Source organism: Corythoichthys intestinalis, chromosome 16 (genome assembly GCF_030265065.1).
Source record: "Corythoichthys intestinalis isolate RoL2023-P3 chromosome 16, ASM3026506v1, whole genome shotgun sequence".
Taxonomy (NCBI): Eukaryota; Metazoa; Chordata; class Actinopteri; order Syngnathiformes; family Syngnathidae; genus Corythoichthys; species Corythoichthys intestinalis.
The window spans coordinates 2,846,886-2,901,418 of NC_080410.1; the positions used below are offsets into that span (position 1 = coordinate 2,846,886).

At 39.3% G+C, this 54,533-nt stretch overlaps 3 protein-coding genes across 3 annotated transcripts; 2 read left to right on the forward strand and 1 right to left on the reverse strand.

The window, feature by feature from the left end:
- The first annotated feature begins 810 nt into the window (after positions 1 to 810).
- LOC130904439 (inactive all-trans-retinol 13,14-reductase-like) lies at positions 811 to 29,966 on the forward strand. Its single transcript, XM_057817184.1, has 12 exons — positions 811 to 1,042; positions 2,942 to 3,124; positions 4,473 to 4,611; positions 11,002 to 11,104; positions 11,201 to 11,396; positions 11,497 to 11,694; positions 20,833 to 20,952; positions 21,030 to 21,168; positions 25,281 to 25,390; positions 26,935 to 27,101; positions 29,466 to 29,625; positions 29,714 to 29,966. The coding sequence occupies exons 1-12, from the start codon at positions 880 to 882 to the stop codon at positions 29,860 to 29,862; spliced, it is 1,827 nt and encodes a 608-aa protein (XP_057673167.1). The 5' UTR covers positions 811 to 879; the 3' UTR covers positions 29,863 to 29,966.
- Positions 29,967 to 36,815: 6,849 nt separating this feature from the next.
- Positions 36,816 to 46,440, reverse strand: rpl23 (ribosomal protein L23). Its single transcript, XM_057817132.1, has 5 exons — positions 46,359 to 46,440; positions 45,581 to 45,664; positions 44,417 to 44,545; positions 39,251 to 39,364; positions 36,816 to 36,947 (listed from the first exon to the last, which is right to left on the reverse strand). The coding sequence occupies exons 1-5, from the start codon at positions 46,369 to 46,371 to the stop codon at positions 36,865 to 36,867; spliced, it is 423 nt and encodes a 140-aa protein (XP_057673115.1). The 5' UTR covers positions 46,372 to 46,440; the 3' UTR covers positions 36,816 to 36,864.
- Positions 46,441 to 46,963: 523 nt separating this feature from the next.
- On the forward strand, positions 46,964 to 54,059 carry timm29 (translocase of inner mitochondrial membrane 29). Its single transcript, XM_057817131.1, has 2 exons — positions 46,964 to 47,484; positions 52,317 to 54,059. Exons 1-2 carry the CDS (start codon positions 47,379 to 47,381, stop codon positions 52,907 to 52,909), a joined length of 699 nt encoding a protein of 232 aa, XP_057673114.1. The 5' UTR covers positions 46,964 to 47,378; the 3' UTR covers positions 52,910 to 54,059.
- The last annotated feature ends 474 nt before the right edge of the window (positions 54,060 to 54,533 follow it).

Genomic DNA, 54,533 nt, shown 5'->3' on the forward strand with positions numbered 1-54,533 from the left:
CACCACGTACTGAAACGGTTCAATACAAATACATGTACCGTTACACCCTTATTATATACACACAGACAAGGAGTAACAAGACAATGAGGAACAGGTGGGTGACACGGGAGGGACAGATTGGAGGATACACAATGAACAGGCATGACAGGTGAAATCAATGTGCAATCACAGGGACATGTCACATAGGAGGAAACAAACACAAAACCTAACATGTAGAATATAAAAAGTAACAAGTTACTTTGCAGCGTAACTAATGACTCGTACAATGAGGTAACTGAGTTATTAATTCAGTTAATTTTTGGAAGACGTAATTTGTAACGGTAACTAATTTTTTAAAGTAAGATGAACAACACTGGTTATTACCCACCTCCGCTCATGCAGTTTGAAAAAGAGTCACGTGGTACTTGAACAATGCAGCACTAACTGACCTGTAGCTCAACATAGAAAGCATCTTTGTTCACATGAATCAAGCTTGAGTCGGTTTATTAGTTTTGCAGGGAACAAAATGCCCAAAGGTACTTGAGTACTCCACTTATGGTTTTACCAATTTCAGTGATTTCACCCTAATGAAGCGAAGATCAGCTAGTTCTCTGTTTGATAGGAGTCTTATGTCCATAGTGGGGAGAATGTTCTTAGTCATACTATCATTATGAAAATGTCAGCAGCTACTTCGTGTAATAACTTCCCTTATTCTTAATAGGCATCTCGTCCCTTTTCCCCATACTTCAGATGAACAAATGTCTTATTCACACTTTCTGAATATTTGACTTCATACTATATAGTCACTCGTCTGCCTCATCACTGCTCTCTTTTCAACCTTCTATTCTTTCTGGGCTTGTGATTTTAAGTGCTCTGCCGTGCGCAGAATTCTCCGCTGTAATGTGGTGGTGGCTGTTTTATGTCTTGAGCAGTTTGATTTTTGTTTTTGTTATCATATACCTGAGCATTTGGCAACGCTACAAGGTTTTTAGCGAGACGTGCCTTAGGCCCCCAGGACCCTTTGTGAACGATGAAAAAAAGCGGGATGAAAGGCTCAAGAGAGGTAAGAGCTATCATTTCTGACGTCTTTATATTTTCTGTTCTTATATTTATCTTAGACGCAAATACACCAGATTCATCATATTAACATGACTTAATGATCAAAGGTAGCAGAATGGTTGCTCACTGTTTGATATTTGAAAGCAACCTTGGAATATTAAATAGGTATGTATTAGATTTTTTTTAAGGTTCAACTGAAATGTTATCATTTTATATATTAATAAACTGATCAAGTTTTATAAGAATCGTCATTCATTTGGTAGTTGTAACCAAAAAAAAACACGTCTTTGACCTTTAAGAGTACTTTTACCATTAGATTTAGGAAGAAGAAGAATTTAAGAAGAACAAGAGGGAACGCTATTCATACTCCACTACTTTGAGCTACACTGGAATCGTTACATTCTTCCTCTTTATTCTACATATTAGATTGGATTTTTATTTTTGCCAGAGATGCTCTTAGTGGCTCTACCAGTTTAACCAATAAGACGTTTAATCCTTTCTTTCATTTTGTCAAGTGTTTATACGGTAGAAACGGGTGAAAGTGGCTAGAATTTCTTGCCGGAACTCCATGACATAAAGGTTGCCACGAAGCCAGAATTCTTTACATTTTTTGGGGGGTTTCAAACAATCCTAACGCTACAGAAATGCAAAGAAAACTGCTTTTGGCATCATTATACCTATAACACACACTCAAAATGGTGTTACACATGCATTAGGCTTCTGCATTACACATACTGCCACAAGGCATACTACATGAGAAACTGATTTTCATTCCAAATATATACAGTATATATATTTTTTTAATAAAGTGTTATTTTTCAATGATTTGCAAAACAACAGTTAACAAAAACACCAGTTATGCCAACCTCCATCTCTTGATTTTTATTTTTCCTCATTTCCTCACATCTAAATGCAAAACCTCAATTTAAACTACTTAAGAAGATAGGATGTAAATTAAAATTTAAGATAATGTAAACTTTTACTTTATATAAAAAAAAGAAGTAATAATGATATAAGTACCATACATTAACAAAAATAAGCACAATTGACTTACATTATGCACAGTGAAATTGGAATATATTTTTAAGATCACACAAATGTAGACTTTTTTAAATTATAAGGAAAGCCTAACATAAATGAACAAAAATACAGTAGTTCTTAAAAGATAAATGTTAGTACGAGTTATAATAATGTGATATTAAAACCCCTCTTAATATTTTCGTTTTAATAAAATTTGTAAAATTATTTTAACTAGTAGGTCGCCATTGTTGTTGACGTCGCAGCGCGGTGACGTAACATGTCATTGGTTCTGCCCTTCCAATTTGAACCCAAATGGAACATTAATGTGAAGAACAGCAAAAGCAAAATAACCAGGAAAGACGGGATGAGTCGAGTAGCATTCATGCTTCAAGTTCGCTACTGACAGCACTCCCCTGCTCTAGTGACGAGAGCAGGAGAGTGTTTGATGTCAAAAACTGTTTGCAGATCTTCATGGTATACTATTGTGTGATCCAACTTATTCCAATATTATTATGCAGATAGTTAGCATCAAGAGCTGCCGTTTGCTTTACGTATGATAAGGGGAAAACAGGTAAACACAGCAGTTTGATTATTTTCACACGAAAACATTTGCCTTTACCGAGACGTCTAATGACGTCGTACCTTATTTTTGTCACGTAAAAGCAGATTGTACAGACTGTTGATCATCCTGCCGGTTGCTTCCCGGTGAATCAGCGACATGGAAAACAAATAAATGTATTAATGCCCAACAGATTATAATGACGCCTTATTTTGCACAGTGAGATCTATATTTCATAAGTAGAGGTACCACTGTACTGTGTGTATTTTTGTAAACAGCTTAAAAACATTAAAAACAACATTTTACACATTGTGAACCCTACAGGATTCCGCATGGATCGAGTTCCCCATGCTCTGGATGCTGTGGTTATTGGCAGCGGTGTGGGTGGTTTGACAGCAGCAGCCGTGTTGTCTAAGGCTGGAAAGAGGGTTCTTGTTTTGGAACAACACGATCAGGCTGGTGGCTGTACTCACACCTTCCAAAATAAGGGATTTGAGTTTGATGTTGGTAAGTAATTCTGCTCCTTACAGTTTGAATCTCTATGTTCTTCTAGTGGTTCCCAGACATGACTATTTCCTTTCAACAGGACACGAAACGTTTTCATTTGGAAGCTATTTGGATAAACATGACAGAATGGTCATATAGCAAAAACACAATAGAAAACCTAAAAATAGCACGCTAGCAGAAATCTGCAGCTCATTCTGGGTGTGACATCATCTTCTGTTCGGAGATTTTTTTAGAGGGCGGGGTGAAGGCTGCTGAGAAAGAAAGACTAATCAGGATCTATCTATCATCATTAAGCTATTTCTGTTACTTTTGATTGATTTGGGTCAAAAATATGGTCTGTTACAGGCCTAATTTTAAAGTCAATTCTTGTAGCATTTCATAGCACCTTTAAGCCTGTCATGTCAATGTCAAGCCTGTATCTGATATATTGGGAAAAAAGAGGAATTAACTTTAAATATAATTAAAATAACTAGCTTTTAACCAAAATATACAACCACAATGTAATTTTTAAAAAGTCAATGCGTACTTAAACAAGAATCTTGATCACAAACAAAGATAGGAATTTTGAATTTTGTTAATCGTTCCATCGCTAATACACACGCGCGCAGACACACTCCCCTGTGCACACAAACATGGATATAATGAAAAAATTTAAATATTTTGAAAATGCCCAATATTTTTCCCAGTCATTTAGACAGTGATAATCATAAAATTGATTCTTTACACATAGAATGAAATGTTTTAAGCTTTTTGTTTCATGATGCCTTAAAGGTAACAAAAAAAACAAAAAAAAAAAAATTCAATGTCTCAGAAAGGTTCAATATGTGAGCTATGGGACAGGGTTCCTTCAACTTGGAAATGATTCTGTGATCATCCACCCTTATTGTCTCTTTCGAGTTTCCAAGCACTGTTTGGCTACTCCTAACATTTTTTGCTATCTCTCTGTTGGATTCTTTATTTTCTCTTCTTTTTTTTTTTTTTTTTTTTGCCTCCGGATGGTCTGTTTTACCTCAACTGAAAGTTTCTATGACAGAACATCCTCTGTTCACAGGAACAGCATCCAAATGAAATCAACCCTAGACCTTCTAATTAAATGACTAATTGATAACAGTTTATAGAAGGAAAAGCCCATTCACCGTTTTTTTTTTTTTTCTTCTCCAACCGTCTTAAGTCAATTGACCAATTAGTTTTGAGCTTCTTTAAGACCCCCCAATGCCTATTTTGCAGCATTGATTTTTGTTCAGGATAAAATGCTATATTGCTATGCTATGCTTTACCTATCACCAGCTTGATTTCAGGTATGCATTGTTGTGACAATGTGTTTGAAAATATTAATGGTTTCCACTAGGCATTCATTATCTTGGCCAGCTTCATGAGAACAGCCTGCTTAAGGTTGCTCTGGACCAAATCACAGAGGGCCAGCTGCAATTTACTCGTCTTGAGCAACATTTTGATACATTGTTCGTGGGCCAGCCTGGAAAACACAGGTATGGTCTTGATTTATTTTAATCAGAGGTGGGTAGTAACGCGTTACAATTACTTAAGTAAGTACCTTTTAGAGAAAAATGTGTATGTAACTACTGTAGTTTAAACACGCTATCTTTTTTACTTTTACTTGAGTAGATTTGTGAGGAAGAAACGCTTTCTTACTCCACTCCATTGGGCTGCACTACACTGTAAAATATGATAAGCTGACTTTACTTAAAAAAAAAAAAAAAAAGGCAAACTTGCTGCCTTAGAAAATGTAATTATGTTACTTACATTAATCAGATGCAATTTACTTAATTATTTCAAGATTTAGGGACTCAAATTAACCTTAATAAGTGGATTATAGTAATTTACAGTGGTATGAAAAAGTATCTGCACCTTTTGGAACTTCTTTCATTTCTGCATAAAATCATGATAAAATGTGATCGGATCTTTCTCAAAATCACACAGATGAAAAAACAGTGTCTGCTTTAACTAAAACCACTCAAACATTTATAGGTTTTCATATTTTAATGGGGATAATATGCAAACAATGACAGAAGGGGGAAAGATAAGTAAGTGAACCATCACATTTAATATTTTGTTTTGTTCTTCTAAAACCATTCTGAAGTTGATTTACTTCTGTGTTTTGGATCATTGTCTTGTTGCAGCATCCATCCTCTGTGTAGCTTCAACTGTCTGACAGACGGCCCCAGGTTTTCCTGCAAAACATCCTGATAAACTTTTGAAGTCATTCTTCCATTAATGATCGCAAGTTGTCCAGGCCCTGAGGAAGCAAAACAGCCCCAAATCATGATGCTCCCTCCACAATGCTTCATAGTGGGGATGAGGTGTTGATGTTGATGAGCTTTTTCATTTTTCATCCACACGTGACGTTGTGCGTCACTCCAAACAATTAAACTTTGGTTTCATCAGTCCACATAATATTTTGCCAAAATTTCTGTGGAGTGTCCAAGTGCCTCGTTGCGAACGAGCAAAAATGTTTTTTTTTTTAGACAATAACAGCTTTCTCCATGGAGTCCTCCCATGAACACCATTCTTGGCCATAGTTTTACACATAGTTGATGTGTGCACAGAGATGTTGGACTGTGCCAGTGATTTATGTAAGTCTTTAGCAGACACTTTAGGGTTCATTTTTACCTCTCTGAGTATTCTGCGCTGAACTTTTGGCGTCATCTTTCGTGAACGGCCACTTCTTGGGAGAGAAGCAACAGTGCCAAACTCTCTCCATTTGCAGACAAGTTCTCTGACTGTCGATTGATGAACATCTAGACTTTTAGAGATGGTTTTGTATCCTTTCCCAGCCCTATGCAAATCAACAATTCTTGATAGCAGGTCTTCAGACAGCTCTTTTGACCGAGCCATGATGCACATCAGACAATGCTTCTCACCAAGACATTTGTTACCAGGTGTGTGTTTTATAGAGGGCAGGGCAGCTTTAAACCACTCATCACTGATTGGGGACACACCTGACTTAAAATGTTCGGTAAAAAATGGTTTCGACTGCTCTTTAAGTCTCCTTCGGCAGAGGGTTCACTTACTTATTTTTCCCCCTTCTGTCATTGTTTGCATGCTATCCTCATTAAAATATGAAAAACTATATATGTTTGGTTGATTTTAGTTAAAGCAGACACTGTATTTTCATCTGTGTGATTTTGTCAAAGATCAGATGACATTTGATGGTGATTTATGCAGAAATGTGTGAAATTCCAAAAGGTTCATATACATTTTCATAACACTGTATTAAGGATTTAATGTAGGTTTTCGGGCTGTGGAACAAATTAATGGAATTTTAATGTATTCTTATGGAAAAATCCTGCTTGACATACGACCATTTTGACTTACAAACAAGGTCCTGGAACGAATTAACTTAAGTTTGCAGTACTCAAAATAACTTGAATGAATTAGATTACAATAACTTACTCTTTGTGCCCTTCCATTACTCAAGTGATACCTTAGTTAGCTTAAGTTAGCTCATTCATCACATGCAGGTGAACATCATTTTTTTTTTACTTGAATTAATTCTAGAATATAAATAGCAGATGATAATTTAAGTAATAACATATTTTCGAACAGTAATGACCCTACCCCCAAATAAATGGAGAACTCTCAATTAATTAATTCAGAGGAATTAAAATATTTCATGCTCAACAATCAACAATGCTCAACAGCGCATTTAAGACACAAGAGACAACGGCTTTTGACACGCTGATGAATGTTTTGTAAGTGTTTTGTTTTAAATGATCAATCAGTAGTATAACCTTTTATAATATAACCAGAGTTCTCTTCAACACCTTCACATCGATTTGATAAGTAATTTTGAAGCGAGCGACGAGGATAAGAATGAAACTAGCTTTTTTGTTTTTATCACTTGATGTTCTTGTGCCCTATACACCGCACAACCCTACGAAACAACACACTTTATTGAACAGAACACACATGAGATAACAACAGCAATCACTATTCTCAGTCGTGGTTGCCACAACTACCCATCATCCATTGCAGTGGAATAGATAAATAAAAGTCGCGTCAATATTTTACTCTGTCACAAAGTGTCATGTTGCCATATACAACAAGGCAACGTAACAGTTTATAAAATGTAAATTATTTACTAACCAAATCGATGTAAAGTAAGTCAAGGTGCTGAAGGTTTATGGCACGATTCACCGTGGACATGTGCGTGAATGTTTTGGTGTCAGAGAAGTGTGAAATAGACTAGGCAGATCTGCGCATGTCTGAAAGAATGCCCAAAGAACACTGGGTACAAAACATTATTTTTTTCTAATTTGACTTATCTGAGATACATCAAGTTAGGCATGTTTTCCAGCCCCAAATTACTACTTACGTTCTGAAAATTTGTATTCACAACAGGTTGATAAAAATTGCGTTTGGTTTACTTATCATGTTTAATTAAGTTGTATACTAGCATTCACAGTGTAGAGTCCTTACATTTTTCCTTTTACATTTCACTTTATTTTTTGCCCACAGTGGCTCTACCAGTTTCACCACTGAAAGGTCGCAACATTAATCACATGACTATTATACTAATCAGATGTTACAAATACAGTCACATGAGCACACACAAGCGTCCAGTCACGCCGGTTCAATCACATAAAAGAAACACTTAGTAATTGTTCATTTTTGATCGATTTTAGCGACGCTGGTGGACAAAAGCGGTAGTGTTTTGCCCTAAGGAAGACTGCGTTTCCCATGAGGACAAGAGAACACCTGCAAAGTGTCATAAAATCATCAATCAATCAATCAATCAATCAATCAATCAATCAATCAATCAATCAATCACTCAAAGTCAATATTTCAGTCGCCTGCAGATGTGTGAAGGATGTATAGTAATAAGGTAATGAATCCAGTTGTGGCTAAACAATAGCATATGACGGTTAGCAACTGTGTGGCTTAGTGTGGTTACCCCACTCCCACCCGAACTCGTTAGCGCTGGCTGGTTGGCGTCACACCAGCAAGTGAAAGCCGGGTTTTTGTTTCCTTTTCAGACAAAACTTTTTGTCCTTTTGCTGCTCTGCCAAAGCGTTCGCATCAACTTCCGTCTTTATAATGAATGGGGAGTCAGCATATTTGTATTTTTTTCATGTGGCAGGGTTCCTGCCACCCTTCTCAAAGTTAATTAGTGCCGGTAAAAGCGATACAGACCCCCTTAAGATATAAAAGAGATGTGATTCAACCAGTTGTCAGACTACATATCACAAATGTTATTAAAATGTTTTATAAAGATTGAAAAACTACCTAGTGTTGCTTTAAAGGGCCGTAATAAAACTATTTGACATAGAGCACTGCTGTCGACATTGCTCGAAAGCGCAGCTTTCAAACTCTTTCCTTGTTTTCATTTTACATTGAAGGAATCTGACCTTTTAGCCAGACTGCCGGAATCACGCCAGCCGAACCGCCGGACCCGCACTGGTGCAGCTCCAACAACCCGGGCCGGCGAGACTATGACATCCCGGCCAAAAATTCAAACTCCGCGCGTTCACCTTAGTCTTAACCACTTGTAATGACTCCATTTTGAAAGCTGGTAAAAGGCTTCGAAGCACAAGTTGACAATTTATTCTGGGTCGACAGCAATCATACAGCACAGAGGGACCCAGCTGAGGATTCAGGGTCACCATACCACAAGTGAACAAAAGATTCCCGAGAAAAGTGACAATGACTAGTTAAACATTCGGTCTTTTTTAAGGCTGTCGCAGGGTGGGCTGTGGGCAGGAAGAAGGGTGTGTTTGGGCATTGTTTTAGGATTATCTTCTATTATATTTTGTACTGTTTTCTTCGTGCGTCACAATTGCTGAGTCACCGTTACTTAGGCAACCGGAGTGGGAGATTTTGCTCGCCACAGCGTCCAAGTGGCACTTGGCAGTCGTGTTATCAGTTGGATATCGGGCGTTCTCCGGTGCTCCTTGTGTTGGGACAGGGCGTTCCGCCATTTTTCTGGATTGTCTAGGAGAACTGATTGCGAGGGTTGGTGGTGCTGAGGTGGGCTAGTCAGCGTCAATCTTGCTCAGTCAGTTGCATGAAGCACACATTGCGCTTCCATGATAAGATATTATTCTTGTTTTCCTTGAACTATGATATAAGTGCTATTTATTTTATACATGGGCTTGCTAGAGTAATACAAACAGTCGAACGGTAAATATAAGAAAAGATACTATTCCCAGATTGATTATATTAAGTGTGTTAGAATAATGCAAACAATAGGCGGTGCCTACGAGAAAAGCTATCTAATCTCCTTCAACACCGATAGACCTGAGAAAACGGAAGGTATGATCATTTTAATTGTAGTGGAAATCTGTTTTCTCCACTAGAAGGCACTCACGCTCTTTGGACAGATGATGTTTCATTTCTGTAAATTAATTTAGTCGGTAATCGGGGATTTTTTGTATACTTTTTTTTTTTTTTTTTTAGTATAGTCATGTAATAGGTTATAGCAGGGGTCATGAATTAAAAATCCTCTGGGTCCGAAATTAAAAAATTACAACAATCTCGGGTCCGGAAATATTTTTAATGCTTCTTTTTTTTCCCAAAAAATACAAATGTATCTACGTGGCCATGCTGATAATTACAACATTTAAAAATGTAAATAATATATAAAAGGTGCATAAAACTAAAAAAGTGCTTTAATTGAATCATTAAATAGCAACGTAAGAGCATGTTCAAGACTTTTTTTTTTTTTTTTAATTGTGGATGCTGACATGGGGACTTGCTTTATTTTTTGACAGACCTCTTCTTTTTGCTTTCCATGAAGCAAAGTTTCAGCAACTGCACCCATACAATCTTTGACAATCGGTGCGTCACTGAAAGACTTTTTGTTTTGACCCAATATCCACGCTATTCTGAGGGAGCATTCATTTGCACGTTGCTGTGCTGTGAATGAATGAACAATGAGCCTTGAGGTGCGATCATATTGAGCCCTTAATTCCTCTATTTTTCTGAGAACGGATGGCAGAGTTCATAGGGGAAGTTTGCAAAAAAGCTGCGTGCTTCGTCTCATAGTGCCTTTTCAAATTGCTGCTCTTTACAAGCACTACCGTCTCTAAACAGATGAGCCATAGCGGTCTTGTGCTGCCGCCAGGTAAAATGGACAAAAATGTGTTGGTCCACTCCTCCTTAAACACTCTTTTTTCTGCATCAATCTTGCGTAGTTTTGAGCACGCCATTTGCCGTACCTTTTTCGCCTCTTCCTCCGACTTAATTCGGCTCAGTATTTGACTGTCACTCCGGGGAGTCTGGAAAGCGAGTGTGAGATATGCTGTTCTAAAAATAACTTTCAAATGCTTCACTCCCATTGGCTGGCTCACGCGCGTCAACGCTAAGGTTTTTGTTTGTTGCCCATCTCCGCCCTGCAAACCCGCAGACAAGAATGATTTTTGTTGTTGCAACGTGTATTAGTCATGACAGCTTGAGATGTTGCCCATCTCCGCTCTGCAAACCCGCAGACAAAAATGATTTTTGTTGTTGCAATGTGTATTAGTCGTGACAGCTTGAGATCCGGTCCAGATGGCTTGGGGGTCTGGAACCGGACCGAGGTCCGCGGTTCCGTGACCTCTGGGTTATATTATAATAATGACAGTTCACATAGGTGATGTTGTGCTGTGACAAAAAAATATATACCGTTGTTTAAAAAAAAAAAAAGCAGACATTGTAAGCAGTCACTTATTACTTGAATATTGTTTTCACCAAATATTTTTACACTTGATTTAATAAACCTTTTGTTTTACTTTCTGTAGTATTATGAAGTAATGCTGGTCTTACCTCAGTAAAATTTTTAGCTACTTTACCCACCTCTGATTTCAATATTTTCTTTCTTTGTGTGTGTTTGTGGCTTTTAATGACCACTCATTCAACTCCTTTTATCGTTTCTGTCTTAGGGAGTATCGTTTGCATGCAGGGAAGACTGAAATGGCAGCTAGCCTGAAGAAACAGTTCCCAGGGGAGGAGCACGCTATTGATGAGTTCTTTAGGTTAATGAAGGTAGCGTAACAATACTCAAACGAATAATGCTTACGTTTCATTCAAAATGTGACCAGACGTATAGTCATTTAAACATATGCGTTTGTTCTCTTGCAGTTAGCATCAAAACGGACTCCACTTGTTGCCACTTTGAAGATTATTCCTTATTGGCTGGTCAACTTCCTGGTTCGGACTGGTCTATTAGATTTGATATCTAGCGTGTTCCGCCTAGCAACCACAAACCACTCTGAATTAATGTCACGTCTCACAGAAAATAAAGACCTCAAGGCCTTATCTGCCTACCTTTTCTATGGTACTGACATTCGCATTGTTTAAAACACAGGCACTATTACTAGTAATATATCAAACACACACATTGTACAACTTTTTTACGGTTTTTACTTTTCTTGAAGGTGTGCCTCCTAATCAGTCCAGCTTTCTCATCAATGCACTCCTCCTTCACCACTACAAACGCGGCGCATACTATCCTCGAGGAGGTGCGAGTGAATTTGCCTTTCACATCATCCCTGTCATTCAGAAGACAGGGGGTACTGTCTTGGTCAGGGCGCCAGTGCAGCGGATACTACTAAACCAGCAAGGGAAAGCTCGCGGTAAGAAACATTTTTCCTGAATGTATGCTTTTTGTGTCCTTTAAAACACGTTTCGAACTCAAGTCCAGGGGTGAGATCTGACCAGCCACATGATTTAGGTGGCCCATTTTTGCAAAATTGTGTGTCGATTCAGTGTTTCCTGCTAAAAACTAACATTGCAAATTTAATAACAGTTATCATCAGTGTCTTGATGATAGCTCGTGAGAGAGGTCTGAAACTTTTTTTTTTTCCACAATACGATCAATTGACTTTGTGCAAACTCCACCTCTTAAACAGCCATTGACCAATCATGCGTCGTAAGGCGCTTTCACGTTAGACCAAGAGGACCAGCTAGGTTGGAGAGCTACCTTGGAACAATACTTGCACCTTGCAACAACACTTGCAAATGACTTGTTGAAAAGGTTCAGCATTCACACTGCGCCAACCGAACTTTCCGAGTAGCGTCACGCAGGCGAAATGCACACTCACTGATTGGAAAAATAGAAGAGGAAATACCTCCCTCCTGGGAAGAGAGGGAGCGTGCAGCCATAGACTTCATAAGTATAACTGATAGGTCACTTCCGTCACAAACTGCGTCACGCCTTCCCGAAGGGGGCCGTCCTACACTCCGCTTCATTTATTAGCAGTCGGTCACATGCAGCGATGTAACGCCGGATTTAGGTTGAAAAAGTACGAAAGCTGTACTGCATACAAACAGAAAGGATTGTCTCAGGAGTGATTTGTTCGAGGCTTCAAGGTAATTATTATATTTTTCGTACCATGCATGCATTTTGAAACGTCGTGAAAAAAAATCAATGGGAGGAATAAGCCGCTACAGCAATGGGATTATACTTCGCAATATTTACTTAAAATAACTGCTAACTGCCCGATTTTTTGCTTTTAACCAAGAATCGAGACTGTTTTACGTCCATATCTATAAAGAATTTACGGATTTAAGCATTTATTCACAAGAATTTTCAACGGAAAAAGCTCTTTGTTTACATATGTCGGGCGCTAATTTCCTTACTGACTAGCCTCATAGTTGGCAATATTTACGTAAAACAAATGCTACCTGCACGTTTTTTTTTTTTGCTTTTAACCAAGAATCGAGACTGTTTTACATCCATATCAATTAAGAATTCAGGGATTTAAGCATTTATTCGCAAGGATTTTCAACGGAAAAAGCTCTGTGTTGACATATGGTGGGCGCTAATTTCCTTACTGACTAGAGTAATAGTTTGCAAAATTTACTCAAAATAAATGGTACCTACACATTTTTTTGCTTTTAACCAAGAATCAAGACTGTTTTAATGCCATATTTATGAAGAATTCAGGGATTTAAGCATTTATTTACAATAATTTTCAAAGGAAAAAGCTCTTTGTCTGTGTTTCAACTCAGTCAGCTTTGACGGAGAAAGGCCCCCTATGAATCGGCCGCGCACCACGTGTCCCGTCAATACATTATGAAGTCTATGGTCCAGCATTGCTGCTACGCAGCACCTAATGTAGCATAAATTAGGTCGCCACTCATCCAGCTGCGGGGTCGCTCCCTCCCAACTCTATGCAGAGCAAACTGGAGTATATAAAAAATGCATAGGGAAAAATCAAACCACGAAAGGTGTACCTGCCTATTCACACAGGCATAATCGCTCTCACTTTCGTGACTTTTTGGACAGTCAAATTGTCGCCATTTACAGGAGAGTGAGACTCACGAAACGGCCGCCCCGAGAGTCTCTGCCTGTCCCAGCCAGTGTCACTCTCACACAAGCCATTCAGTAACAGCATGCAAAACGCAACCGCCACATTGGAACCCGATTCTGTGTATCAAATGCAACTGCTTGGCGCAGCACAAAAAAATTTGGCCATGATTGTTGATTTTGAATAGCGTGTGCGCTGTATTTCCGCTTCCAAAGATACCCTGCGCGTAGCATCCCAGCCTGGAGCATCATAGCACCACGCTGTGACACTGCACATAAAGTATTAAAAGCGCACCTTGCTCCAGTTGCATTCACAAGTGAAGCAGGGTGCGCTTAAAGCGGACAGAGACCCACGATTTTTTAGCAGACCAAAGTTCGTTTGTTTGGTCTGAACTAGAGTTCGGGGACGTGTTCACATTTACAAACTGAGGCGGACTGTCTGGGGAAAAAGAACTCTGGTCCGTGTAAAACTGACCAAATAGTGCTGGTGTGAAAGCGCTCCTAGAAACTGTTGAGCATGAGCCGACAAACTCTCGAATGCCCCGTTGCCTAATTGATTGATTTGATGGTTCTGAGATCGCCAACTGCCATAAAACTTTAAAGGAGAAGACAAATATGTTCAACAAGCTGCAAAAGCATCCAAAATGGTGAAGTGATGTGCCTATGGCATACCTACATCAGACTTTTAGCTAGAATTGTGAACCTCAAAGACCTGTTAGTCGCCTTTAGAAAGTCCACCTCCACTCCACTTATTATCCTAAATAAGTGGAGTGGAGGTGGACTTTTCCCAGCTGCTGGCTGTGCAAACCTGGTGAAAAGTTACAGGATTTTTTTTTACCTCTGTAATTGTAAACGAAGGCTACCGTACCAAATATTGACACACAGGGTGTTCAAATACTTATTTTCCTCTCTGAATGTTCACAATGTGTGACACTTTCTCATTGTATGTATGCTTGTTTATAAATATATGGTAACATTTGTTTTCTTATCTTGGCAAGAGAGCGTATGCAACGTTGCTTTAACCTTTACAGTGCCTACGACAGGATAAAAAAAAAGTCTCAAATAGCATTATTATGTGAATTAGAATCATATTTTGAGAGAATTCGACTAAATACAACAATTTGGCAAAGCGCAGGTGACGAGAAATTAGTCTTTTAATCTGCCGGTTAGCCACGTCATAGGGCTCTAGCGTCCCCAACAGGTGGATGACGTCAGCGGGAGAATGGGCTCATCAGTTTTACTATTCAGCCCATGGAGGGGGAATTATTCAGAACAGGGAAAACGCGATGAGGAGAGAGCCGCAAAATGTCATTGTTTCAGTCTCTCTACTCCAATATTTTTATAGGATATTCTTTTTATCGAAGTATTTTCCCCAATTGCTAAATAAATGATATGGTCATGACAAATAACAGTCTTGTGCTAAATGGAATATGAAATATCAAAAATGCATTTATTCAGTACGACATGGGAAAATTACTCCATAACAGGGGTCGCGTTAACCGGATATTTTCCGTCGTTGACCGGTTTTTTAAAACGGTGACAGAAAAAGCTGAAGTCCATCTGTCATTTTGACAGGTTGCAATTCACACCTCAGACCACAGGGTGGCGAGTGAGCATATTAATTAGCTATTGTCTCTCTTGATGCATGACGTCGTTGGCCTTACTCGGAAAAATGTCAAGGCAACTGAGTGTCCGAAGTTTCTTCAAAAAGCCCCAAAACGACGATGGTGTTGATAAAAGAGGTGAAAAAAGAGGGACTGGTGCAGTGGAGGATGAAGGATGACAATGAATCAAGTGAATCACCGGTTCACTCCTCACTGCGGCAGGCAGTTGAAAACACCGCCAATTATTAAGAAGGGCAGAATTGGTAACACAGTGAAAGCGGCATAAAGCCAAAAAAGCGGACCAGACTAGCCAGAGCAGAAATTATTTCAAGGAAAATATGGAGGGTGCCACCACTGTGTGTACTCTTTTTGCTAAGTTGAGCTCGCATACCACGGTAGCACGTCTGCTATGAACGAACACTTAACGCGCTGTCACCCAGGTGTATTTCGGAAGACAACAGGAAACAACAAGCTAGCGGATTGTAAGTCCATACAACTTTCTAACGATTTTTTTTAAAAATTGAAGTTGCCTTTATGTGCGTCGTATCAACGTGCATTTTTATTTAGTAATCATAATACATTAAAAAAATATATATACATATATATATACATATATATATACATAATGGAATTATATAATATTTTATTATTATTAAATGTATTAGGATCATGGAAGGTCCCACTTGGGGGGGAAAAAATATATATATATCCTGTATATACATAATATAATAAAAATATATATGGAAACACAGCACTGGCCCGCTTACTGTAATCCATGACTGCACTAATGTTAGTTACTTTATATTGTGCATCAAGATATAGTAATTTTTAAAAATTTAAGTGACTGGTAAAAAGACCCGAAGAGGAGAGCGAGATGGACTGCTGTAATTCGACAAGAAATCTGGGCACCAAACGATCACCACAGACTATGTAGTAGTCATTTTATATCTGGTAAGATGCATTTAATATATATTTAGAAGATTTTGGGCTGACAACCACAATTAAGATCATTGTGTGACGTTGCTGATTGGGGTCTATATAGTTGCCTCTTTTTCTTTGGGGGTGGAGTTGTTGTTTTGTTGGCGTTGTTGGCGGTAAGCAGAGTAAAAAGAGGGAGAAAAATACCACGACTTCCGTGTCTAATTTTTCGCCGCCAAGCAAGCGTTACAATATTAATTAAAAATGAATGAAAACTAAATACTATTGAATATGTCATCATTATCATTTTAAAAATTTAAGTGACGGGTAAAAATAGATTATGACCGGATTTTTATGACCCTGTCAGTCAAAATGACAGACAACGAAAAAGTCTAGCGCAACCTCTGCTCCATAATGGTCAAAACTGTCCACTCCTTTACCTCCCAAACTATATTTTATGCCACCGGAGTTAGTCCTGCTTTTGTCATTTCCCTGCCCCGGCTTCGGAGAGCGTAAACAAACCAGGAGGCGTTACAGCTAGCCGACATGCTATCCCGACCCGAGTGATGTTTCAAAGTCTATTCTCGGCTTTCGAAGCGAAAAAACACTAGAAACTACCTAGGATCATGTCACGCAGCAGCGAGGTTGTCGATTGTCTTCGCCGACTGGCAACCCGCTCGGCGGCAAGCAAGGAGCTGGTTTGCTGGGGAAGCAACTGGAAAATGACCACCGGACAGACCAGCGACGTCAGAGGAGCGCGTAGCTGCGACGTGGTCAACACGAATATGGTGTAAATTAATGCTTAAAAACACGGCGAAGACGTAAATGTCGAGGAGAACTTTTCTCTCTCTTGTTCATGTCCATCAATGATCAACCGTAAGTAAATATTCCTTTATTTAAAGAAAGTTTGTAGTGTTTACTTTGTAATCGCTGTATTCACGGCCATTTTTAAGACAAAGTTGCAATTTCTCATGGGGTATAAAATTTCACAGACAGGCACACACGGGGGGGTGCGACAAGCCGCCGGTCGTCGGCCAAGTGGCATTCTCTGTGGACAAGGAGCATGTCAGCCACAAAATGCAAGCCACCTCCGTATTAAAATGTGTGCCAATTTCACAGTGTTTGACATAATACAAAACACGATGTTTGCTCACTTCCTCAAGTCCAATGGTCCCGCAGTTGTTACACACTTGTTATGGCGGATCTCGGGGTGAACGGGAACTGGAAACCCAAAAAGGCTCACAAGCCTCTCCCTGGTTTAGTTACAAAAGCCTGCAGCGGTTTGGCCAGCATGATGCGAGAAAATAAACAAATTAATCGTAAAATAAGCTTAATCCGTAGTCCATCTGCGCTATAAAGCAATGCTGTATTATGAGATGCTGACCTGCGTGACGTCACATTCACATTCGTCCGAAACCCAAGACTGGAGGCGGAAATCACTCATTTTTATGGCGCGGGATTCAAAAATTGAATATATAAAACATCCGCTTCCACACTCATCCGAGCGGTACGTTTCATTCAGGAGCATAAAACACCGCCTGAAATATGAAATAAACATGCTTTTTAGTGTCATACGCACTCTAAAGGTCTGTGCTGAGTGATCATCACACACTAAATGTAACTCGTAACATTAGCATAGCATTCACATTCGCGTTAGCATTAGACTAATGCTAACGGTGGGCGCCCTCTTAAAGTCTTCAGCCGTTTTGGCTGGCCGATCCAGCCCGCTCGGTCATATTCACGTGCGGGCCGAAAAGGCGCTGTCCTCGGCTTGGCCACGAGTAGCCTCCCGCTCGGACGTCGGCCGGTTTGTCCACCGAGAATAGGCTATTCTCGGCGTTCATTCCCTGCGATGAGCACTGCCGTGGCCGCAGCAGAACGACGCTCTTTCCTCCGTCTCCGGAGCAGGGAAATGACAAAAGTCGGACTAACTCCGGTGGCATAAAATACTGTTCGGGAGAGGAAGAAGTTGCCAGTTTTGACCATTATGCGGGTAATTTTGCCCTGTCGGACTGAATTAAAGCATTTTACATTTTTCATATTCCATTTAGTACAAGACTGTTATTTGTCATGACCATACCATTTATTTAGCAATGGCGTACCGCACGCTACACGTCACTTCCGCTCATTAATATTCATGACATTAGCTAATGTTGCTAAGGGGGGACAAACGGGAGCTTGTCCCAAATAGGAAACTAATGGAAATAGTGTACAAAGGAGATGTTTACTGAGCTAAGCCTACCAATTCTGTCCGAAAATGATGTCCCTGGTGTCAAATTCACTGGTAAAGATGTGGAAGAGCATACAAATGTTCAGTTAAAGAGATGGCTTGAGTGTCGACGGCTGAAAAAGAGCCAAGCCGACCTAAGCATAGCATTAGCTTTTTTATCGACACCTTTTTCTTACGCCACTGACAATGACATTCTCCTGTTTCAACAATCTATCCTTTACATCCATATACCCTGTCTATCATATATTATATCCTCCTATGGTTGTCTTACGTCTCTGACCGTTCTTTTGGGCAACTTACATTGCTATTTTTGTGTAGCGATTGCAAATGCTACTCGGTGACAGCCAACGAACACTTTAGATTTTTTCATTAATAACATATTAATTATATAATTTATTTACACTTCCCCTTACTAATGTTTTTTTTACAACAGAAAAGGTAAGAGTGGCAGTCAGACACCATTTTAATTCTTCTCAGGTTATTCATTATCAGGCAGAAGCAGCACGGCAAAATGACACGCTAAAAAAATAAGTTAAATATCAAACTGGCTTACCTCTTTGTCCTCTGAAGGACCATGCCAACTCAACCAAATGTTTACTGCATATGAAATGTGAATGGCTTTACCTTGATGTCATTAAACGTCCACGCAAGTTGATCCATTCTTAACATTTTTTCCTCCGAGTTTATGGTTTCGGGAAACGTATGAAGAAAACATCATTCATATGTCATAATGTCTAGAGTCGTTTCTGCAAGTTCCATATCAGCAGTGCTTGATTGGCATATTCGTTTTTGAAAGATTACCGGAGGAAAGTAGCAGAAATATAATGGTTTCTATGCGAGGGCGGGTCTATAATGTCCCACTTCCGCTTTAGTTCCGCTTTACGATGCGACGTCACGCATTCGTGCGGTGCGCTATTGGGGAAAAATACTTAGATAAGAATATCCTCTAAAAATATTGGAGTAGAGAGATTGAAACATTCATGACATTTTGCTCCGCAGTGTCGTATTTTCCTCATTCTGAATCTTCCCCCTCAATGGGCTGAATTTCTACACCGGATGAAATTGTGACCCTTCCGACGTCATCGTCCAGTTGGGGACGCTAGAGCTTTATAATGACAGGAAGGTCTAAACGGCAGATTAAAAGACTACTTTCTCGTCATCTGCGCTTTGCCAAGTTGTTGTATATAGTGGAATCGTCTCAAATTATCATTTTAATTCACATGATAATGCTATTTAAGATTGTTTTTATGCTGTCACAGGCACTTTAAATTCTCTGACAACTTTTCTTTTTACATACAATTCGTGGAATCCAGGTAGGTATAATTAATTGAAAATAATGTACTGTTTTACTGCTAAGTGTGTATTATCACCATGTTGGCATTGTCCTTGTAGATGCTAAAATGTGTGCTCCTCTGTAAATGTTCACTTGAAATGGTTAGGAAACTTTATTCATTTCAGACTAAAATTTTTTTAATTTTACAGACAAAAACATTTAGAGTAAACGTTGATTAAAACTAGACGAAGACAAACACATTTTGAAATCCCTAAAAGATGACTGAGACTAATAAGTATTAATGTCCAAAAGACTAAGGCAAAAATTAAAAGGGCTGCCAAAATCAACACTCCACAGGACCCTATTTTTGTAGGGTGACTAAAGACAAAGTATAATTTTAGACTATATTTTGGGCTGTTTGCCCCCAATTTATTTGCATCATTCCATTTCTTTCAACTGCTAGCCCGCTATCTAATGGGAGGAGAAAGAGGTTTGCTCAGTGGAAGGTTGACAGTTCAAATGTGACCTAATTTATATTATATTAGTATATTACCTAATTTAAACATTTGCGTATGAAGAATCAAAGTATAACAGACTTGCAAGGAGTGTGGACTGCACAGATGAAAAAATATATATATATATAAAATTTTGTTTTTTTTTTTAATGCGTCGTTAATGCGTCATTTCACGCCATGAAAATAGTATGTGATGCAAGAATCTGGCAATAAAATGAAAATGTAGACATTAAAACAAAAAAAAAAGAAAACGGAAATTATATGAGATTCATTTTCCAATGTGAAAATTAACAGCAAAAGGCAAAATATTTGTTGTAAATTTCAAATTTTAAGAAATTTGAACAGCAATTCAGTTACAGTATTAGCTTCCTAGCTTGGCTATATCGGTTTTGAATTTGAAAAAATTTTTTTGCTTTATTACTAAATTCCAAAGGGTTCTGTGAATGCATATGTGAAACTTGGTTAGGTACCTTTACCAGAGTTAAGAACCATCATCTTAAGGTAAAATTATGCCAGAGGCTAACTAGCGAGCTGTCTTGCCTCACTGACACATAGAAGCAAGAACATTGATCAAACTTGATATCAAAAAATGTAGTTACTGTTATTGAATATTGTATCTTACTACTACTTACTACTCTTACAACACTATTCACTTCTGACTAGAACCCACAAAATCAATGGCTCCCATTGAATCTCGTACCTGAAAAGAACCCATTGCAACTATGAAATACATGTTTCACATCATTCACATAACAATACATGAATTGACACATTTCACATTTTGCACATTTGACCAAAATGTCATAGCTTTGGTCCAAAAAGTCAGCATGAAAGCATTTCTCCAGAAATGGCATTTTCTATGCGCTATTCATATTTTTGTTTGTTTGTTTTACAATTTTCATGTAATTAATCATTTGTAACAGGAGTGACAGTGCTGAAAGGACAAGAGGAGATTGAGATTCATGCTCCTGTTGTCATTTCCAATGCTGGAATCTTCAATACTTTCCAAAAGTTTTTGCCACAGCACATACAAGAAAGATCAGGTGATGCATTACTTGATATGACTCTGTCAACCACTATTTGTGGTTGGTTATTAAAATTTGCTGCTGTTTCTGAGTAGAGATCCAGTCATTATTGAGTATGGTGCGCCATGGCATGGGTTCCTTCTTGGTCTTTGTTGGTCTGGATGGAACCAAAGAAGAGCTGGGAATCGTTTCGACCAACTTCTGGATGTATAAAGATAATGACTTGGATGCACTGTAAGTTTAATATTTCTGTATTGATTTCCACCCGCTCCTGAGAGTCCTGTTATTTTAATCAATAAGTAGGGTTATCAACTTATTAAAATTGTTCAGAGTAAGACTACGCACTGACACAGATATATACAGTTGAGGCCAGACGTTTACATGTACTGTGCAAAAACACACATTTCATTTTGTGTCTCACTGCCTGAAGTTAAATCAGACTGAACTTCTCCTTTTTCAGTTCAGTCAGGATTACCGCAATCATAGACTTAATAATGATATTGACGGGACACGGGACACTGGGCGCGGGGCCGATTAATAGGGGGCCTGCATTGTTGGCGTGGCCCTCAAAGCTAAGCTGACCAAGTGGAATCACAAACAAAGAGCTTTTTTCTTTGAAAGTTCTTGTGAATAAAGGCTTAAATCCCTGAATTCTCTATAAATATGGACGTGAAACAGTCTCGATTTGTAGTGAAAAGCAAAAAAAAAACATGCAGTTAGCATTTATTTGAGTAAATACTGTATGTCGAAGTACAATGCAAGTCTGTCAGTCAATGTGATGGCTGCTATATGTAAACAGAGCTATTCCCGTGAAAAAATCTTATGAATAAATGCTTAAATCCCTGAATTCTTTGTAGATATGGATGTAAAACAGTCTCCATTCTTGGTTATAAGCAAAAAAAAAACAACAACAAAAAAACGCACAGTTAGCATTTATTTTACGCAAATATGTCGAAGTACGAAGCTAGTCTGCCAGTCAGTGTGGCGGCCGCCATAAGTAAACAGAGCATTGTGAATAAATGCTTAAATCCCTGAATTCTTTTTTAGATACAGTGGGGCAAATAAGTATTTAGTCAACCACTAATTGTGCAAGTTCTCCCACTTGAAAATGTTAGAGAGGCCTGTAATTGTCAACATGGGTAAACCTCAACCTTGAGAGACAGAATGTGGAAAAAAAAAAAAAAAACAGAAATCACATTGTTTGATTTATAAATAATTTATTTGCAAATCATGGTGGAAAATAAGTATTTGGTCAATACCAACAGTTCATCTCAATACTTTGTTATGTACCCTTTGTTGGCAATAACGGAGGCCAACGTTTTCTGTAACTCTTCACAAGCTTTTCACACACTGTTGCTGGTATTCTGCCCCATTCCTCCATGCAGATCTCCCCTAGAGCAGTGATGTTTTGGGGCTGTCGTTGGGCAACACGGGCTTTCAACTCCCTCCACATATTTTCTATGGGGTTGAGATCTGGAGACTGGCTTGGCCACTCCAGGACCTTCAAATGCTTCTTACAAAGCCACTCCTTTGTTGCCCTGGCTGTGTGTTTGGGATCATTGTCATGCTGAAAGACCCAGCCACGTCTCATCTTCAATGCCCTTGCTGATGGAAGGAGATTTTCACTCAAAATCTCTCGATACATGGCCCCATTCATTCTTTCCTTTACACAGATCAGTCGTCCTGGTCCCTTTGCAGAAAAACAGCCCCAAAGCATGATGTTTCCACCCCCATGCTTCACAGTGGGTATGGTGTTCCTCGGATGCAATTAAGTATTCATTCTCCTCCAAACACGAGAACCTGTGTTTGTACCAAAATGTTATATTTTGGTTGCATCTGACCATAACACATTCTCCCAGTCCTCTTCTGGATCATCCACATGCTCTCTAGCGAACTGAATAACGGGCCTGGACATGTACTGGCTTCAACAGGGGGACACGTCTGACAGTGCAGGATTTGAGTCCCTGGCAGCGCATTGTGTTACTGATAGAAGCCTTTGTCACTGTGGTCCCAGCTCTCTGTAGGTCATTCACGAGGTCCCCCCGTGTGGTTCTGGGATTTTTGCTCACCGTTCTTGTTATCATTTTGACGCCACGGGGTGAGATCTTGCATGGAGCCCCAGATTGAGGGAGGTTATCAGTGGTCTTGTATGTCTTCTATTTTCTAATAATTGCGCCCACAGTTGATTTCTTTACACCAAGTGTTTTACCTATTGCAGATTCAGTCTTCCCAGCCTGGTGCAGGTCTACAATTTTGTGTCTGGTGTCCTTCGACAGCTCTTTGGTCTTGGCCATAGTGGAGTTTGGAGTGTGACTGACTGAGGTCGTGGACAGGTGTCTTTTATACCGATAATGAGTTAAAATAGGTGCCATTAATACAGGTAACGAGTGGAGCCTCGTTAGAAGAAGATAGACCTCTTTGACTGCCAGAAATCTTGCTTGTTTATAGGTGACCAAATACTTATTTTCCACCATGATTTGCAAATAAATTCTTTAAAAATCAAACAATGTGATTTTCAGTTTTTTTTCCACATTCTGTCTCTCATAGTTGAGGTTTACCCATTTTGACAATTACAGGACTCTCTAATGTTTTCAAGTCGGAGAATTTGCACAATTGGTGGCTGACTAAATACTTATTTGCCCCACTGTATTCGGTTTCAACCATTTTAAGATTATTTAGATTTTATTTAATTAATTAGCTTAATTTTTTAAAAATATAATTTTAATAATGTACATAGTGTACTGTATATTTACATATATATTAAATATATATTTCAGAAATATATGGCAGAAAACACTCCATGTATATATTTCAGAAATATATGGCGGAAAACACTCAGGTGACTTGAAGTTCCGCTCTGAGACCCCCAATTTGGCCATATTTCTGAATTGTTCTCTATGCATGTGTAATACATCATTGAACAGCTTAAAATCTCAGTTTTCTAGTTTTTTTTTTTTTTTTTTTTTTTTTTTTTTTTTTTTTTTTTAACAGCAAAACCCGAACTCGAGGTGAGAGCATGAGAGGACATAATTAAAGACACCATGATTTTAACAAGATATTATCGCGTATTTACCTTGTTTCGATCCAAAAACTCCATGTAGCATGTATCACTGAGTGTCAAGACACAGCTGTGAATGGCCACAGCCAGCCTTCTTCAGGATTTTATGGGTGAAACACGGTAATATAACAAGAGTTGCAATGCAGAAATCGCCGACATGAAGGAGTGGTCGAGATTTTCTTTTTCAAATATTTACCCTTTTAAATGTTTTTTTCCCCGCAATTTTTCTTTGTTTGGATTGATTATTTATCATCTAAAATATTGGGGAAAATGCTACAGTAACAAAAAATACATTATCATGATATTTATGAGGTAGATAACCGTGACCTATTTACAGACACTATTTTTTTCATTGACGTAATTTGTTTAGAAGTTTTAAATATGCGGGTGAATAATTTCATAAAATTCTTTTTTTTTTTCAACAAAATATTAGACATCAATTAAGGATTCTGCACTGAAAATGATAGACATTTCGAATAATAAATATAATTTATGGCTGCTGAAACAAAAGCGGTTGCGCGATGTCTGTAAACGGGGTTCTCCGGGGTAAAACGGACAAAATAAAAATAGTTCGGGGGCTTAATGTGCCATGAAATTGCTATGGTAGCATATACACATATTGTTCTATCAAACACAAAAGTTCTTTTGGCTTATAATACAGCAGTTTATTTTAAAGAGGGGTGCAAGAGCAGAAACTGCTTTTTCAGCCTTGTCTGTTTTCCGCCATATATATTATATATACTGTATCTTTATTTTCAAAAGCGGTTTTTTGTTTGGTTTATGGGAACAAAACTATGTTAAGTGTCTATTGGACATTTATTAGAGCGATATTGGATTTTTGAATGTTTAAACAAACAAAACAAAGCAAGAAAAAATATCAAAGAAAAAAAAGTTTCAGTGCAATTATCATGGCCATCAGTTATTTTCAGATTTTTGCTATTCGCGCTCAACTCTGGTCTCTCTCTCTCTCTCTCTCTCTTCCCCCCTAATAATAGCTTGTGTCTAGTAGTGTATATGCATCTGTTTTGAATACAATTGTTCATGAATGCATACAGTATTAGCATTAGCATTAGATTATCCAAATTGTCAAGCTGGTGTGGTTGGTCAGGGTGCCGATGTAAAAAGAAAGTAATAATTAGCAATAGGATTTTGTCCAACCATGCATTTCTAGTTTTTAAGATACTATTGGCAGATTTAACATGTTTAAGTCTATTTTTTGTATAAATTTGTATTTTAATAATACTGGTGTGTGTGTGTGTGTGTGTGTGTGTTTGACTTATGTGTGAAGAATGGAAAAATACTCTTCTCTAAAGAAGGAGGAGGTATTGGGGAACATACCAATGATGTTCATCACCTTTCCATCGGCCAAAGACCCCACATCCAACATTCGACAACCAGGTAATTAGGAGTGGGAACCTCTTGTTACCTCATGATACGATACGATTTGCGATACAAAGCTCACGATAACGATGATCTGACGATACAGCGTTACAATGATTATCAATACATTGGTCAGGAAATCATTCTAGGATATTCTACAAACAACAAATAAACAGAAAAACAAGCTTCTGCTGTGAATTGGAATGAGTTCATCACTAATAGATGTCCAATTCGTTTGAAGCCGGAGGGTGGCAGCGAATGAATGTTCATTCGCTGCCACCCTCCGGCTTCAAATGGATTGAACGTCTATGGCCGTCAGTGGCAGCCAATGCCAGACAATGAGGTAATTTTGGGCCATTTAAGGTCATTTGCCTGTTGATTTTCAGTTACGTCCTGTTGATTTTGGGGTACTTTATGGGTCACCTCCTGTTTATTTTGAGTTACAGAACAGGAAGTGACCTGGGAATGCCCCGATAATCCGACAGAATGACTGCGAATGCTCTGGTTTCGAATTAGTGCTGCAACGATTAATCGATTAACTCGAGTATTCGATTAGAAAAAAAATTAAAAATCAAATTCAATTTTGCTGCTTCGAGTATTCATTTAATTAAAGTGGCGTTGTAATGGCTTGTTTTAAAAGTGTTTGCATTTGTTTTTATTGAATTGGGTGGATACACAGCCCTCTAGTCTACCTCATTTCACATGGCTGAATCCATCTGCTCCCTGTTAAGACCAATATAAGCGTTTGTTTGAGTTAATGATTTTGTTGAATGCACTCCTAATTTAGTTTAAAGGTATATTTAGCCATTTTATGAGGGAATATGTGTGTGAGCCATTTAAGAGCATTGTAAAAAAGTGTTAGCATTTTATAGCATTTAAGCTGGCAGACTTTTGCAATGTAAGTTAGCCAATTGTTCTTTTGTTGTATATAGATCCTATTTTTCTTTTTTTTTATATACCGTGTGAGGCTCAGCTCAGGTATTTTTTATTTTCCTTATACGATTACTCGATTATTCAAACTAAATATTTCATCGAATAATCGACGACTAAAATAATCGATAGCTGCAGCCCTATTTCGAATGAACGAACGTTCCCAGTCTAAATGGATCATTTCAGTTTTGTTAAAACACTGTGAGTCTGCATGACATTTGATTACTTATTGCCATTTTTTATAAATGTGAGTATAGGTCTGTTTTTCTGCTTACAATATCAAAGTGTAAAACGTTTCCCACTCTCTCATGAGTGAGACAAGACCAGCAACCAACATGCCATTTTGGTTGAGTCGTCTCCCTAATCATTTTGCATACAGATCCCTCCGGAGTATAAGTCGCATGGACTATACATACTACTATACATACTATACATAATATATATAATGCGGAGGGATGGAGTGTAGCAAAGTATTGGTTGCTAGTATTAGTTTTACTTTGGGGAAAAACCCTGAAAACACACAGAAATGTGTATGTTGCCATTGATTTAATCTCCAAACCGTTTGTGCATGTGCAAAGGGACCATAAAAATATTTCTGTGAAAATACTTCCCATGACTTTATCTCCATTTAGGAAAGTCCTGTATGACGTTGTTAACCATGGCTCGCTATGAGTGGTTTGAGGAATGGGAAGGGACAAAGATTGGCAAGAGGGGACAGGACTACCTGGATCTCAAAAACCAAATGTCTCAGGAGCTGCTAAAGTGGGCCTTAACCATCTTCCCCCAATTAGAAGACAAGGTATGTGCTTATCTTTGTACAGTAGGTACACTGCTAGCCAAAAGTATTGGCACCCCCTGCAATTCTGTCAGATAATGCTCAATATCTCCACCAAAATGATTGCAATTACAAATACTTTGGTAGTAATAGCTTCATTATTTTGCTTGCAATGAAAAAACACAAAAGAGAATGGGGGGGAAAATTGAATCATTATCATTTTACACAGAACTCCAAAAATGGGCCGGACAAAAGTATTGGCACCCTCAGCCTAATACTTGGTAGGACAACCTTTAGACAAAATAACTGCGAACAACCGCTTCCGGTATCCATCATTGAGTTTCTTACAATGCTCTGCTGGAATTTTACACCATTCTTCTTTGGCCAACTGCTCCAGGTCTCTGAGATTTGAAAGGTGCCATTTTCTGATCTCTCCACAGGTGTTCTATGGGATTCAGGTCTGGGCTCATTGCTGGCCACTTTAAAGGTCTCCAGTGCTTTCTCTCAAACCATTTTCTAGTGCTTTTTGAAGTGTGTTTTGGGTCATTGTCCTGCTGTAAAACCCGTGACCTCTGAGGGAGACCCAGCTGGGTCCTACATTTTGTTGCAAAATTTGTTGGTAGTCTTCAGACTTCATAATGCCATGCACATGGTCAAGCAGTCCAGTGCCAGAGGCAACTAAGCAACCCCCAAACATCAGGAAACCTCCCCCATGTTTGACTGTGGGGACCGTGTTCTTTTCTTTAAAGGCCTCATTTTTTCCCCTGTAAACTTTATGTTGATTTCTTTTCCCATAAAGCTCCACGTTTGTCTCATCTGACCAGAGAACATTCTTTCAAAACGTTTTTGGCTTTCTTAGGTAGGTTTTGGCAAACTCCAGCCAGGCTTGTTTATGTCTCTGGGTCATAAGAGGGGTCTTCCAGGGTATCCTACCATAGAGTCCCGTTTCATTCAGATGCCGACGGATAGTACAGTTTGACACTGTCGTACCTTCGGACTGCAGGACAGCTTGAACTTGTTTGGATTTTACTGTTACGGATGGGGAGTAATTCATGCTTTTGTTCAGTAATGTTTGTTTTCCCTTTCACTTTGTACTGGTTTATGTTGGTTTTCACCTGTATTTTTCCTTTGCAGTAGTTTCCACCTGTGTTATCACAGAGGGCCTCCACAGCTGTAACCACTTCATCATTAGTTAATCATCCAATCATCTGTTTGTCCTGCCACTATATAAGTTGAATTGTTTGCTCTGTTCAGGAAAGGCGGTGGCAACTCTCAATTTGGTTGTGTTGGTTTGTTGAAGCCTGTTATGTTATGACTTTGGTTCTGTTTGTGAAGTTTGTTTTCTGCCACTTGTTTATTAATGATCTCTTTTTATTTAGGCTGGCACAGAGCACAGAGGTATTGACTTTAGGCATACACCTACAGGTATACATTGTGTCTCCCACCTCACGTACTGTAGGTACTAACTCTCTGTATTAGTCCATTAGATAGAGCGGCAACACCAACCATGTATTTCTGGGCATAATAGTTGCCTGCCACTGTAGTGATTTAGTTTGGGGGTTATTTTGGTTTCTAGGTTTAGATGGGGATTTCTCTGGGTCTCTGGGTCAGAAGTGGGGTCTTCCTGGGTATCCTACTATAGAGTCCCTTTTAATTCAGATGCCAACGGACAGTACGGATTGACACTGCTGTACTTTCGGACTGCAGGACAGCTTGAACTTTTTTGGATGTCGAGGTTCTTTATCCACCATCTGCACAATCTTTCGTTGAAATCTCTCGTCAATTTTTCTTTTCCGTCCACATCTAGGGAGGTTGGGGAGATTTTGCCATGGGCTTTACACATGTTGATGACACTGCGCATGGTAGAGACAGGAACATTCAGGTCTTTGGAGATGGACTTGTAGCATTGAGATTGGCCATGCTTCCTCACAATTTTGCTTCTCAAGTCCTCAGACAGTTCTTTGGTCTTCAATGCGGTACACAGAAGGACACAGGGCAGAGGTTGAGTCAACATTAATCCATTTTAACTGGCTGCTAGTGCGATTTAGTTATTGCCACCACCTGCTATGTGCCACAGGTAAGTAACAAGTGTTATTAATTACACAAATTAAAGAAGCATCACATGATTTTTCAAAGGTGCCAATACTTTTGTCCGTCCCCTTTTTGGAGTTTTGTGTAAAATGATAATGATTGAATTTTTTTTTCCCATTCTCTTTTGTGTTTTTTCATTGCGAGCAAAATAAATGAAGATATTACTACCAACGCATTTGTAATTGCAATCATTTTCTGGGAGAAATTGAGCATTATCTGACAGAATTGCTGGAGTGACAATGCTTTTGGCCAGCAGTATATTTATATTTGAGTAACATTTGAAATATTTATCTTTAGGTCGTTATGATTGAGGCTGCAACCCCTCTGACTAATGTCCACTATTTGGGTGCACCAAGAGGTGAGATGTATGGTGCTGAACACAATTTGGAGCGCTTCACCCCTGAAACGGTTGCAAGGACCAGACCACAAACACCAATCAGTGGCCTGTACTTAACAGGTATCTAAAGCATTCCAAAATGAAAGTGCAAGTCTGTATCAAAATGAGAGATATTGTTATCTAGCTCACTGTGTGTGTTTGTTTGCAGGTCAGGACGTGTTCTGTAATGGCATGGCTGGAGCTTTACACGGCGGACTACTTTGTGCATCGGCTGTCCTGAATCAGATCCTCTATATTGATCTTCTAGCTCTTAAAACACGCCTTAAAAAGAAGCAGGCAAAACATAAGATCACCTGAATGTAACAATTGGAATTACTAACAAACCCCTTGACTAGATAATGCCAATCTGTGTGTTACAATACAAAATTGTCATTGTATCATGTGAATTGAAATTAAACAAATTAAACAATATTTGAGAGATTCTTAGGAGGACCTTATTTTTAAGATTTTTATTCTTTAAAGAAACACTATGTAACTTTTCAGTTTTGGTCGATTTTGGCGACTCCGGTGGACAAAAGTGGTCGTGTTTTGTCTGAAGGAAGACTGCGTTTCCCATGAGGACCAGCGCACACAGTCTCGTAAAATCATCAACAATCATCTCCCGGTCGCCTGCAGATGGATTAAACGACATTTCTGTTTCCAGCGGCTGTGTGAAGGATGAATAGTAATAAGGTAATCAATCCAGCTGTGGCTAAACAATAGCATATGACGATGAGCAACCGTATGGCTTAAGCCTGAGTTACTCTCCCGCATTGCAGTGACGGCGAAGCGACTACGGCGTCATTCGACATTCGATGGTTCTCCGGCCAGGTGACGCGTTGCTCTGTAATTCACCGCCAAGCCACTAGAGGGGTGTGGCGTTATGTTTGTACGGTTTTGGGGCATGCTTGTTGACTTCCTCTTGTGTAGTTTAACGGAGAAAAAATAAACAATGCAAGATGGAATGCTTGAATGTAGATCTTCAGCTCATCAACATTGAATAAATGTTGATCCTACAAATGTTGAGGCGCAGGTGACGGTTTCGAGGCAGTCTGTCCAACTTTTAATGCCGCATAGAGAGTTCAAGCCTCGGGTGGAACCAGCTAGCTGTGGCTCCTAGCTTCAAACTGGCGTCAAGCACTGCGTCCAGCGTTTTCTCCGAGGTCTGCAAAGCCCTCCAGCCCGATTTGTTTGCCGTGTTCTACAACCACCCAGTGGGAAGCCGTAGCAGATTTCTTGCATCTATGGAACTTCCCAAACTGGTTTGGAAGCCTTGATGTTAACGTTATCATAAAAACACCGAGGCACTCTCAATCAGTGATGATGTATCGTGTGTGAAATGTCTGTTGTTGAAAATTAAACATCAAAACAACTCTTTTGGGACCAAACCTGTGCTTTATTCTTCAGATACTTGAAGTGTGACACGTAAATAAGTCACAGACTCACAGCAAACATGTACACAATAAATGATGAAGTGCACCAACCAAAAATACGACATAAAGTGATATAAAGCTGGCAGTTTTTGGCCGACTAGGTGGTTCTTCAATTTTTTTTATTCAATCGCCGACCTTGCCATTTGGCAATCATTATGATGTCTTGACGAGACTTGCTCTTCGATTATACTCCCGTCGGCTTGGTCCATTTTTGCGTGGAGAAAAATAATGTTTGATTCTATTCTACAATGGCGGTGATTTCGCGCTGAACCGGAAACAACAGCCTGAGCGGACCAGTCACAGTCAATTTCCACCACGTCATATGCGTCGACGTGTTGCTAGGGTTTGAAAATTCAATAGGCACACGTCAGGCTACGGCGCAGGGTCGTAAATCGTGTCTTCATTGACGGCGCAGGTCTGACGCGGAAGCATAACTGGCCTTTAGTGTGGCCAACCCCCCCCCACCACCACCACCACCACCCAGACTCGTCAGCGTTGACAAGTTCGGTTAGGGGGCGGCGGGAGGGGGGGGGGGGGGTCGTCACGTGAGCGTGTGAAAGCTGGGCCAATGTTTATTCTTGAGTATTCTGGTATCCTCCCTTTTTTCCCTTTTTATTTCCAAATTAGAGTGGAAAATAAGTATTTGGTCACCTACAAACAAGCAAGATGTCTGGCTGTCAAAGAAGTCTAACTTCTTCTAACGAGGTCTAACGAGGCTCCACTCTTTACCTGTATAAATGGCACCTGTTTTAACTCATTTTCGGTATAAAATACAGTCAGTCACACTCCAAACTCCACTATGGCCAAGACCAAAGAGCTGTCGAAGGACACCAGAGACAAAATTGCAGACCTGCACCAGGCTGGGAAGACTGAATCTCCAATAGGTAAAACGCTTGGTGTAAAGAAACCAACTGTGGGAGCAATTATCAGAAAATGGAAGACCATTGATAATCTCCCTTGATCTGGGGCTCCATGCAAGATCTCACCCTATGGCATCAAAATGATAACAAGAACGGTGAGTAAAAATCCCAGAACCACACGGGGGGACCTCGTGAATGACCTACAGAGAGCTGGGACCCCAGTAACAAAGGCTACTATCAGTAACACAATGCGCCGCCATGGACTAAAATCCTGCACTGCCAGACGTGTCCCCCTTCTGAAGAAAGTACACGTCCAGGCCGCCCAGAGAGCATTTGGATGATCCAGAAGAGGACTGGAAGAATGTGTTATGGTCAGATGAAACCAAAATAGAACTTTTTGGTACAAACACAGGTTCTCGTGTTTGGGGGAGAAAGAATACTCAATTGCATCCGAAGGACACCATACCCACTGTGAAGCATGGGGGTGGAAACATCATGCTTTGGGGCTGTTTTTCTGCAAAGGGACCGGAACGACTGATCTGTGTAAAGGAATGAATGAATGGGGCCATATATTGAGAGATTTTGAGTGAAAATCTCCTTCCATCAGCAAGGGCACTGAAGATGAGACGTGGCTGGGTCTTTCAGCATGACAATGATCCCAAACACACAGCCAGGGCAACAAAGGAGTGGCTTCGTAAAAAGCATTTCAAGGTCCTGGAATGGCTTAGCCAAGTCTCCAGATCTCAACTACATTGAAAATCTGTGGAGGGAGTTGAAGTCCGTGTTGCCCAACGACAGCCCCAAAACATCACTGCTCTAGAGGAGATCTGCATGGAGGAATGGGCCAAAAAACCAGCAACAGTGTGTGAAAAGCTTATGAAGAGTTACAGAAAACGTTTGGCCTCCGTTATTGCCAACAAAGGGTACATAGCAAAGTATTGAGATGAATTTTTGGTATTGACCAAATATTTATTTTCCACCATGATTTGAAAATAAATTCTTTAAAAATCATACAATGTGATTTTGTTTTTTTTGTTTTGTTTTCCACATTCTGTCTCTCATGGTTGAGGTTTACCCATGTTGACAATTACAGGCCTCTCTAATATTTTCAAGTGGGAGAACTTGCACAATTAGTGGTTGACTAAATACTTATTTGCCCCACTGTATATAGGGCGGAAAACACAGACAAGACTGAAAAAGCAGTTTCTACTCAAACACTCCTCTTTAAAAGAAACAGCTGTATTTTAAGACAAAAGAGCTGTTGTTTGATACAACAATATGTCTATATGCTGCCATAGCAGATTCATGGCGCATTAAGCCCCCAAACTATTTTTAATTTGTACCTGGAAAACCCCGTTTACAGACGTCGCGCAACCCAGCCATAAAACAAAGGTAATTAATCATATTTATTATTCAAAATGTCTGCCATTTTTAGCTTAGAATCATTAATTGATGTCTAATATTTCGTTAAAAAAAACTTTAAAAAATTATTCACTCGCATATTTTCAAACAAATTACGTCACAATGAAAAAAATGGGTAAAAAATTATTCACTCGCATATTTTCAAACAAATTACGTCACAATGAAAAAAATGGGTGTCTGTTAAAGTCATGGATATCTACCTCATAACTATCGCTTAATTGTATTTTTTTTTTATTGTCGCATTTTCTCCAACATGTTAGATGATAATCAATCCAAAGAAAAATTGAGAAAAGCGTTTAAAAGGGTAAATATATGAAAAAGAAAATCTCGACCACTCCTTGATGTCTGCGATTTCTGCATCGCGACCCTTGTTATATTACCATGTTTTCGCCCAAAAATTCCCATAATCCAGCTGTTGCCATTCACAGCTGTGTCTTGACACTCAGTGATACACGCTACATGGAGTTTTTGGATCGAAACAAGGTAAGTACGCGATATTTCGTTAAAGTCATGGCGTCTTTATTTGTGCTCTTTCCACCAGATAGGGGTTTTTTTTTTTTTTTTTTTTTTTAATGCCCTCCTGTTCAAAATTGTTCTTCCCTCAGAAAATTGGAACTTTAAGCCAGGGTTCACTAAATCCGGACCTCTGTGCCACTTTTCCACGTCTCTCTCCCCTAACACACCTGAATCAAATGATTATGTCATCAGCAACCTCTCCAGAAGCCTGATAATGATGATCCTGATTATTTTGATTCAGGTGTGTTGGAGGAGGGAGACATGGAAAACACGACAGGAAAAGTGGCACCGAGGTCCGGATTTAGTGAACCCTGCTTTAAGCTTTCCAATGATGCATGATGATATGACACATGCATATCGGACAATTTTGAAAGTTGGCCAAATTGGGGGTCTCAGAGAGGAACTTTAAGTCACTTAAGTGTTTTCCGCCATATTGTTCTTGCGATAATTTCTCAAGTGTACAAAATAAGATAGCAGCATATACAGTGCCTTGCAAAAGTATTCGGCCCCCTTGAACCTTGCAACCTTTCGCCACATTTCAGGCTTCAAACATAAAGATATGAAATTAAATTTTTTTGTCAAGAATCAACAAGTGAGACACAATCGTGAAGTGGAACAACATTTATTGGATAATTTAAACTTTTTTAACAAATAAAAAACTGAAAAGTGGGGCATGCAATATTATTCGGCCCCTTTACTTTCAGTGCAGCAAACTCACTCCAGAAGTTCAGTGAGGATCTCTGAATGATCCAATGTTGTCCTAAATGACCGATGATGATAAATAGAATCCACCTGTGTGTAATCAAGTCCCCGTATAAATGCACCTGCTCTGTGATAGTCTCAGGGTTCTGTTTAAAGTGCAGAGAGCATTATGAAAACCAAGGAACACACCAGGCAGATCCGAGATACTGTTGTGGAGAAGTTTAAAGCCGGATTTGGATACAAAAAGATTTCCCAAGCTTTAAACATCTCAAGGAGCACTGTGCAAGCCATCATATTGAAATGGAAGGAGCATCAGACCACTGCAAATCTACCAAGACCCGGCCGTCCTTCCAAACTTTCTTCTCAAACAAGGAGAAAACTCATCAGAGATGCAGCCAAGAGGCCCATGATCACTCCGGATGAACTGCAGAGATCTACAGCTGAGGTGGGAGAGTCTGTCCATAGGACAACAATCAGTCGTACACTGCACAAATCTGGCCTTTATGGAAGAGTGGCAAGAAGAAAGCCATTTCTCAAAGATATCCATAAAAAGTCTCGTTTAAAGTTTGCCACAAGCCACCTGGGAGACACACCAAACGTGGAAGAAGGTGCTCTGGTCAGATGAAACCAAAATTGGAACTTTTTGGCCCCAATGCAAAACGATATGTTTGGCGTAAAAGCAACACAGCTCATCACCCTGAACACACCATCCCCACTGTCAAACATGGTGGTGGCAGCATCATGGTTTGGGCCTGCTTTTCTTCAGCAGGGACAGGGAAGATGGTTAAAATTGACGGGAAGATGGATGCAGCCAAATACAGGAACATTCTGGAAGAAAACCTGTTGATATCTGCACAAGACCTGAGACTGGGACGGAGATTTATCTTCCAACAGGACAATGATCCATAACATAAAGCCAAATCTACAATGGAATCGTTCAAAAATAAACGTATCCAGGTGTTAGAATGGCCAAGTCAAAGTCCAGACCTGAATCCAATCAAGAATCTGTGGAAAGAGCTGAAGACTGCTGTTCACAAACACTCTCCATCCAACCTCACTGAGCTCGAGCTGTTTTGTAAGGAAGAATGGGCAAGAATGTCAGTCTCTTGATGTGCAAAACTGATAGAAACATACCCCAAGCGACTTGCAGCTATAATTGGAGCAAAAGGTGGCGCTACAAAGTATTAACGCAAGGGGGCCGAATAATATTGCACGCCCCCCTTTTCAGTTTTTTGTTAAAAAAGTTTAAATTATCCAATAAATTTTGTTCCACTTCACGATTGTGTCCCACTTGTTCATTCTTGACAAAAAATTAAAATTTTATATCTTTATGTTTGAAGCCTGAAATGAGGCGAAAGGTTGCAAGGTTCAAGGGGGCCGAATACTTTTGCAAGGCACTGTAGTAAGTACATGTAAGAAAATACATCAATTAAGCTCAATGTAGGTCTAATCTAATGACAAGCTATGTCGTTTCATCTTCTTGAAGTTAAAATAAAAAACGATTCAACTGATGTGTTCGTTAGGACAGGAAATATGACCGTTCCGATTGCAAGCCACTCAACCGATACAAAATCCGTCTGGCATACATCAATTGTTCAGCTATTGCGAGGCTAGTAATTGTCTCTCAGTCTTCACATTGGCTACGTTTACATGGACACATTAGGATTAAAAACCTAATTGGCATAAAACACATTATGTATACACCCCATTGTCGATTTATAATCCAATGGGTGTGCATGAAAAGAGTGGCTACATAACATGGAAATTTAATCAGATCAGCATTTAGATTAAACTTGTGATTGGATGAACAGTTTTCATGGACACTCAAGCATCACACGATTACTCCATATACCAATCCAGGAAAAATCCAATGTTTCATGACGGGAACCCTCAAAAATATACAGCTGGTGATTGGATGACTGCTCTTCTCATCACACTAGCGAAAAAAAATTCAGTCAAAAAAAGGCTTTGTCAAGTTCTTGGATCTTTAAAATAAAGTGTATTTCAGACAAAACTTGGGAAATATACATATTGACAGACACCGCTTTGCAGTCCGCCGTAGTATTCAAGCAGTGGCTTCCCGGTGATGTCACATCTGCAGCTCCCGCCATTTTCTACTCACTGGCTCGAACATCAGACAACCGGGGAAGTGGTTGGACGGTTGAGGTTTGCAACACGTTCGTCTTTGGCAATGAAAGCATTCATGGCTAAATCAAAAGATGCTTCTTTGGGTTCTGGATACAGAATTGGAAAACGTGTACAATCCTTACAAAGTACAACCTTGAGTCTCAGTAGCTGCTTCGGTTGTTTAGACAATTTTAAATGATGACACAGGGAAGACTATATGAACATTTTTTATTGTAAACAAAGGGTGTCTGTCAAGAAGCTTATGCAATGCTTCCAGCATTTGAGGCAATTCTGGGCCACAGATCCGCACACTCCTTAGCTACTGGGCCAGTGATGGCAGAACCTGGTAACATAAGAAAAAAAACCTCACTCATCACTACTGCTGGTCCAGCTTTTAGGCGTAATGTTACTTACATTTAGGTAAAAATTACATATTAAAGCACTCAAGCCATCAAATCTGGCTGTTTCTTTAACCATTTCATAATTATTCCGTCCAATACAATACATCAGGGAATGCCCACTTTTTCAGGTTGTGACATTACAAACAGAATTGATGATCATGACTTGCTTTCTAGTGCTGCGCAAGCTAGTACACGTATGGTACGTCCCACAGCAACAGGAAAATAGCGCGCCTATGGATACCATGCTAGCAATAATCTGCAGTTCATTCTGGGTGTGACATCATCTTTGGAGATTTTTTTTGTGGGCGGGACCAAGACAGCTGAGAAAAGACTGTTTAGGATCATATTTCATATGAAGCCTTTTCTGTCACTTTGTTCGGAATGAATTTGTGTCCAAAAATTCTATGCTATCATTTTAAAGTCTCTTGCTGTTGTATTTCATTGCACTGTTAAGCACAATCAGATTGAAACTGATCAACATTTATTTAAAAAAAAAATCTTTATAAGGGCATGTATAAAGGTTTGTACCTTTCATTGCTTTGTGAAATGGAACCGAGTGTTAAAACTAGTGCTGCAACGATTAAACGATTAACTCGAGTAATTCGATAAGAAAAAAGCTTTGAATCAAGTCTTGCTGCCTCGAGTATTCGTTTGAGTGGTGTTGTCATGGTTTGTTTTTAAAGTGTTTAGATTAAGTTTTAATGATTTGGGTGGATACACCGTCATCCATTGGCAACAGTGAATATGACATAACTCATTTAACATGGCCTGAATCCAGCTGCTCCCTGCTTGGACCAACATGAGGTAAGTTTTTGTTTGAGCCATTATGTTTTTTAAATGCATTTGTAATTTAGTTTATACGTATATTTAGTCGTTTTTTTCTGGGAATATGTGAAATATTTGTTAAGTGCATTGTTTTTAAAAAAAAAAATAAAAAAAAAAAAGTTTTAGCATTTAAACTAGCGGACTTTTGCTCTCCAAGTTAGCCAGTCCTTTTGTTGTGCTAAGATCCTCATTCATTTTATTATACCGTTTGAGGCTAAACTCAAGTATTTTATTTTTAGATGAAAGTGCAATTATGCATAGTTTGAAGAAAACACTCTGGAATTTTATTTTGCATTTCAATTTATTGCTCTTTTGAAAGTGCAATCTTAGCAAACCTTTGCTTTACATCTCCTAAAATTGATTCTGTAACACAATAAATGTTCTTAAACCGAATACTCTATTATTGTCCATTTAAGGGCTTTTATAGGTCACTTCTTGTTCATTTTTAGTCCGTAACCAAAAATCAACAGGAATTGACCCGGAAATGCTATAAAAAAAATCAATCAATCAGGAATTAACGGAAAAACAATAAAAAATGACTTAAATGCCTCAAAATTCATTGGCTGCCATTGATGGCCATAATTCAAATGCATTGGACGTCTACTCGTGATGAAGAAAAAAAATTAACAGAAGGATGAAAAGAGCTTGTTTTCTGTTAGTTGTAATGTAGAATATCGTGTAATGATTTGATGACCCTGATAATTGTTTTGTCGCCATGTCGTTAGATAATCTATCGTGAGCTATGTATTGGAAACGGCATCATCAAATTCCCACCCTACTATTTGCAAACACTGACATCACAAAACATTTTGTCTCATCACTGATTGAGACAGCAGATACTGTTATAATCTGCCACCTCACCCACAGTGAAGAACTTTATATCCTCTTGCGCGACAGCTCGCATTTGTCACTGATCAGACAACGTAAGTGCTTTTGCAAGAGGAATGTCCATTTCATAGTAGGGCCAAGTGATTTTAGAGGAAAGTGGAATCGGGATTTTTCTGGCCAATACTCGGGGTATAAAAGATCAAATTTGGGATGTTGGCAATTTAGGCAGCAATACGATTTTGCAGTGTCGCAATTCCATTCAAGGACCTTTGATCGATTTAATATATATATTTCACACGATATTTACATTCCGCCTTAAGCAATTCATTTTTTTGACAATTTTGTTGCTGACATATCAGACATTCGAATGCAATGATATCCAAATATCTATTGATATCCAAATCTATGTATCGTTACAACCTTAGTCAATTCTGAAATTTTGGGCTATGATTTTCTTTGAAATCACACTTACAACATTACAAAGCATGCAATGCAAGCCATATTACTCTCAAAGCTAATCTGGAACAAATACACTTCGTATGCTGAGGTAACACTGTACTAAATAACTAAATTCAATTAAAACTAAACTCACCTTTCATTTCTCCTTTATTATTAACAATGACACCTGCATTGTCCTCAAAGTAGAGAAAGACCCCATCTTTCCGCCGATACGATTTCCTCTGCCTGATCACGACTGCAGGATGCACTACAGTGAGAGAAAAAGAGTACAATGCTGAATAGGAAAAGACCATTTTGAACAGTTACACCGGCTGAAATAAGCTCAAAGTCGAAAAAGACCGTCACGTTCATCATGTGTACGCCATTACTGACAATAACTCAGTAACTCTTTTGCTAATATATTTGGGAGGACAAACGGCGACGTGCTAAATACTTATTTCAGTGGCTGTAAATTTATAATAGGTGAGGTAGTCTGCTGATATCAATTTTACTCAATTTGAACTTCAAGTCATATAGCAGTGTTTTCCCTACATATACAAGATTGTGGCGCCCCGCCACACCAGAATAAAAGCCGCCACGCCTTGCAAATGAGATATTTTTAAAAAATAATTTTTTAAGGCCGTTTCACACTACCGGCAGCATAGTGTGAAGGGTTCAGCGGCAACCTATTCATTGTGTATTGTAATGTCTCTTAACTAAGCGCGGCCCCCTTAAGAGAATCTGACAGGGGAGCTGATACGTAGGAGGGAAGCGAGTAGGAAGAATGGGAGAAAGGGCGAGATAGCAAGAGATAGCAGTTATTTTGTTATATTTTATCTTATTATTGTTGCCACAATAAAGTGGGAAGCCAATACCGACTCCTCTCCCTTTCCCAATATCAGGGGCATTACAGTAATTTGGATCGCCACCGCGCTAACATCAACAACGCACCCAATAGCAGAGGGGCAGGCATATTTATATCTGAGCTATCAGGCTGTTTAAGCGGACAGATATTCGCTATCTCGATTGAGGAAACGTTGAAAAATGTGTTTTCTTTCAAGTTTCGCTAGCTCTGGGACACTCACCAACAACAATAAAAACACCTTCTCATTGAAACTAGTAACTCTTTAAACGGCTATTAGAATTTCCCCTTACTCCTTGAAACGGGTCCGTTAACAGAAGGACTATTATTGTTGTGGTAATCTAGTACGTATTGGGGATAAATATAAGGAAAAAGGACTACGACAGGGGTCTGCAACCCGCCAATAGCTATTTAGCGCTGCCCTAGTGGCTCCCTGGAGCTTTTTCAAGGATTGTTGAAAATGGAAAAAGATGGGAGAGGGAGATATATTTTTTGTTTTAATATGGTTTCTGTAGGAGGACAAACATGAGACATTCTTTCAATTAATATTGTTATGAAAAACTTGAACACTGTACAACAGAGTAGTCACGTGGTGCGTCATTCCACTGCAGGGAAAATAAACATTTAATCATGAAAGCTAATTATGCATTTGTAGCCAACTTAGTCATTTTGACGGTAGGCTCATATTGCTAATATCGATACATACAGCCGGTGTTGCTTTCATTATAAGGCTTATACAAGGATTTTAATTTTTTGCGGCTCCAGAAATACTGTATCAGTTTGCTTTTTCTGGTCAAATATGGCTCTTTCAACATTTTGGCTTGCCGACCCCTGGACTACGAGATGTAAGTCATACTATTGCTACGAGAAAAAAAATTGGTATTATTACGTAAGGCAACGTAGCTGTAATCAGCTATGCATTTTACATACATGTACCGTAGCTGAGAGCTACAACATTAGCCTGGCGAATGAAATATATTAAATATAGCTTTGTTATGGTTATTCTTGAGGGTAAAAAAAACATGGAAAAAAAAATTCGCCGTGGCACGACATGGTGAGGCTGTCCAACTCCGATGCAGCCCACCACCACAGCCTCCAAAAATCCTAGGGGAAACCCTGTATCATATCAACAAGAAGAGAGAATTTTGTCTCATCACTGATTGAGACAGCAGAAACTTATAATCTGCCACCTCACCCACAGTGAGGAACTTTATATCCTCTTGCGCGACAGCTCGCATTTGTCACTGATCAGACAAAGTAAGTGCTTTTGCAAGAGGAATGTCCAATTCATATTAGAGCCAAGCGATTTTAAAGGAAAGTGGAAATGGAATTTTTCTGGCTAATATTTGGAGAATCTGGGTATAAAAGACCAATGGCGTACCGCACGCAGGCTATTTTTAGACCGTGACGTTGCATCGTAAAGCGGAAGTAAAGCCGAAGTGGGACATTATAGACCCACCTTCGCAATGACCCAACGTAAAAAGTGCTATTTTTCGCCGGTAATCTTTCAAAAACGAACATGCCGTTCACGCATTGCTTTTTTGGAACTTGTAGAAACGACTCTAGACATTACGACCATGAAGGATGTTTTCTTCATACGTTCCCGGAAACCAAAAACTCGGGAGGAAAAATGTGAAGACCGAATCAACTTGCGCGGACTTTAACACCAGCTCGGCGAATCCATTCACATTTCATATGCAGTAAACATTATGTTGGGTTGGCATGGTCTTTCAGAGGACAAAGAGGTAAGCCATTTTTATATTTTTAACTTATTTTTTTAGCGTAACGTTGTGACGTACTGCTTCTGTCTGACAATGAATGACCTGAAAAGAATTATAATGGTAGCTGACAGCCACTGTTACCCTTTCTGTTATATATATAAAAAAACAACTTTAGTAAGGGGGGAGTGTAAATAAATTATAGGATTAAGATGTGTTATCAATGAAAAAATTGAAAGTGTTCGTTGGCTGTCACTGAGTAGCATTTGCGATCGCTACACAAGGCTAACTAAATTACCCCCAAGAACGTTAAGAGACGTAGGACAACCAGAGGATGTGTAAGAAAGACAGGGCTGATGGTAAAGGATAGCTTGTTGAAACAGGAGAATGTCATTGTCAGTCGCGTCGATAAAAATGCTAAAGCTATGCTTAGGTCGGCTCGTTTTTTTCGTCTTTTTCAGCCTTCGACACTAAAGCCATCTCTTTAACTGAATATTTTTATGTTCTTCCACATCTATGCCAGTCAATTTGGCACCAGGCACATCATTTTCGGAGAGAATTGGTAGGTTTAGCGCTGTAAACGTCTCCTTCGTACACGATTTCCATTCATTTCCTATTAGGGACAAACGATGGCTTGTCCTTGGTTAGCAACAGTAGCTAATGTAATGAATATTAATGAGCGGAAGTGACGTGTTGCTTGCGGTACGCCATTTTGGCATATGTTAGCAGTCTGCCGCAATTCCATTCACCAGCCAATGCCCTAAAATGAACTTGTTCCCTGGCATTGGTTGGCACTAGACATGTGCCGATTACCTGTTTCAAGGTATACCGTAGTATGAAAAAGTCAAGGTTTCAAAACCGCAAAAATTTTCCTTCATACCGTTCCTAAGGTATTAGCTATTTTTTTATGTCCCAAACATGTATGGAATAATCCCTCGCTTGCAGCTGTAAGGCTCAACCCTCCCCTACCGTTGCTCAGTGTCAGTGAGTCAGCTGTGCTACACGATGGCTGGAGGAGGTGAAACTCCTGAACTTTTTTCCCCATCGAAGAAAACAAAATCGTTGGTATGGGAACACTTCGCCTACAGAAAAATTAAACACGACTGAGGCTTAGAGGAGGAGGGCCAACCGACATGTTTGCGGAGGGTGACTGTCAAGGAGGCAATCCCTCCAATATGATTTTGCATTCATACAAAATTAAAGGTTAGTAAACACTCTAATGAACGTTTCCCACCAGCTACAAGAGTTAACTCCAGCGTGTTGAGTGTGTCTAGCGGTGGTAAAATGTGTTTTTTTCTCTTTGGCAACTGTTTGTTGAGAAAGAGTGGGTATAATGTAAACATGATACGAGTCATACACATGTGCTTATATGGAAATAATTCAATTTTTTTTTTTGTGTGTTTCAGATAGTAATAATGTTACGCTGTGGCTGTGGGTTTAGCCTAACCTAAAGGACTGTATTTTAATTTTATTTAGAATGTTTTTTTGTTTTTTAAAAAATCTATTTTAACTTAATATTATACTTAAGTTGGGTGGCATGTTCATTCGCTGCCACCCTCCCACTTCAAATGGATTGGACGTCAATTAGTGATAAACTACTTCCAATTCACAGGAGAAGGATGAAAAGACCTTGTTTTTTACTGTTTATTGTAGAAAACTATAGAATGATTTCCTAACCAATGTATGGCATATGGCAGGGGTTCCCAACCTATTCCACTAAGGCACACTGTGGGTGCAGGATTTCATTCTTACCAAACAAGATGACAACACTTTTTCCCCAATCTGGTGTTTTACAAGTGCAATCAGTTGATTGCAGTCAGGTGTGGCTTGTTTTAGCAGAAGCCTCATTGGTTCAACTGTCTCTGCTGGATCGGCTGGAACAAAAACCAGGACCCACAGTGTGCCTTGAGGACTGGGTTGAAAACCCCTGGCATATGGTATCGTATCTTGAGCCACTAGGAGGTTCCCACCCCTAATGGATATTCACATTTTAAAATTTCGGGGTATTTGGGGCACTAAGTGCACGCCGCGTTTCGCTGGCGCTAATACATTTTAGGAAGAGTGGGGTAAAAATGCAAAAAATGTAACCAGAACTGCACACAAGTGAACCGTACGAAGACGCAAAACAAACGGTTCAACACATGTACGGGAACAGTTACACCACTGGTTATTGGCGCACTCTGTTGTCAAACTTGCACCAATTGAGGAATTAAAGCAGTTTCACATTAGCGGCAGTGCAGTGTGAAAAGCGGCCGGCGGCAAGCTCAAACTGGTAGGAGCCTGAGCGAGCAGATTTACTATAGTCCCAAGCGCAAATGCATTCATTTTTTAATGATCCACAAAAAAACAGCTTTTCCCATTTAAAGGTGTAGTGATTATAAATTTATAACATTATAAGCCGTGCAAAGAGATTTACTAGTTTCCATGAGAAGGTGTATCACTTTTTTGTTATTCGTGAACAACATTTCCAAAGAAATGTACAGAGAGAGAGAGTTTAGCTTAGCAAGGAGATGTGTGAGTCAGTTTTCCAGTGTCTGCAAAACTTTTAGCGAGCACATTTATCCCACCTCCCTGAAGTTGGCCCCCCATCAAACGCAAATTTATTTAAAAATGTCAATTGTTTGCGCTACGTTTGTACTGTAAAGTTTCTTTTGTGCGAACACTGCCAATTTAAGAATACACCATTAAATGACTTGAGAATATTCCATTCCAAAAAATTATGGCTTCAATTTGAACCTACCTTTCTTCCTGAGCTCAGGCTTGCCTTTCTTGACCGTCGCCATCACCATGTCACCCACTCCAGCAGCAGGGAGACGGTTAAGACGCCCTTTGATGCCCTTCACGGAGATGATGTAAAGGTTCTTGGCCCCTTAAGATCAGATGAAAGATACAAACAACTTTATGTAAAGTGAAAAAAGGAAAAACAAAGTATGGCATACTAGCTAAATACATTAATTTTCGGACTATAAAGCGCACCTGACAATAAGCCGCCAACGACATTTGCTCATAGATAAGCCGCACAAGACACAGCTGTCCTAACTGTATTATGGGATATTTACACCAAAAGATATTAGCCAGTAATACTTTGACAGTGGCGTCAAGACCAAATAAATCACCATGAAACTTTGAACCAATTAGGTGCAAAGCTTCATTCAGTCATCACTCCTCCCTTGTCGGAGACAGTCAACCTCTGCTGCCACCTGCTGTCAAAACCGTTGTCATCCAACATGCCTCCTAGCATGCATTGTAGTGCTACTGATGTAAATCAAAATTTCTAAGCTAATTATTTCTTCAGTTACTGTTCGTTATTTCATTAATTGCTAGTAATGGTATTTGGTAACACTATTTGACATTGGCACCATAAGACTGTCATAAGGCAATCATCAATCGCAATATTACACTGTCATGAGCATTGATGCTCATAACAGATGTTATTGAGTGTCATCTAGCAAATTACCTCACTTTTAAATGGATGTAAAAATTTCAAGCTGGACTTAGTGCCATAATTTACCGGATGACACTTAATGACATCAGTCATAAGCATCCAGTAATGCCCATGATGGTGTCATATCGTAATTATGGCGGTCTTATGACAGTCCTATGACGCCACTGTCAAATAAAGTGTTACTTATTAACCCAAATAAATCAAATAAGCCACGGGATTCAAAATGAGGGGGGAAAAAATTGCGGTTTATAGTCTGAAAATTACGGTACAAGTTCACGCCCAACTGCCTGACATACTGGAATGTGGTGCCGTGTCAACAATGTAGAGAATCAGGACATGACATCACTCAATCCAATCAGTTTTATTCATTCATTATAGAAAGCACATTGTCTTATATGACATCATTATCACGTGACTATACGTGTATGTTACATGTAAAGGCTTAAAGTTTAAGCGTACCAGTGTTGTCAGCACAGTTAATAACTGCTCCCACTGGAAGACCCAACGAGATTCGGAACTTGGCTCCGGATGAACCACCACGTCCTGCAAAAAAAATAGTGATCAGCATACACAATCAAGACAGTTCAGCTCAATTTGAAAAGAATATATTTAATTGCTCATGTGAAATTTAAATATGAGCATCAGCAAGGAAAAAGTCAGGAAGCCTCATTTTTTGTGCACGAAACCTTTCGTGTATTAGCACTATTCCAAACACAGTAAGCTATTAGATTGTTTTATTTAACAAAATACAACTAGATACCATCTTATTTTCATAATTTCAAATATATATTTTTTTGAATTTAAAAAAAGTATCCGAACAGCAAAGCATCGGTGACGCAAACGTGTGCTATGTAACTACACACGTCGATTGTCATGGATGCGAATGCGCTAGCGGAAGTCTGTGCGATCGGATGAATGGGTGTAACGAGGTTTGGCAAGTGTTAAAACAAGTAAATATTAATTTTAAAACCACTTTATTCTACTGCTACATCTACAAACTCACATTTTTGCAACGCAGCACTGATAGACATCATGTATGCTAGCATTACATGTTGTTAGCCGCGAGGCCTGCTATCCATAGGTAAGAAAAGCTATTAGATTAATGGAAACAAAACTGAAGAATAACTAAGAAATCTGTCTTTTATCAGATTTGTTCCACAAATTTTACGATGGATCATCTGATTTGAAATGGGGAAAAAAGCTGATGGAAACGGATTTTATCATACGGATTTCGTACCTCTCTTCGACATGGCTGCGATGGGGAAAGAGGGCGAAGCAGAGAGGGATTGTGGGAAATATAGAATTCTTCTTCCGGGTCGTGACAGTCAGCTGTGAGCCTATCGGGAAGACTGTTATCACTTGCCGGCCATTTTGTGTCAGCGCTATTTGTGAAGCAATAAAATATAGTCAACAGAGCGTTTGCTTTAAAATAGATATAAATTGCTCAATTTTCACCCGATTTTCAAACAGCTTGATTTGTCATAAATGTCAAAAATGCAGTAAATTAACTGCATATCTAGAAATAATACAATTATATATATATATTTCTTAACATCCAGCTTGAATCTTACCCACGTTAATATGATTAGTTATAAACCACACTATTTAAAATAAATAAATAAATAAATAAAAGATTTCGCCAGGTAAACAGTATTTTACTGGATGAAATTAATCACCTTAGGTTCGCTGCAACAGAACCCGACTTTGGACATATTCTGCTTTAAGATGGCCGCTAGTTACTAACGGCGACATTTCGCATGTGATATCTATGTTGACGTTTTGTCAGCTAAAAAAAAATATTTTGGGTTAGATGTCATAAAGCGGAGCCGGCGCCGTAACTAACCAGCGTTCATCTTGCGATAAAAGACTTACATGCAGGACGTTATAAAAAACACAAATTAACGTGGCTATGAATTCCCTGAATGTTGTTATTGTATCTGTTGGGCTTTTTTTTAATTTTATTTTTTTAGTTTAGAAGTATGCAGTAGAATTCTGAGACGTTTATGAAAAAAAGCCGTTTGAAAATCGAATGAAAATTTGAGGAATCTTTAGTAGTTTAAAAGTACACGTTCTTTGACTTTATGTCGTGTGTCCTGCCCTCAAGATGGTCGACAACTGACAGCTTCAGTTACCATTGGCTCACAGCGCGGATTCGTTAGTTAGATTTCTATACGATATCTATACCCAAGATGGCTGCCATCAGGTTTATCATGTCTCTCTTGCTCACAGCCTGACCGTCAATAGATTTATTCTCGAAATGGCCTTGCGTTTGGTCACCAGACGGATCCTTTGTGTTGGAGGAGACACTTCAATCGCAAGTCGCTCAAAAAGTTACTGGGAAAAGGTTAAAAATAGTAAAGCAGGTGAGAAGCAACACGACTTTCGTACTAGCGTGCTTTAATGTGTCAAGTCATTTGCCAAACTCGTTTAATGAAACCCCAAGAAATCAGCCATATAAAAAACAACCTAAAATTACCAGTTATAAAGCGAGTTAATGCAAGAATGATGTAATAATTTTCAATGTTTTATTTCAAACCCAAACTAGAAAATGCAATTTCTGGAAATATTGCCTGGGTAGCTCTGTTTTGCTGGCCGGTATACTTGAAGTACAAGTACACTTGCGTGTACTGGTATCACGTACACGTACTTGTATTCGTATTATGTACAAGTACTCGCACTTGGTGTACTCGTATTACGTACGGTGCTGGTCAAAAGTTTTGGCACCCCTGCAATTCTGTCACATAATGCTGAATTCCACCCAGAAAATGATTGCAATTACACATGCGTTGGTAGTAATATCTTCATTCATTTTGCATGTAATGAAAATACACAAAAAAAGAATGAAAAAAAAAATTATAATTTTACACAAAACTCCAAAAATGGGCCGGGCAAAAGTATTGACACCATCACCCTAATACTTGGTAGCACAACCTTTAGAAAAATAACTGCGAACAACCGCTTCTGGTATCCATCAGTGAGTTTCTTACAATGCTCTGCTGGAATTTTAGACCATTCTTCTTTGGCCAAGTGCTCCAGGTCTCTGAGATTGGAAGGGTGCCATATTCAGATCTCTCCACAATTGTTCTATGGGATTCAGGTCTGGACTCCTTACTGGTCACTTTAGAAGTCTCCAGTGCTTTCTCTCAAACCATTTTCTGGTGCTTTTTGAAGTGTGTTTTGGGTCATTGTCCTGCTGGAAGACCCATGACCTCTGAGGGAGACCCAGCTTTCACACACTGGGCCCTACATTATGCTGCAAAATTTGTTGGCAGTCTTTAGACTTCATAATGTCATGCACACGGTCAAGCAGTCCAGTGCCAGAGGTAGCAAAGCAATCCCAAAACAGTAGGGATACTCCGCCATGTTTGACTGTGAGGACCGTGTTCTTTTCTTTGAAGGCTTCGTTTTTTTCCCCTGTAAACCTTGTTGATGCCTTCTCCCAAAAAGCTCTACTTTTGTCTCATCTGACCAGAGAACATTCTTCCAAAACGTATTTGGCTTTCTCAGGTAAGTTCTGGCAAACTCCAGCCTGGCTTTTTTATGTCTCTGGGTCAGAAGTAGTGTCTTCCTGGGTATCCTACCATAGAGTCCCTTTTCATCCAGAAGCCGACGGATAGTACGGGTTGACACTTTTGTACCCTCGGACTGCAGGTCAGCTTGAACTTGTTTGGATGTTAGTCGAGGTTCTTCATCCAACATCCGCACAATCTTTCGTTGAAATCTCTCGGCAATTTTTATTTTCTGTCCACATCTAGGGAGGTTAGTCACAGTGCCATGGGCTTTACACTTATTGATGACACTGCACACGGTAGACAATGGAACATTTAGGTCTTTGGAGATGGACTTGTAGCCTTAAGATTACCAATGCTTCCTCACAATTTTGCTTCTCAAGTCCTCAGACAGTTATTTAGTCTTCTTTCTTTTCTCCATACTCAATGTGGTCCATACAAGGACACAGGACTTAGGTTGAGTCAACTTTAATCCATTTTAACTGGCTGCAAGTGGTATTTAGTTATTGCCACCACCTGTTATGTACCACAGGTAAGTAACAGGTGCTGTTAATTACACAAAGTAGAGAAGCATCACATGATTTTTCAAACGGTCCCAATACTTTACTCCGACCCATTTTTGGAGTTTTGTGTAAAATGATAATGATTTATTTTTTCTTTCATTCTCTTTTGTGTTTTTTCATTGCAATCAAATTAAATAAAGATATTATTATCAAAGAATTTGTAGTTGCAATCATTTTCTAGGAGAAATTGAGCATTATCTGACACAATTGCAGGAGTGCCAATACTTTTGGCCAGCACTGTACAAGTACGCGCACTTGTGTGGACTCGTATAACGTTCAAGTAAGCGCACTTGCGTGGACTCGTATAACGTGCAAGTACGCGCACTTGCGTGGACTCGTTTCACGTGCAAGTACGCGCACTTGCGTGGACTCGTTTCACGTGCAAGTACGCGCACTTGCGTGGACTCGTTTCACGTGCAAGTACGCTCACTTGCGTGGACTCGTATTACCTACAAGTAAGCCTGTCGCGATATGCAATAAGCCAAATTATCGCACGGTAAATAAAAATGAGGGCTGTAATTTTCCTGGCTGCGATTTATTGCCGCGTGCGTGCGTGCTTACATATGTGCATGCGTGTGCTGCGTGCACTCGGCACACGTGCGTGTTGATTACATACAGTTGTGATCAAAAGTTTACATACACTTGTGAAGAACATAATGTCATGGCTCTCTTGAGTTTCCAGTTATTTCTACAACTCTGATTTTTATCTGATAGTGATTGGAACAGATACTTCTTTGTCACAAAAAAACATTCATGAAGTTTGGTTCTTTTATGACTTTATTATGGGTGAACAGAAAAAAGTGATCAAATCTGCTGGGTCAAAAATATACATACAGCAGCGCTAATATTTGGTAACATGTCCCTTGGCCATTTTCACTTCAATTAGGCGCTTTTGGTAGCCATCCACAAGCTTCTGGCAAGCTTCTGGTTGAATCTTCAGAATTGGTGCAGTTCAGTTAAATTTGATGGCTTTCTGACATGGACTTGTTTCTTCAGCATTGTCCACAAGTTCTCAATGGGGTTTCGGTCAGGACTTTGGGAAGGCCATTCGAAAACCTTAAATCTAGCCTGATTTAGCCATTCCATTACCACTTTTGATGTGTGTTTGGGGTCATTGTCCTGTTGGAACACCCAACTGCGCCCAAGACCCAATCTTCGGGCTGATGACTTTAGGTTATCTTGAAGAATTTGAAAGTAATCCTCCTTCTTCATTATCCCATTTACTCTCTGTAAAGCACCAGTTCCATTGGTAGCAAAACAGCCCCACAGCATAATACTACCACCACCGTGCTTGACGGCAGGAATGGTGTACTTGGGGTTAAAGGCCTCACCTTTTCTCCTCCAAACATATTGCTGGGCATTGTGGCCAAACAGCTCGATTTTTGTTTCGTCTGACCACAGAACTTTGCTCCAGAAGGTCTTATCTTTGTCCATGTGATCAGCAGCAAACTTCAGTCGAGCCTTAAGGTGCCGCTTTTGGAGCAAGAGCTTCCTTCTTGCACGGCAGCCTCTCAGTCCATGGAGATGCAAAACACGCTTGACTGTGGACACTGACACCTGTGTTCCAGCAGCTTTTTAATTCTTGGCAGATCTGCTTTTTGGTGATTCTCGGTTGAATCTTCACCCTCCTGACCAATTTTCTCTCAGCAGCAGGTGATAGCTTGCGTTTTCTTCCTGATCGTGGCAGTGACAAAACAGTGCCATGCACTTTATACTTACAAACAAATGTTTGCACTGTTGCTTTTGGGATCTGCAGCTGCTTTGATGAAATGGCTCCAAGTGACTTTCCTGACTTGTTCAAGTCAATGATTCGCTTTTTCAGATCCATGCTGAATGTATATTTTTGACCCAGCAGATTTGATCACTTTTTCTGTTAACCCATAATAAAGTCATAAAAGAACCAAACTTCATGAAAGTTTTTTGTGGCAAAGAAGTATCTGTTCCAATCACTCTATCGGAGAAAAATCAGAGTTGTAGTAATAACTGGAAACTCAAGAGAGCCATGACATTATGTTCTTCACAAGTGTATGTAAACTTTTGACCACAACTGTATGAGGCTTCAGTAGCTTCCACAGATGTTTATTGGCCATCAACACGCCCTGGAATTAAGTTCAGACATACAAAATAAGGAAACACTTCTATATTAAACAGTGTAAAACGTTAGCATTGCCACATTGAGGCTAATGGAAAAAAGAATGGACTTACCACTTTAGTCTGCTCTAAAACATTTAGTCTACTCCACAACGCAAAATTGCGGTTAAAAGGTGATACATAAAACATGAAAACTCGCTGGATTAAAGAATTTGCAAGCGATGCGATCAAAACAAAAACTATTACTGATACAACAATCATGACGAAAGAGAAGTGCATTTTGTTTCTTTTTACATAGTGTAAAGCTTACGGTTAGTGGCTTGGCAACCATACTTCCTGTGAACATTTCAAAATAAAAGCATGTCTCTGGAGACAATCGCATATACTTCAGATTCTACACTAAGAATACATTTAAAATGATACCCATTATGAAAAATCTGATTGGCAATGATAATATGATGTCATAAATGATGATAATTTGGCTTCAAATTTGTTGCATGTGCACTTTGCAGCACAAGATGACAGTCATTTTGGATTGAATCAATACTTTTAATTATCTCTAATTGGCAGACAACAAAAATGACAGTGGATTTCTCACTCATTTCATATTCTGCACCTAACTAGCTTCATGACTCATTTTGCATTGTGTGTGTTTTTTTTAAATATTTATAAATTTTAAAAAAAATTATTTTGGTTTGTGTTTTATTTAAGAATAACAATTTATTGCATTTCAATAGATGATTTATTAGGCTGTATTGTCACTATATTCGTGAATAAGTTTAAAAAAAAAAAAAAAAAAAAAAAAGGCCAATAAGATCGCATATCGCAATAAAATACTAAAATTTGTTTTCACCACAGGCCAAGTAAGTACTTGTATTGCGTATTATCTACAATATGCGCACTCGCGTGTACTTGTATTACGTATTACCTACAAGTACATGCAAGCGCACGGGTTTGTAGTACAAGTACTTGTTATTATTTCGAATGAGATTCATAGCAGGACTAATTTAATGTCACTTTGCATCTTTAAAGTTACATGGAGCCGCAGTCTGCTATCTGACTACAAAGAGGCATGTCGTGAAATGGTAGTTGGCATCTGGGAACGTCCTATCAAGGCATCACTTTACATGACCATCCTTGGAGGCGCATTAACCTGTTTCTCCTCCAAGCCGGATTACTCATCTTTTGAGGCTGCCCTCCTGGAGCGTGCCAACCAGCTGGGTCTGCTGTCATCATGGATCCGCAATGCCACTTCTGATAGCCACGTGCAGAGTCTGCTTAAGCTTCGCAATGAGGGCCGTCTGCTTCACGTCAACTTGGGACTAATCTCTTTGATTTATTTTACTGACCATAGCCCTGACACCGCACTGTACGAAGCTCAATGTAGTAGCGTGGCAAAGCTCTGGAGAGAGTTCCCTAGATGCGTCATGGATGTAGGCTTTGTTGGCCGTTGGTGGATCCTGGACTCAAAAATGAAAAACTATGACATTAATGAAGATGAGTTCTTGCACCTACCGGTGCATATGAAGGTATCATCCCCACCCACGGTTCAGGTGGTGGAATCAAATGAGCAGCTGCACAAAGAGTCTTGGCTTCCACTTAAATTGGATGCTGAAGAGAAATAAACAAATATAAGGTGTAGATTTGGCAGCGCAGCAGAGACATACTACTAAAATGTTGAATGATGATGAAACTTTAAATAGCTCTTTCACACTAGCACTGTTTGGTCCTTTTTAAATGGACCAGAGTTCTTTTTCTCAGAATCCGCCAAACAAACGAACTCTGGTCCGCTCAAAAATCGTGGTTCTCGGTCTGGTTTCAGCAAACTCTGCTTCGCTTATGAATGCAAGTGGAGCAGGGTGCGTGTTTACGACATTATGTTCAGCATCACAACACCATGCTGTGACACGCCACGTTCCCTCCCCTCCTAGGAGGGAGGTATTTCCTCTTCTAAATTTGTCAAATCAATGGGTGCACCTTTCGTCTACGTGATGCTACTTGGAAAGTTTTGTTACCGCTGTGTGAATACTGAACCTTTTCAACAAGTCTTTTAAAAGTGTTGTGGCGAGGTAGCTCTCCAACCGGACCCTTGTCCTCTTAGTCTAATGTGAAAGTGTCCATAGTATTTTAGAAAAGTGTCATTGTTTGATATATCAACGATTAAATCTACTGAATGTTAAACCAATAAATATACAATAAATGTTGTGCGACATGTTGCATTATTTTTATATACTGTATGTATTGAAAAGGTATCAACATCGGAATGAACGAGCAGTTCCCTTGTGAGATTAATGAGAGACGCAAGGTCCAGTACCATGGGTCCCCAAATCCAATCCTCGTCTACATAGGCACATTCTGTAGATTATGCTATTTAATTTGGTCATATTACTCTATTTATTCTATATACACTATCTCCACATGGCTCCTTAATATGGTAATTTATGCATGTAACTTTGGCTGTGATAGGCATATGAGTTGATACTTCTGCGAAGCACTTTCGTGTGATATGCTTCATTGATGTGTGTCGGGAGATCTGAGTTTCCAAGTTGGAAGATAGTTCTGATGTGTTGTGAAGTCATAATGTGGGATAAAACCATGGTTGCTAACTTGTTACAAAGAAGAGTAGCCAATTGTAATACTCCAACGATACATCACAAGTTAAGTGACTGTTTGACGCTTTTTTCGATTACTCTAACAACACATGAATGCAGAATCAATATTACTGTGCGTGTGCCAAACTGCTAATCATACTGTCGACGTGCAAATAACATCTTCCCATCTGCTTTACAGGTTTGGGCCAGGTAAACTGCCTATCCTAGTTGTTCGTTTTAACCTCTTATGTTAATGTTTGTTTGGTCGCCTATTCCCATGAAATGAATAGCACACCACACGAATGCTATTTTTAGACCATGATGTCCCCATCGTAACGCGGAAGTAGGACATTATAGACACGCCCTCGCATACAAACCATGTTATTTGTACTTGTTTTCTCCGGTAACCTCTCAAAAAAGAAAATGCCAGTCAAACACTTCTGTTATGGAACTTGTAGAAACGACTCGAGACATTACGACATATGAAGGATGTTTTCATCAGTTTTCCGAAACCAAAAACTCAAAGGAAAAAAGGTAAAGAATGGATCAACTTGCGCGGACATCCAAAAGACCAGTTTAATTCACATTTCATATGCAGTAAACATTTTGTTGGGTGCCGTGGTCCTTCAGACGACAAAGAGGTAAGCTATTTTGATAT

Bases quoted from the DNA above. Each gene is read 5' to 3' on its own strand.
- timm29 (XM_057817131.1), top strand. From the start codon at position 47,379: ATGGCCTTGCGTTTGGTCACCAGACGGATCCTTTGTGTTGGAGGAGAC. The intron at 47,485-52,316 runs GTGAGAAGCAAC...GCATCTTTAAAG, and splicing joins GGTTAAAAATAGTAAAGCAG to TTACATGGAGCCGCAGTCTG.
- rpl23 (XM_057817132.1), bottom strand. The intron at 44,546-45,580 runs GTACGCTTAAAC...TCTGATCTTAAG, and splicing joins TAACTGTGCTGACAACACTG to GGGCCAAGAACCTTTACATC. The intron at 39,365-44,416 runs GTAGGTTCAAAT...CTCTCACTGTAG, and splicing joins GCCTGAGCTCAGGAAGAAAG to TGCATCCTGCAGTCGTGATC.
- LOC130904439 (XM_057817184.1), top strand. From the start codon at position 880: ATGTGGTGGTGGCTGTTTTATGTCTTGAGCAGTTTGATTTTTGTTTTT. The intron at 21,169-25,280 runs GTAAGTTTAATA...TTATGTGTGAAG, and splicing joins GATAATGACTTGGATGCACT to AATGGAAAAATACTCTTCTC. The intron at 27,102-29,465 runs GTATGTGCTTAT...ATTTATCTTTAG, and splicing joins TCCCCCAATTAGAAGACAAG to GTCGTTATGATTGAGGCTGC.